The sequence below is a fragment of the Cinclus cinclus genome, chromosome 1, assembly GCF_963662255.1.
Source record: "Cinclus cinclus chromosome 1, bCinCin1.1, whole genome shotgun sequence".
NCBI classification, from domain to species: Eukaryota; Metazoa; Chordata; class Aves; order Passeriformes; family Cinclidae; genus Cinclus; species Cinclus cinclus.
Window position 1 is genome coordinate 96,852,860 of NC_085046.1, and position 72,089 is coordinate 96,924,948.

Consider the following 72,089-nt stretch of genomic DNA (forward strand, 5'->3'; position numbering starts at 1 on the left):
TTTAAATATCTAGACTTCATTGGTATCTATTTCAAAAAGGAAGCTAAAATAATTAGGTGTTTGAATCATCAGATTATAAATAACATCCAAAGAAAGATGTGTTTCTAATTTTTTCCTGTAGTCCAAAAGGAAGATGAACATCAGCAGCATACAGATGCTGAAAATTCATGTCTTAATACTACTTATAGGTCAACAGCAGTTAAAAAGGCCATAAAAAGCAAGAACATATTTAAGATCTTTCTATATATTCCTGAGATTATCTTGATTAGGACAATTGTCCTTACCCAGCATTAAATGGAAATTGGAACCCAGAAAACATTTATATGCAGAAAGTCAAGCATCTGCTTGGTTTTTTTGGTTTTGGATAGGATCGGTGTAATTTTGGATGGTTTGTTTTGCAAGAATCTTCTCGCAAACTTCTACTTCTATTTTTTGTTATCCTACATCTTATTGCTATGCCAGAAAAATTAACCACAGCTTCAAAACAAACACTATTAATTGCCTAGACTATTATATACAACATAGGAGAGTACAAAAAAGAGATACGCATCTACTTCCAACAGTATTACTGAAGAGCACTGGGGAAAAAAAACCAAAAAAAACATCTAGGCAGAGTGTCAGGCAGATGTCTTGAATTAAAGTTGTGGTGCACATCACTTTCAGTTATGACAGCAGGAACCGTACTTGTGGATGTACTTGAATGTTGCAAATAGACTGCATGAACTAGAAGAGGTTGTAAAAGAGAGCTAACATTCAACTAAAGACCCCTTTATATATATATAACTTTATATACCCCCCTCATTAAAAGTACAATGCACTTCTTTTTTCTGGTTCTTTCCATACAGTCTCAAAGCCATACTTAGTAATATTTCAAAGTTTAACTGTCAGCAATGGTCTAAACAGATGAAGGTCCATGAAGATGAAGGACACATCTGAGGGTCAAGATTGTTACAAATGTGCCCCTAAAATAATCTACACATTTGGAGTACATCTAATGTAAAAAACTCTTCTACATAATCCCTCAGTAATGAGGAGATCACTGGTAAATGAATCTATTCTAATTATACCCTAAAGTTAACACATAAGCAAGGGACTGCTCTGGGTTAGCCTAAAAAGTATACCCATTTCAAAGGAAAGATTTCTACTGAATGGACTGAATTTTATTTTGAATGTTTATGTTCAATGGGAACATAACAAGGAGAAACCTGAGTCAGTTTAAACTTTGTTTTTCATATTGTGACTAAAGCTATGGCCATGTTGGTTGTACAACTTTTTTTTTTACAATGGAATAGGGCACTGCTTATTACCTATGCTCTGGTTTTGTCTGGGACCTAAGTATATCCATCATTTCTAAAGAAATACTAAGGTTGATATGTAAACATTAAAGGCTGCTATCTATACATTAAAATATATTTACTCTCTCTCTTAGCACCTTCTTTTAACTTCTTCACAGTTTTCAATTTAGCACGCTGCTCAGAACTTTGTACTGCTTCAGATTATCTTCTCTCTAATGTATTATGTTTAATCTAATTCTCTCTTTCTATTCTTAGTGACTTTCCATCATATTTTAGCACAGGAATGCCCAGCAGAAATGAAAAGATGAACTTTCCCAGTATCCAAGATCCTGTCATACGTAAGCCAAAGAAATACATTCTGTACTGTTTAACTTGACCTAAATTGATGGCTAGCATTTCTTTCAAATTAGAAGAAAAGGGCAGAGCAAAAGAGAGACGGAATAAAAACCATTCTGCAGAAACTTCATTAATTAATGCATTTCAGACAGATAAAGTGAGCAGCTACAAGATTCATTTTAAAAATATAAAATATTAGTAACTTAATCCCTCACTCGAATATCTGTGACAATTAAATGAAGATGGGAATAATATATGGAAATTTTTTGTGCAGGAGGGAAAACTAAAGGAAACCAATCACATTTATGTATGAAAATTACAGCAGCATATTCACATGTAATCTAAGAAATATAGTTTCGTCTTACAGTGCAAGCATCTAGTCAGAAACTGCTCTTTGGTGAGACTTTTCCATTACTTTTTCTGTTAAACCTCCACTCCATCCATTGTCTAGATTTGAGAGACATAACTTCCTAACACAAAAGTTTTGTTCTCCATCGCTCTTAATTTAGCTATGAGGACTCAGCTCTAATAATCACTAAAAAGTGTATTGTTAATCAAAAACATACTTTAACAACATGAATTCACAAGGAGCTGAAATATGCAATTTAGATATCAAATTAGAAAAAGAAACTGTCTGTAAACTAATGTAATATTAATTCAAGTATATTTAGATTATTTATAAATTTAGTTTTATATATGGGTTGTGCCTACCATCAGCCTATCACAGTGATAAGCCTTGAATCTCGTAAGTGTCCTGAGTTTTACTCTTCTACAAACAGGGACTGAAAGCTAAGGCCAACATCATGGGGAGTGATCGTCTTCACCAAGTATCACTTTGTCTTGTGTTAGAAGATTAAGTTATAGGCAAAGTTCTCCAGCTCATATAGTCTTGAAAATTGTTAGTAATTAAAATTAATGACAAAGACTCTTACAGAAATGCTTAAGGAGTTTTTTAATCCTGTCTGCCCATCTAAATATTTTAATCTAGAAAGATCAAAAGATCTGTATAAAATGGTTGCTTGTGATATATCTCTAAAGACTAAGAAATATTCAGTATACAGCTTCTATATTGCACTTTCCTGCTCAGTTTTTTGTTTTTCTTCTCTCTGCTCATCCTCCAAGAGAGCTAACAAACACAGAAAGGTGGTAAGAAAGGGAAACACAAGCAGCTTTTAAACCAAAAAACCCCCAACATGATACTTTTGTGATATTTTGATATATTATTGTATTGTAACAATTTAGTTTACTACAATGAAAAGATTTAGTGACAATTTATCTTTTTTTTTTTTTTTTTTGCTAAAGCAGACAAATTGAAATGTAGGCAGTATTGTGAAGGAATGACAGAACCAAGTGAGATTATCTTTTGACTTTTGAAATAAGCAAAACAAGAAACTTTCCAACTTAGTGATAATTTTGTTTAATGTATACGGTGTTTAGAAAAGCAATTATAATTCTGATTTTAGAACACCATATATAATAACATTTTTCTTAAGAAAAATAAAATGCTGGTTCCTGTTAAATTCGTCCGTATTTGCTTTTATTCCTCCAGCAATAATGAATGGAAGTGATAAAAGTTTGCCTTCAGCTAAGTATATCTGTTGGCAACCCTGAATGCGGGCGATCTAGTTGTCAACAGTCCCATGACTAAAAGAACAGATTTAAGAAATAAAATATTTATTTTTCCTTTTTTTTTAAAATTTTTCCATATGCACATGTTTTCTATATTTTTATTTGTTCGTTTGTTTTAGTTTCTTTTCTTTCAGTCTGTGGCTGTGGCTGATTCAAACCACTGAGGTCAGCCTGAAGAAGTTAAATTTTTTGGTTTAATTAATATGTGGTTTTGACCTGGTCTATATTCACAATTAAATGCAGTGCTCTGCTATGTATTTTGAGGCCAAATTATCTCTCCACTGTAGGAAAAAAAACCCCCACACTCATGTATATTACTGTGGGTGTATTTTTGTTAAAATTAATGTTATAGTTGGGCTACAAAGTATTTTAATTTATATGAAAATATAAATTAGACAGCAAGGTGATATTCACTGAAAAATGAGATGAAACCTACTGCCTGCTGATTACCATTCCTGAAAGTTAAGTGTATAAATAAAAGGAGAATATATAAGATTATAAGGCAGCGATAACAAAAATGAATAAAAAATCCTCATAAACCTGAAACTAATGGGCTTTCATAGTCAAGAAAGCACTTGGGAAATAACGACAAAAACACCTCATCTTTGACATGATTTTTTTTCTTCCTCACTGGCTTTAGCAATTGGCTTTCAATTCCAAGAGGAGACACGTGACCTCCGGATATTTTAAAATCCCCTAAATGCTTTTGGCTTTAAATAGTTCTTTATGTAAACTGAGATGTGGTTAATAAATAATAAATTCTGCTTTATACATCTACATTAAACGGTTATTAATTATTATTGTCTTTATTGATTTTTTTCAAGTTTCAACATCATATGTAATTAGAACAAGGAAAGGCAATGAAGTTTGTGAAAGGGTAAGTCAGTCCTATGAGGTGAGACTGAGGGAGCTGAGGTTGTTGAGAAAAGGAGGCTCAGTCGAGACCTTATCCCTCTCTACCACTGCCTCAAAGGAGGGGGTGGTGGTTGCTCCTCCCAATAAACAAGTGACAGCACCAGAGGAAATGACCTCAAGTTGCACCAGGGAAGGTTTCAATTTGGTATCAAGAAAAAAATTTCTTCACTGAAAGGGTGGTCAGGCATTGGAACAGGCTGCAAAGAAAGTGGTGCAGTCACCACCCCTGGATGTGTTCAAACTGTGTATGGATATGTCAATGTATCAATAATCCTTGTGGGTTCCTTCCAACTCAGGATATTCTGTCATTCCACGTTGCACCTGGAGATATGGTTTAGTGGTGAACAGAGTGGTGTCAGGTTATTGGTTGGATTTGATGATCTTAGAGGTATTTTCCAACTTTAAAAATTCTAATTTTATCTGATCTGAAAGATTGTTACCTTCCACGGCCTGAAATTCAGAGCAGTATGTGAAAATACAGGTTTAATAAGCAAGCAGGATAGAGAAACTGGAAAAAACTGCTTTCAGCAGATTATAACGCTGTGGTGGTCCGATTGTCATGTTGAGTGAGAACACCTGCATTAGTATTAGCTTCTACTGCATTTCCTGCTGCAGGTCTCTCTGGGCAGCTGTGAGGACACAGCCAAATAAAGATCCTTTGTGTCAGGGAAAAAATGCCAGAGGTGCCTGACTCCAGTGCCTTGCAATAGAGCTCTAGATTTCTCCACAAGGATGGAAAATTACTTTATTCCAATCCTCCTCCAGACACTTAATACATCCCTTTTGTTCTCTCTGTCTTGTGCAATGTTTAGATGAAACCAAGGAGATACATAACAAAATTTCCTCTGCTAAAGTCCGCTCCATGTTTTTTTCATAAAGGGCTGAGCACACACTTAATTTGTACTAGTGTAGCATGTAACATTTCATCAGCTATGTCTGACTAAAATAAAATATTTTTCTGTACCAGAGGAAGACTAGATTAAAATGAATCAGAAAAACATAGATAGAAACCTTTTAACTCCTAACTGAGGCTGAAAAGCAGAAAGTATTATGTTCATGCTAATGCTTTATGCTACAAAGGAATTACTGTCAACCAGTGCCAGCAACTGCAACTAGAAAATAAGTGATAATAGCTTGCTCCTACTTTACCTAAGTATAGTTTTTTCAGAGTTTGAAGACACTAAACAATTTTGCGTTTTTAATGCATATTCTGATTAGATGTCCTGTTCAAGTTCTCATCAAAGCCTTATTAAATTTATTATCATTTAAATACATGAAAAAAGATCTTTGGGAGAGGCAACATATCTTCAAAAAGCTTGCCCAAAAACATTACTATTTTTTTCAAACAATATAAAAATGTTAATCACAAAATATTAACTACCCGTGCAAATTGTTTCTCGCTCAACATTTATGCATTTATGGATTCTATCTCTTACCATGTATATGATGTGTCAGTTGCCAAACTAACATAGCAAACAAATTGAGGATATAAAAGTCAACAGAATACCACTAAGAAACAGAGTAGGTTATCTTATTAGCAAGCAGGATAAGATTGCAAGGAGACTTTCTTTATATGTATACTGAAGTGGACTACAACTAAGGTCAAAAGCTCTTCTGGTATTTCTCTTTTTTTCTCCTGTGAGCACATAATCACAGCTCAAATTTGTTTCTGAAAATAATATTATATTCTAAAGGAAGAATTAACGGAGAGTTTTAATAGACATAACTAATAAATCAATTTAACAGGTATTTATGTTATCTAGAAAAAAAATTCCTAAAAACAAGACAATCTTTGCTTCAATAAAATCTTCCATATATTCTATGACACAAATAATTTGCAAGCTTGCAAAACAGAAATGCATTGACTTATGGAAACAACTAGAATTTTTGAGAATAATTTTGTATTTATATTGCTGTTATTGAATTTTCCTATCAATTTATCTTTTTTTTTTTTTTGGTTGTAGTTGTTCTGAAGGGATCAAACGTTAAATACTAAATTATTAAATACTATTAAATACTTGCTTCTGAGACAATGACTGTGCTGCTGAAATATTTTTTTATAAATCCAATAAGGTATGGAACTACAGTTTCAGATTCTGACAAAGAAATCTTGACTATAGTTACACTAAAATGATAGCTTTTGTTGCCATGGCAAAATATAAAGAGAAAATGTTGTAAATGAAAAAGAATTTATTTCTCAATAAAACTGTCTCAGCAGGAAAAAAAAATTCTTGCACAAATCTGGCACAAAACATTTCTAACCATATGAACATCTGTCACCTTTTGAAGATTAGAGTTGGTGTCTTCAGATGTTTGTTGCTCAGTTATATGGCTATATTCTGGGAGAGATGTTCATTAATATTTCCATTTAGTTAGAAAGAAACTGTGTTTCAAATTGACTTTATGTGGCCCCTACATGGGAAAAGATTACATCAGCTCCTATATCAGTTATATCAACAATTTTTATGGTTAAGTTAAAGCTCTGATTGGAGCTGACCAGTGAAGCTGAGACAATGGTACAGGCATTCCGGCTTAAGAATAGCCTGATTTAAATGGAGGATACCAAAGAAATTTTGATAAACAGTTAAGTAACTTGATAAATTATTTATCCATAATTATGTTTACCAGACTTAAAAATAAATAACAAACAATTTTTTTTTATTTTGTGGAAAACACTGTACTTAATACACTGTGAGTCAGACTATGGTCTGACCGTGTGATCAAAACTCACTGCTACTGTATAATCATATAAAACATTTTTGCTGTCAAAATAAGCTTAAAAAAATAATATAATATAATATAATATAATATAATATAATATAATATAATAGCCAGATATGTTGCCTAGTTCATTTCCAGAAACAATGTGAGCAGACATTGAAGTACGAAGATGAACAAGATAGTTCACAGAATTACACCCAGCCTGAACTTGCCATGAGACTGGGACAATATTGTATTTTTTTTATAATTCAGTTAGTATTGGATATTTTAAAACAAATTAATATAAACCAAAACTGTATTACAGAAATCCATTTACTTGCATACAAGAATTTAAAAACATATTCTTAGTCTTTTGTTACTTTTGACAATTACCTTTCATTTACCATACCTTGGTACTTGTCATGACTTCATACCTGCATTCAGGGACATGAAATTCCAAGCTAGACTTTGAATAGGTTATACTCATATGATAAATCCAGTGTCTTAAAAATTTATACTATGTTCTTTTGCCCTTTTTATCCCCCTCTCTGATTTTGATTTTTGGTTTCACTGCCTTCTTGGCTTCTACACCAAGTACTTTTTCAGTACTCTTCTCACAGTAACTTTTCTCATTAGTAGCTCTGCTGCAGGGTTCAGCTGTTCCCTGGTTTGTGCAGCCCCTCTGCCTGACCTTGGCTCTGGTTCACTGAGAAAATTCTTGTTGAGGTGTGAGAAAGCAGGCAAGCTAAAATAAGCAAGATATGGAAAGTAAAAACAGATGGAAGTGCAACTGCTGGAGCAGCGACAGCTAACAGCTCCAGGACTCTAAAGTACTGAGTAAAACTGTAAGACCTTTTCCTCCTGCCAGCTGCAGGGAACTGGAAGATAATAACCCAGCAGCAGCAACAGAAGCAGCAGCAGGGCAGGTCGGCCCATTTGGAGAAACCTGGCCCTTCCCCAAAAAACAACTTATCTGGTCCAAGAGGACTCAGCTGTTTGCAGAAGGGTAACCTAACCTAGGAGTTTACAACTTCTAGCCTCTTGTCACATGTATTCTCCAACAAAAAATCCCTTCATACCCTGAGCTGTATCTTGATGGAGTCTCACAGTGAAAGCTGCCCAACTGAAGTGATCAAAGAGGGTTTCAGGGTACCTAAGAAAGAATGCTGTGTCTATGGCATAGCTTACAAAACTTTTTCCTGTCCTATGAGAAATTAAACTAAAAAATTATTATCTGGAAATTTCTAACAATCAAATGTAAACATATTGAGCAGAAATTTAAAAAGATAAAATGAGAGCACTCAACGTCCTTATGTAGCCATCTCAAAATTCTAAGTTGGTGACTGAAAAAGTAAAGATATTTTATAACTATTCAAGGTAATATGATTTTTAGAATTTAAGGCCCCTTTTCTCTGTACCCATAACATATTAATTGAAGACAAAACTTTTGCATCAACAGTTTTGTTGCTGATATGCATCCTCAGTGACAAAATATTTTGCTGAAACACATTTCTATCTGGATTTGGTGTGGGTGTTCCATTAAAATAGAGACGATTAAGGCATGCTATCCATAGAACACTGAAGTTTTTAAATACCACCTAGCAACACTATGGAAGAATCCAAACAGAAACTAATTTTCAATTACTGGCACCTATGTTCTCAATATAAGCAGCTAATAAAAGTGCATCCAAATCAGCATGAAGTGATTCATACCATTCTGATGAAATTCTGTTAAGAAATTCTAGCAGGTGGGTTCAAAATCTTCAGAATCCTGTTAGAAACAAGATTCTCAGAGCATCTTAATGCTTGCAAATTAATGTCAGCACATTGTTTCCCTATCTTGAAACTAAGACCATAAAACACAGTGACTGTGACTTATTACAAGGAAAGTTTCTGGCATAGAAGGTTATTAAAGTCTGCCCTTTAAATCCTACTCCAGATTTTTCATGAGGCATCCATCTCTCACATTTTCCTTGATTTTCATGAATATTTCAAATTAATCCATATTGCATTATGAAGTTTAATGATAAAACTCTACTTATAAAGACAAATGTTATTACAAATACAAAGAAAAAAATCAAAGTTAAACTGTACTTTATAAACAATGGTATCAGGGAAAATGAAACATCTGGGATAAAAGAATGACAGAAATTACAAAAATCTTTTTTTCACATAACGTGTCAACTTCTTCCACATTCCCCTTTCATTATGTAAATACTTAAACTCCTTAATACCGTTTTTCAGATGGATATTGGTCTAATGCATGGAGTATCTATAGATAATATATAATACCAATTTATTTAATTCAAAGCCAATATAAATCTTCTCATAGTGTGATTTTTAATTAGATGTTCAGATTATATGTTCAATATGCTTCAGAGCTAATGTTCTGAACAGCATAAATTTTCTCCTGTGAGATTTTCGCTGGAAGGGATTAGAGCAGCCTTTAAAATATCAGATACCATAACAACCTTATGATAATAATATTTTCTGTGCCTTTGCAGATGAAGTAAATGAATATAATCTATGTCACACAGGAAGTAAATGACAGATGATATGGAATTCAGACTCCTAGACGCTGTCAGATTAGAATCTTTAAAAAAATGTGCAGAAACCCAAATGTCAGCTATAGGGGAAAAAGAGAGTGCCAAAACAAGCAAATAAAACGGAAAGACTATAACTAAAAATGCTGGGAGGGTCTTTTTATTCTTGAAATTCAATCAAGACTGTATGATTGCCTGCCAGAACATAATATTTTCAGGTCAAATAAAAGAATAATTTTTCACATGAACAGAAGAATCAGAACAGGATAACAGCAACCCTCAAAAATATTTTTAGCAGCTATCTCATTAACTCCCATATTATGTTAGCTCTTCCAGTTTCTGCTGCTGCTAGTAATCACAGGATGCCAACATGTGTACAACTAGTTTCTGCCAGTCCAAGCAAACCATAGAAAGCATGCTGTAATTTACAGTCCCAAGATGTTGACAGACTGGTTCACCAGCCAACAAAACATTACTTTCTTTTGCAGCTTCAAAGCCTGGAAGGAGGACATAGAGTTCTGTGAAAATCAGTGGGACGCTGGAAAGCTAAGGCATAAGCTACACTGTTCATTACAAAGATGCTGGCCTTCATTCCATGCGAGGGGATATCACAGATCTAACCTCAACAAAACATCTGGCAACAGGGTTGTTTTCTACACAGGCTGTAAAAAATAGTCTGAGAAAGATTTTCTTAGGGACCTCAGCCTGGTGTCCAGCTGCATGTCATTTTTGTGCAATACCAGATATGTAAAAGAGTAATATTTTATTCATGCCTACGGTCTATCTAATTCTGTATCTTGTGCAGGTGTTTTTCTGATGAGTACGTTACTTTTGAAATGCTGGTAGTTTGAAAAAGTATTTGGAAAATTCTTCTGTAATTGTTTTTTGTCAACTACATGAGGTTGGAAACCTAAAAATCTCTCTAGATTGCTGTTGAAACTCTTGTCTAGCAAATGCTGAATTTTTGCATGTTTAATTGTGTCTCAAACCCCAAAAGGGAGAGATTGTATTTTAATACCTTCAGTTTACACTGAAGACAAACAAATCTTACTTTTTCAACTATGGGAAAACATAAACCCTAATTCTAAGCCTCCAACCTTAGGACAACAGAAGATGACAAAGCTAGGACAGACCAAAGGTGTTTCACAGTCTCAGAGGCTCGGGCAGTCGCTGGATGCCCTGGCAGCACATTGCTCAGCTCTCCAGCCCATCTGCAATCAGGGAAAGATGTCCTGCAGGTAAGATGGTGAATGGGACATGATTTAAGATCTGCATAACACAATGCAGCGACTCTCTTAAAAGAGGACAACCCTTCTCAAGTGGAAAGTATACACAGAGATATAATACAGAAAATCATAATAGTTACCAGCCCAAGAGGCTGGTTTTCTATAATACAGTGTCTGTTTTTTATCATGGCTATTAAATTAGCACCCCACAATCTACTTGCATCCTGTTGGCTCTACAAATAGAGCTCTGCAGATGTTTGCTATTATCCACAATTTAGAAACTATTTCACCAAAGACAAAAAGAACCCTGGGAATTAATCACCCTCTTTGTCAAAGGGCCCTTGAAGAAGCAAAAATGTCAGAATCATTGCAAAGAAATAAAAATGTGTTTGGATGTCCATCTAAAGCATTACAATATTGTTTTTATTATAACAAAAATGTATTTTTCTTTCCTATTTTTTAACCATGCAAGCATATTACAGCCCATGCTACAGTATGTATATTAACCCCCCTCCATCAGAAGGAGAAAGAAAGCACACAGGTATTAGGCATGGACCTAGAGTAACAAAGTAACCTATTCAATTCAAGAAGGGTGGTAGTCATCATATGCACAGTGACACATAAACCTGTATGAACTAAGTGGGTTTATGCTTGTGCGGTTGATGAGATCTATAGGAAGTAAAATTACAGTGGTCAGTGTTACAAAGCTATTTTTACTAACATTTAATCTGATACGGCACCTTACCCTGAAACTGCAAAATCATTTTCCATTTTAATTGCAGAAAAGTTTAACCATGTAGTTACCAAAAAGGAAGATACTGAACAACTGTGATTACATTTTGTCCCAGGTCTTGCTGGTGGTGCTGCACAGCATCTCATTGACAATATTTTCTGCATATGTGAGGAACAAAATCAGATTTTCCCAGTATCAGGTAACAATAAATAGCAAATTATTTTAAAAAAACCAAAAAAACTTTGACCGTTTTTCCTTTGCTTTTACTTACAGTTTCTCCTTCGGTCCATCTATCCTTTACACAACTGGAAAACTGTATCTATGCACTTTCTACATTCTGAGCATACAGCTAATTGTGAATAATAGCTGACTGCTTTGACTGGTAGGATCAAATAAAATTAAAACCCAGGTTCCAAGACAAGTGCTTTTTTATTACATTTTATGTCAACAGCTCAGACATTTATGTAGATTTGCTTACTGAAGACTAATTATGAAATTAAATTGAGCACATAGAATACTTCAAAATTGTTAAAAGTATATTTTAAGCAAATCGATTAATACTGAAAACTATTAGGATATCTCATTATTCACCCTATATTGAATGCAATATTTAATAAATAAATACCAGAATCTACTAGCTCCATAGATACCAAAGCTCTCTGCTTGATTGAACAGGCATAAGTAATTTTTTTCAAATGAAAATTATATAAAATAGCATTACTATTATAATTAGTAGTAGTAGTAGTAGTAGTAGTAGTAGTAGTAGTAGTAGCATCTGGACTCTGCACAAGCAAAATGTCCATCTCCCAGGTGCAATAATAATGAAGCCATATATAGGAAAATGAAGTATTTCAAACTAGAAAATATAGTTTTCATACTTCAAATGTGTTTGTCACTAATTTTGAGATACAATATAAGTAAGCTCTAAACATTTGCTGTGACTGTTTTCGAGGCAGTGTAGTCATTAGAAAAAAAAGCCTTTGGTATAATTTTTGTACATTTATGTAAGATTTATGTAGATTTTTCCTGTAAGACACCCCGGGCTCCTAGTAGCAATGTAGTGTATTTCCCAAAGATTTAGCCAAATGCCTACTTCCTAAAATTAGTGATTTTGCAGGCCATGTGATACTTCTGGCTTTTGACATGCTGTTGTTACAGGGCTCTGAGTTATTTCTTAAAGCTGTAGTGCACAGATACCTGACTGTGCTTCTTATGTGCCTCAGACTTCCCATCTCCAAATCATGAAAATGTTTTTCAGATTTTCTAAAAATCTTTCTATACAGAATCTACATACTGTTACCTTTCTGGGAACAAGGAAGAAAGCAAGAGACTTGAAAATCTGAAATACTCCCTTGAAATACAGAATCAGGTGAACATGTAAACTTCATAATCAGAGACCAGCTCTGTTTTGATGAATGAAAACGTTATATGGAAGTCCTGAAACAAAGAAATATCGTCTCCAGGTGTGTCCAAACTATGAGTGCAGAGAGGATTTCTCTTCTGTTAAGGCTGTAACTCAGGAGTACCTCCTTCTGACTGCACTACCGTATGTCAGCTGACTATAACATGATTTATCCCAGAAGTCTTTGATGCCCATCTCAATCCCTTTAATGGCACTAGTTCTTTTCCACCAACCTCATTTGTCCCTAGGTGATGACTGGAATTCTTATGCCACCTGCAGTGCACCGTAACAGTGTATTTGCTTCCTGGCCTCATGAGCAGCTGTTACAGATGTGCTCTGGTGTGACTGGTGAGCAGCACCATAAGACACAGGGCACTGCCCAGGGAGGCAACAGCTGGCACAGAAGGGTGCACTGAAAGGAGGAGACAGATGCTCTGTTGAGAAGAGCCTTCCTGCGCTCAGAAGTGGTGGTGACATCCCACAGGGCATAGTTCCCAAACTCCACTGGAGGAACTGATTCTGCACATCAGAGGCTTTCACCCTGAAGGAGCTCCAGCTGTGCAGGGATTTGGCTTTAGGGATGACAGGGCTACTGGCTGAGACTGGGACAAGGTGGGCTCCTTTTCTGCCTGCTCTTGTGACCAAGAAAAGTGTCTGCAGGAGGAGGTCACCACTGTGCAGCATCAGAGATAAAGAGAAATGGTTTGGTGCAAGGTCACATGAAATGGGAGAGTATTCTTCACTAAGATCATTGTCTGATCAAAAAAAAAAAAAAAAAAAGAGCCGACAGAGACACAAACCTGGTCACAGAAAGGATCAATAGCGACAGTGACAAGGACCAGCCTGGGACAGGGAACCTTGTCTGTCTTGGCATAGTGGAATGTTCCTCAGTAGCCAGGCAAGAGGAGCCCCTGTGCCAGGAGCTGATAGACATGATGGTCACTCATCCCATAACAGCTGGATCATCCCCATCTGCAGCTTCAAGAACCTAACAGTAGTGAAGGAGATGTGAAAATGGAGTCTCCCGTGAAGACAGAGGCTGGAAGCTGCTTACTTCTAGCACCTGCTCCACTTTTAGATTTTCAACTTTTTGACATGCAAGCGCCATCACCCAAACAGTCATCAAGATATCATAGAAAAGCTGTGTAACATTGTTATCAGCAGGGAACCTTTGCTCTAGGAACACTTTCATGTCAAATACAGATATATCTGAAAAGTCTGAAAGGGGAACGATAACTCTACTAGTGCTAAGAAAAAATGAAACATTTTTTTAAACTGAAAAAACCTAATGAGAAAGTGTATTCCAATTTAACTTTACATTCAGTGTAGGTTCAGAGTGTATGAGGTATATAAGTCATTAATTTCTTAGCATGGGGAGACATTCCCATAAGTGACAATAATGAAAGCTTGCTCAGGTCTTAGACTCTGCACAATTCCATCAGTTAAGGAAGAACTTGCCAAACAATTTGATGTGAATTCCAAAAGGATTATTTCTTTGTCTGCAATCATCTTTATCTGTCCAAATAAGCAATACTTGCAAATACATGTGTTCAGTTTTCTAGGCCAGGTCTAAAAATCATTAGGATGTACAAGTAACCTTTGTTTACATCACTCTGAATCAGATCCACAGGAATTCACTAATTACTTTGTCCATGTGTAATTTAAAGTTTTTGTCTGTGTACTGACACAAGCTGCAAGGTTTCACTTACCAGGTAACATCTCCTGCACACCAAAAATACTTTGAATTTTATCTGACCATGTAAATACTAATGTGCTTTGACTTAAATTACACCAGCAGCTATGTTAACTAACACCAATTTAAAGCATATTTTCTTTTGTTTTCTTGTTCTTGCCTCCTATGTGATGAATATTTTTGCTATAAAAAGATATGGCCAAGTTTGGAAGAAAATACTGTTGAATAAATCTTTATATTTCCTCTGTATTGCCCAAAAATACATAAATATGTTTTGGTTCTTATAGTGATGGGCAAGAATTCTGGCACCCAGCAGAAGGGTGAAAATTAAAGTATAATAAAGCTAAATACAAATCTTGAGAGGACAGCTCCTGAGAGTTTCACACATTTCTTTTGCAATAATTATTCTCTTGGAGTTTCAAATTGTAACAAAATAATGTGGCAACATACTGAAAATCACTGCACTAAACAAAACAGAAATTCAGGTATGAAAACCACTCCTTAACTGATGCATAAATGTAAGCATTGCAAAAAAAAAAGACTTCAAAGTGTCAGTAAACTTTTTGTGTAAAAAAAAAAAAAAATTAATTAATGAATTAAATTACAAAATGGGTATAGGTCTGATAACTGTAAAATGACAAAAAAAGGAAAAAAAAAAAAAAAAGACCAAAAAGCCGCAAGGATAATTATCAGCAAAAATACAACAGCAATTTTATTTCACTAAGATAAAAGCTGTAAAAACACATTCCACATTTGGGTAAGAATGTTCCTATGTTATTTGTATTTCTTGACATGAATAGTGTTTGTTTTAGCAGCAAAAAATCAGTTTGACTCCCACCAACACCATGATGACTAAAATATAGATAACTAGCCTTTGAAACTTTGCAGAACATGCCTATTTGGAAAGAATGGATGGAAGGTGTTTTTTTTTACCTAAAATCCAACCCTAGCTGCTGGTTACAAAGGCCATGGCTGGACGGCAGCACATTTCCACCGTAGTGCAGCTGCTTTTGGTCGTGCCCAGCTGCATTACAAGGAGGTCATGAATGTGCTGGAGCTGTGCAAGCAGGGCCCTGCTGTGGGTGGCTGTCAGGACTGCTGTGACAGGGCAGTTTCAGTCATGGAAACTGGGAGAAGCTGCTGTAACACCAGAGGCGTTGCTCCAGGACCTGATCGACGCTGTCTGCCTGACAGTCTGGGAGTGGTGTGAGAAGAAATCTTACATCAGCATCCCATGTAATTACCTATTATACTGTGTAATTACCTGTAATTGCCTATCACTCAAAAAATGCTGTATGCAAGAAGCGTTATTAAAACTTTTCTGTAGTAGAATAGTCCTGTCCTTGCCAGTGTTTCTAGTATAGAAAGCTTTTCCTTTATGTACTAACATGCCAATCTGGACATTAAACATTTTCTGGCATACATTTTTGGTCATCACTTCAATCTCTTAGAAGAGACAAATCAGCAACGAAACACAAACTGAATGGTAAAAACAGGCAAACCAAACACCCATTATTCTGAAAATAATTTTCAGAAGAAATATATTTTTACACCTCCTAGCCAACAATATGCTCAAATCTCCTTTATAGCTCTGACAGGAAAGATTCAAGAAAATACCCATGATCAGCCATGAGAATCAATACCTAGTGCATGCTGGACAATATGTAAGTGTTCTCAGTCTGATTTTCAAATAACATAGTACCATAATGTAGGAGATTCTAAATAACTGATATATTACAAATGATAAAGCAAAAAAACCATTCCAGCCAGAAAAAAGGAAAACACTATTTTTGTAATTACAACCAAAGACCACCAGGTGTCTCTGTAATAAAAGGAATGTATATAAAAATAAATGAAAAAAATGTTTAAAAAAAGTTTAAAGAAAAAACAGATCTTCAACATATACCCACAAAACCAAGCAAAAACCCCCCAAACCCAAAAAAACCATAACAACCCCATACAAAAAAAAAAAAAACACTAGTGATCAGCTCAAACTGTTTTAAAACTAGAGTTATATGGAAAGGTTAAGTGTTAATGCAAGACCAGGCAAACCCTACTGCCAGCCAGTGTTACCAGTATTAATGCCCTCAAAATTATGCTTTTAATTCAGATTATACTTTATGATGCACCTTGCAAAATCTGAAAGGACTCTTACGCCAAGCACATAAAAAAATCCCCAAAGTGTACCAGATCACGTATAATTGTCTGTTCTTCCAATTAGACATGAATTTATCTCACTACAAGTTTATCACTAGTTTGAATTTAATTATAATTTACAACAAATGTGTTACCGGTTAGTTCATTTTATGGCACAGATTCAGGTACTGATAAAGTTATAGTGGTACAAACCCATTATCATAGAAAAAGTTGTTATGGGAAGATATCAGTATAGCTTATTTTTGAAATAAAAAAAAAAAACCCTACCGATATAAGTACTTATAGTGTCATAAATTTGCATATTTCTGTCAAAATATTCAATACCGATTGATGCAATTACTGATAACCTTGTTTGTGACAGTACTGGTATTAAACATGAAGACAAACACTTCTGTAGGTGGCATATAGTTTTAAAAGCTCATAAAAATATAACAACAGAAGTATTTGTTCACAAATGCGCACTCACCATTTTCAAATTAAAGTATATGTCCTCCTTTTCCCTTCGTTAATGCAGTCTGATACATGAGAAAGGCTATTTGAGTAATATTTACTTAGATTCTTGTTCTGCTTAACATCTTTCACAGCAGTTCTTAATTGTGAGCATTTTAATCTTCAACATTTGATACCGTGCAAATACAAGGTGAATATTGTCAAAGTACAGAACACCTCTACCTAATTAAAGGGAAAAAACATATTTTTTTTATACTTTCAGAATATCCTTTAATTTAGAAATCAGTAAATTAATTCTTGGATTATTACTAAAATTGAAATATATATTTTTCTATACTTTTCCAGATTTCACGTAACAGCAAAAAACCCATTAATAGGTGGAAAAATTTTTTTATAAAATCTTTGTGCAAATTTTCAGAAGTAGAATTTTGTAAACTTCATTTTGATGTTCACGTGTTTCATATAACAGCTAATATATTTAGTAAATAATAAGCAATGAAATAAAGTTATACAACAAAACATATATAAAACAAATATTTAAATATAACCAAAATACACTAGCATCATTGATATTACTGGAGGTGATACTAGAAGGTGTGTAACTTCCTTGGTTTGCTTTCTTCATTAGCATCTTAGCTTCCTGGCTTTTCATGACTTCTCTTCCTCCCTATCTATCATTAAGTTCTTGATGTGGGCTACGTTACCACTAACCATCAAATGTAGCTCCAAAACTTTGTCCACATCAGAACACTCTTACATCTTCCTCTATGCCTCTTTTTCCTGTTCCAGCTCTCATTTTGCTTTCTTTCCTCCCTTTCTCTTATCTTGGCCACTCTGGGCCTAAATGGGGGCTCCAGAGGCTGGTGTGGAGCATTGCCTCCAGTGTGCCAGGGATTCGTGGACACTGCCAGGCTGGGATAAGGCTCAGGGACATGGGATGTGTGCAGCAGGGCATTGCCTCACCAGAGCAAGGTCCAGCCTGCCCCTTCCCTTCACACACATGCATCCAAAATGTTTCGAGCCAGCAATCTCCTCCATTCTCTCACAGTTGCATGGCCAAACATATCAATGTATTTATGCATTTAGGAGTCCTTATTCAATATATCACCAACTGTTCCTGTTTCATTTGCAGGGAAGCTGCCACTTCTGTGCATGAGATTCTGATTTTTGATAATTACTTTTTTTGACGTGAGCATGAGTTCCTCTATCACTCTGTTGCTTGCAAAAGTGGCATTTCCCTTTCCCTTGTGCCTTCTATTACCCAGACACAGTCTGATCCATATGCAATCATTTCTTGTGTGTGTGTGTGTGTGTTAAGAAACATCACTACTGTGCCATGAGAAATCCGGAGAACCTTCCCTCTTTATGTAATACAACTCTGATGGTGTTGAAGCACCGACTTGACAGCAGCTGTACAGACATTTTAGGAAGGCAGTCAATTTGCTGGCAAGAGCTGCATATTACAAGAACAGGAAGGCTGTCAGCTTGTAGTTGAAATATGGAACTCGGGTTCTCGGGGTGGTGGAAAAATCCTGACAGCAGAGGCACAGGAGGATGTGCTGACACACTGATGAGCAGTGCAGGGCACCTTGCAACCACAGAGCTCACATCTGACACAGCTGATGCATTCCAGTCTCTGTACTGTGCTCTGCAGCACGCTGGCAGGGCCTAGTTGCTCACATCAAAGAGTACAAAAGCATATTTTTCTGAGGCCTGTGCATACTTCAGCTGATCTCTTGCAGGCCCACAATCATGTCTGCATGGTGTTCTTTATTCTGGTGCTGCAAGTGGTCACAGCTTCCTCTCTTGGGCTGTACAGGCTATGGAGGGGGTGCTTGCCTCTTACCCATTCTTTAAGTTTCCCTTTGTGGCTATCTATGCATTGTTTCCAAACAGGATTTATCACAAGCTGAAGGAGGTCCAAAAACTGCATAGTATATTGCATTAAAAAAAAATAAACAGTGTATTATTAGCAAATGCTTGATATGATAGGACTTGGTCCAGAACCTACTGAAATTGGAATTTTTCCCTAGGCATTGAAAGAAAACAGTTGTGCAGGCAAAAAAAAATCAAGATATCTGTGACATGCTGTGCCGCCGAACTATTCCCTAATTGATTAGCAACTTCCCAAATCAATGTCAAAAAGATAATGATTGAAAACTTTGCTCTTCAAGCTGTTAGCAGGTAAGGAACACAAACTTCTACTTTGCAGACTCCTGACCTAGAGGACAAAGTCACAGGAATTCACCAGAGAAAACCCTGACTTTTCTTTCCTCTCCCTTCTTCTTAAAGTAATTTTTTAGCAAAAGCATAGGGTCATGATGGGAAAGGTACAATGGGAAAGGTACCAAGCACTGTGAGCGAGAAGAGAGGGTCGATTGCATCAAGTTTCCCAAGCTTACAGGAAAATTATTTTCAAAAATCCTCATGTAAGTCCCTGACATGTCTCCCTTTCTCATATGTGACAGATTGGACTGAGCTTTGAGTTGCACCAAAAGACAAAATTCAGTGTTTCAGGATGTAAGAAGCAGCAAAGTGAGAAGAAGGGCGTTAGGTTCCTACGTAAATTAAAGGATATGCAGGAGGTGAGAGGTAACAAATTCTGATATCATGGACAAGCTATAGTTTCTTTGAAAATAAATTATGTATGGATAATTTTTTCCCCACATTAAATTTCCCCCTCCCACATACACACAGACTTGTACCTAATCTGAAGACCCACAGCCCTTCTGGTCCTCAGTTGGATGTCACTAGCTGGGGTTAACCTCTGTGCATCCTCCTCTCCTGTACTGGGCTTAAATACAGCTCTCATCCTCCCTAAAATACTTCAGGCTGGGAGACCACAGCCATAGTGTATCATCTCTTTTACTTTCACGATCTCTCAGCTTGCACAAAAAAAATCTGGTGGCAAAGAACGAGAGGAAAATGCAAAATTGTCAGCAATTCACTTTGTTTCACCTTGTCATTCTCCCCACGCCTTCCTTCCCAACTGCTGTTTCTCATCCCATATCTGTTGATAGGCTCTTGAGTAGTTAATGGCGAATGTCCTGTCACACTCAGAGACAGTGCTGAAGGTCAGGGTCACCCCTGGGGTTACCCAAAATAAAGCAGTTATATGTTCTACAGCCCATATGTACCTTATGCTCCTCCCTCCCCTCTGCATGTATCACAACAGGATATCATTTCAGCAAAACTCTGTCAGTCAGCAGGAACAGGGGAAAAAACACCTTGCCTTGCCTTGCCTTGCCTTGCCAGATTGGAGAAGATGAGCTGTTTCTGTTCCTTCCCAGACTCCTGGAGGCCTGAGCTTGGCCAGCCACAGGGGACAATGGGATGGGCACAACCAGCAGGGTATGCCCAGGGTGGAGCATACCTCTGCCACAGGACTTGTTTTTGCCCTCACTCCTGAACACTGTAGAAAATTCCTCAACACTACCTGGCAATGCAAGGGAAACAGCACTGGACCAAGAGGAAGGCTTGGGCCAGCTAGTGCCTTTCCTTCTAGAACCACTGAGGCCTTGGCTAGAGGACAAGGACTTCGGAAGGGGCAGTGAGGTGCCCTGGCCTTGGGGGACCTGTGGCCATGCCGTGCAGCGCGGAGGGCTTGGATACGGCTTCCAGGGCTCCCGCGGGAAAGGCAGGGTGTGAGCCTGGTGAGTCACAGGGAGAGCTGCGATCTCTGACTGCTGGGGTCCATACACCAGAGGATTGATGGGGGGACATGAGGGTTGGTGCTATGGTACAGGTCACAGAATCATCTCAATTGGAAGGGATGCAGAAGGAACACTGAGTCTGACTCTTTCAGTGAACCGATGAAAAAAAGCTAGTTGAGTTACTCAAAGATCAAAAATAAGGAAATCTGAAATGTGAATTTTAGTAATTTTTGTGAGTTCTCTAAATACTCTTCACTGTCTTCATATCTTTATCATCAGGGTGACTTGCTGCTATTTACCATCAAAAAATGCTAGAATTGAGATTCTTTCAGTGCTAGTATCTAAGCTCAGTCTACTGGCTGGCGTGCATGACAGAGTTAGGGCTGAAGACATTATTAACTTATGTAACACACTAAGACAATCTCAGCCATGTGTGGGATTGTTAGAGTTACCTTATTTTAGGTTCTCTACAGTCAAACATCTCAGCTTTTGCTCCTTTAATTCTGAGGGACACCACAGAAAATGGATATACAAATTTTCTCACCAAACAGAAACAGAATGCATTCCCAAGGCAAAGGAGATGAATGTGCCTGAGATGACAAAAAAATGGGTACATGCACACAAGCTTGGATCGGACTCCTAGGACTAACAGGCTTAATTCACTGCAAAAAGTACACACATGGGCTGAAGTGATCCTGACTTGCCCTAGCAAGATGGTGGCTGGGAGCATACTGACGCTAACAAGTAATTTACTATATTTAGCCACTGGCAGCTTTCATGGCTCCCAGGAATGAAGGAAGGCATCAGGAGCAGGTTATAAGCCAAAATAACCTTTGGGCTACAAAGATGGTTAAAGGCCTGGAGCATTTCTCGTGTGGAGACAGGCTGAGAGAGTTGGGGTTGTTCGCCTGGGGAAGGCTCCAGTGGGACCTCAGAGCACCTTTCAGTACCTCCAGTACCAGATTCCTTCAGTATCTTGAAGGTCTGAAGGGGACCTACAAGACAGATGGAGAGAGACTTCTTACAGAGGCATGGAATGACAGGACAAGGTGGGGTGGCTTTAAACTGGAAAAGGGCAGGTTTAGATTAGATATTGGGAAGAAGTTCTTTACTGTGGCAGTGGCGAGACAAGTTGCCCAGAGAAGCTGTGGATGCTCCATCACTGGCACTGTTCAAGGTCAGGTTGGATGGGACTTGTGAGCAACCCAGTCTAATGAAAGCTGTCCCTGACCACAGAAGGGGGGCTAGAATTAGATGATGTTGAAGGCCCCTTCCAACCCAAACCATTCTGTGATTCTGTAACTGTTCTGGTGAGTCATACCAAGCTCACAGGCCACAAGTTTAGCACTGTTAGTACAGGGCCAAAGGTAGTGTCTAGATATGCTTCCCTCATGCCTCATTTTAAGTTACCCTTTTTATTGAATTGCCTTTGGTTTTCCTGGGACCTTCCCCCAGGAAAGTCTCCTTTAATATGGTGTCATGGACGTGTTACCCACTGTGTAACAATAAAAATGTGCACAAAGAATTTTAATTTACTAGGCATTTTATTTATACAAATGTGTATTTAAATCAACCTAGATATTGTTTACAATGTTAATTAAACTTAGACAGGAAATTATTTGAAAGAGATTATTTATCTTAAAGCAGAAGTTCACACATTCCACTAAAACTAAGTCCACATCATATAATTTAGACAGTTACATATAAATCCTTTCCCATGCCCTTCAGAGCAAGAAGAGTGCACAACCTGCACAAACCAACTGAAAAATCCTGCAACAGCAAGAGTCCTCTGCAAATCCCCCTTCAAGGCAAGGCCACAAGGCAAAGCCTGGCTCTTCGTTGAAACTCCCCATCTATCAGGTTTAAAAAAAAATAGGACAGCAGGACCATTACATCATCCTACACAATATAGATTGGAAGGAGTCTTTGGATCCTCGTATGTTCAATTTTCAATGTTTCATTGTTTGCTAATTTCCATATAATTCCCACGTTTTCCTGCAGGATCTCCTAGGATTTCAACAGTATATTCTTTGTATATTTTGCTTCTTACCCTTCACTGTGTTACTTTCTTTTCCTATGTCCTATTCAGTTCATATACCAAATCATCCCTTTTCTACATGAAATTCTCCACTATTAATAAATTTAATAAACTATTTAATAAACTATTAATAGTAGTATTAATAGTAATACATCAACCCTGCATTTTCTTCAAACAAAATGCCCATAGCAGAAATAATAAAAACACAAAAACCCTTTGACATTTCTCTGGATGTCATCTATCATTATCCAGCTTATTTGGTTTGCATGTTACATGCTTTCCCCATTACACTTTTGTTTGGCTGCAGTGCAAGAACTACCTCTTATACAGATTTTACACAGTAAAGCTTCAGCAAAAACTGCAAATATAGCATAGAGCTGTCTATGTGAGTGTAAATTTAGTTACCAAGAAGTAAATATACAGCAACTCCTTCAAATTCAAGATAAAGTAACTCAAGAAGCGTACAGGTTGATGTTTTTTCAGGAGACAAGTTTGGCTCACTAAATGCAAAAGTTAGATCATATTCCATTACCTGCAAAAGGAATAAAACTCAAAGCTGACAAATAGGACCTAGAGGGGGTACAAAGAGCTTCATTCAAATCTCTACAAAGCTATAGAAAATGTTTATTTCCCTTTAAAAGTTATTTAAAGGCAGTCATGAACTGTCTGAGTAAGAGAATAGGATTATAGTAATTTAACAGTTACTTGGCTATGGTCATTTTCTCCCGTATGGATTTTCTACTAACGGATTCATGGAGTAAATTGTTTTCATTGTCTCAGTCTAGACAGCAGTCAGATTAGGATCAAAAAGATGCCATCTCTCATTTGGTCAGGCATACAGACACCACTTAGCTAACTGTGGTGTACAGAAGGTGAAATGCTGTGGAACAGAAATTCTCTGCATTCAGTGAATTGTCACCTTTTATCCAATACAGATGTCAGGAACTTGTTAGTTCTCCCATCATTGGAGGTTGAGGGGAGGGGGAAAAAATAAAAACCAAAACTGAAATAGTCTTAATATTGCATCATCTGTCTGCAAAATGTCAGAAGGGAAAAACATATCTACCATAGGCCAAATATTTCAGAAGTCTAATGTGAGCTATTGCATATACTCTCAGTCCTTGACCTATTTCTCAGCCTATATTATGGAAGTTGGCTTTTGCAAAGGGCTGGACAACTCTGGGGATTATTTGATGAATCCAACAGGCTACATCCACAAAGCATTAAGTGAACAGGATGTCTTCACCAGATCAGCTATGGCCTAGTGTGGAAGGTAATGAGTAGCCAAGAGAACATGTATCTACATCCATGGAAGTACAAGCACATGTGTGCACACACACACAGAGCAGCCCAAAAATGAAGCAACTTCAGGGTCTGCTGTTTGTACACATTTTTCAAAGAGATAACAGACCGTATCATTAGACAAAAAGGCTTAAACACTTAATTCAAAGGAACTGCATGGTCCCTGGAAAGAATCTATTCTTATCCTTTTGCACGTAGAGCTGAAGAACATAATTCTAATATAGAAAGAAAGGTTAAGAGTTTACACTACAGGAATCAAAATTGAAATTGGATAGATCACAGAATCTGAGTGGTTGAGGTTGGGAGGGAGCTCTGGAAATCATTTGGTCCAAACCCTCTGCTCATGCAGGACCATTTAGAGATGGCTGTTCAGGACCATGTCCAGGTGGCTTTTGAGTCTCTCTGAGGTGGGCAGCACTCAAGTCACCCCAGCAGTGAAGAATGGTTTTCTCACATTCTGAGACAATGTCCTGTGTTTCACATTATGGCCAATTCCCTTTGTCCTGTCTCTGGGCACCACCGGTAAAGAGTCCAGCTGTGGTCTATTTGCAACCCCTTTCAGGTATTTACACACATTAATAAGGTTCTCCTGAGCCTTTTCCAGGCTGAACAATCTTTAATTGAAGTTTTTAAACAAGCGGGACTACTTGCCCTACCAGGACCTGCAGATCTGCATTGGCAGCAAAAATCCCGTAGCTGAAGATAGGAAAGACTGTAACAGGTTTGAAAGAACGAGGGAACGACACGGCCATTAAACCGAGCACGTTTAGGCCTGAAGGAAGGCTGCTGACACAGCAGCAAGGCAGGCGGCACGCACGTTCCTCCTGGAGGGAGGAAGAGGCTAATTCTTCCAAAGACCAAGAGCATTGACTCAATTGAACGGGACTCGCCCCGGCTGGGGAGACTGGGGACACGACAGAGTCCGTGTCCCGCGGTGTTCCCCTCGCCTCCCCGCCGCGCCCCCGGGCGCCCCCCGGCCGGGCGAACACCCCGGACCTGCCCAGACCCGCCCGCCCGATCCGCGCCTGCGCCGTGCGGAGAGGTCGGCGCTTCCCCTTCCGGCCGTGCCGCGGCTCTGTCAACATGGCAGCGGCGCCGGGCGGGCGGCAGCGCTGCCTCCTCTGGGCGGCAGGTGACGGGCGGGCGGCGCCGGCTCTGCTGGGCTGGGCTACAGGGCAGAGGAGGGTGAATAGCGGTGGGGTTGGGAGGCGGGAAGCGCTGGGGCAGGCAGGAGTGTGAGGAAGCGCTGGGGACGTGAGGGGCCGGGAGGGAAGGCAGCCTGTCAGCTGGCGTGGGTGAGCATCCCGGGTTGGTTCGGGCATCACTCATGGAACGCTTCTCCTTTGCCTCGCAGTGGTTGCACATGTGGTGGCGTCAGGTGCGGGTTTTGTGGAGGATCTAGATGAGTCGTAAGTATTGGGGAGTCTTGCCTAATTGCCAAGATATCGTTTGTCTTCATGTGGGTAATATGACCCCAAACTTCATGCGTAGTGTGCTTGTCAAGAAAGCTACACTGGAAAAGACTGTGGCTTTTTTATAGCAGGAAGGTCAGAAAGATGGAGGCCTGAAATATCATAGCATATCCTCAGTTGGAAGGGACCCACAAGGATCATTGAAGTACAATTCCTGTCTCTCCATAAGACTCCCAGAAAGTTACACCATTTGCCTGGGAGTGTTGTCCAACATTTCCCGAGCTCTGTCGGGCTTTGTGCTGTGACCGCTTCTCTGCAGAGCCTAACCACCCTCTGGGTGAAAAACATTTTCCTGACATCCAGCCTAAACCTCACCAGCACAGCTTCTTGCTGTTCCCTTGGGTCATGTCACTGGCCACCAGAGAGATCAGTTTCTGAGTCTCTGCTTCCTCTCTTGAGGAGCTTGTAGACTCCCATAAGGTCTCTCCTCAGTCTCTCCTGTTAAGGAGGTTCAGTTAATGAAGGGACAATTTAAGTTTTTTGCTTCTTTAAAGCTGTTACTGTGGTGGTGTTTCTATACATGTTATGTGGCTTCCTTGCTTGTTGTTTCTTTTTTGGTAAGGTAAATACATTGGTGTGTTAGTCCTGCCACAAATAAAAGCTGTTTGCATTTAACCAGGTTCTTCCTTAGAGTTTGTGGCACATTAGAGGCTACCAGAAGGGGTTGGGAGAACGAGTCTAAGTGTGTTCACACGTGGCCAGAAACAAAAGAGAGAAAGAGGCCTGCAGGCCTAGTTAATGGCTGCTTCAAGTGCCAGTAATATTTGTGTAAAAATGTGCCTTAACAACAGAATTAGTCCAGCGACTGTGCTGGGGTTGAAGTGGGTAGTCTTGCCATGAACTTGGTTGTGTAGTGTCACTGTTGGTGTACTGGTTTGCTGTAGCAGTTTGATAGCCACATAGTTGCTGTTTCCCAAGAAAATTACCCAAATGTTCTTTTGGGTTTCTTAGTCAGATTAGCAGTGTGATATCAAGTGCTACAAAGCAGCACAATTATAGGAATTGAAAGAGAAGGTATAGAGAATTATAGTTGTTAGGGGAGAAGTTGGCATTAGATGACTGCTTTGGGATAAATTCAGCCAGTTAAAGGTGATGTTTTCATGAGGGTTCAATCCACTATAAATTGCGTCAAAGAGCTAAACTGTCAGGAAACCACTCACATTTTTACAATATTTATTGTTAATCGAAAGATCAGATGATGCGTAGTGGTTCTATAGGTGAGAGGATGGGAATATGTGAAATGAGCTCTCAGGAGAGACACAGCAGTGTCTTTGGTGCTGTGAAAAAAAAACTGTAGCATGGGAACTGTTTGGACTTGATTTTCAAAGCTTGTTTTTAAAACAGGCTGGTATTTTCAAGAACTGAAGAGGCATTCACTTTGCCTCTCTGTACTCATGTGTCACGTTTCCACATGTGTGTATATAAATGTGCGTGCTGTTTTGGAGCGAAGAATCATGATTCTTTTGTCACATACCTTTTTTAAGTAACTGATAAGAAATCTTATTTTAGAACACTTGAATTTTTCAATTACGAAAACTATACAGATGCATGTATTTGCAATTCAGAGTAAGAACTGATGAATTGTTCGGGGCAGGTTTTGTGAGGAATTTTTTTTGAATTTATTTTTAGCTAATTGGTGAATGGTGAGAGACATCAGAAAACCAATTTAAATTAAAATTTAATTCAAACAAGTTAAATTTTACTTTAAATTTATTCCAAACCAGGGAGCAGTGACTGGTGGAGTTTCAAGTTTTCCATTTTATAGATCCCTAAACGTTTTGGACGTTGTGCTGTTGTAAGCTTTTTCTTCTGTTTGAATTTTAGTAGTTGTAAACAGTGTGGACTAGAAAAGGCACGGGTCCCTTTCCTAAGCGTACAGGATATGGGAAAACAAGTAGACGAGCAGAGCTGTGCCCAGCTAGGCTGCGGGAGGGATGCACAAAATGAGCTCTGGCTCCTCTTGGCTTGGGCTGCTCTGATAGCAGATCTGCTGCCTCAGGTCAGTACTCCTCTTGTGATGGGTGTGGGTTTGTTCTAGTATGATAATGAAGCAGATAAGCAACCTGACTTAAAAGGGAAGTGTTTTTCTTTCTGTGGGGTGGCTTCAAACCAGGATCAGAAGCCTCAGAAACAGTGCAAGGGGGAAGCAAGAAATAGATACAGCAGCTGGGTTGTTTTAAGGCCCTTGGAATTCTGATCTTGATGTTCAGTTTTGCTTCATGCTGGTTTCTTTTTACTGTTGATGACTTAGTGGAGTGCTTGGTTTAATTGGGGGCTGAGAGATATTCCATCATGTTGTTAGGAAGATGTATGGGATTGAGACAAATAATTTTGTTTCAAAGACGTGCAACGCTTAGATCATCTTACCACCAGTGTTTCTGTCAGCTGACAAGAGGATTGCAAAGGACAGTTAGAAAGAGAGAGTGATGTTTTTTGCTGGAAAGGCATAATTATAGAGCACAGAAACAGCATCTTCAGAAAATGCTTGACTGCTCATTTGTAGAGAGATTTCTGGTTTTCTTCAGCGGTGTGTTGTACTTTCTTAATATTGTCTAGTAATTTAATCATTGTCATTAGCAAAACTGGAGTGAGTTTTGATAGTTGGGGTTTTGTTACACTTCAGATTTTAGTTTCTGTGGAATTTGAATAAATAGGTGCTTGTAGATGAGAAGTATGTTGAAATTTATTATAAAAACTACGGTACTTTGTATACAGTCTTAGGTCAAAGTTATTAAACTCTGTTGGAAAGCTCATCCTCCAGATGTTTAATTCTCTCTTTCTGTCTGCTGGCAAGGTTGCAGTCTACCTTTCTCAGTACATTAATGCTCTTTACAGTTTGCTGTGTACAAAGTTAACAGTTGTACTATGCAGAGGAAGGGGAACATTTAATTGTAAATTCTTCTTATACAAAGGAAAAGTGATGTTCTAAATTGAAACACAGCCTCGCATCTGATGATTCAGTAACTGCTTTCTGCCTCTTGCATCATAGCCAATTATTTGGCATTGTAATTGGAAGTTAGCTGTAGCTCTCTTGGAGTTCTCAGGAGATGCTGGGCTCTCACTGGTTCTTTCATTAGCTCTGCAGTGCTTAGGGTGGTGAAGTAGATTTTTAGTGAGGTTGTCAACTAAGCAGTTTTGTTACTTGAAAATGCTGCTTTCTTTTAGCAGTTCCATAGCATAGCCTCTGCTAATACCTTTCCTGCTGCTGTTCAAGCATTGCAGCCTTGGGGTGCCATTAATAAAATAGGCTGAAATTTACCAGTGAAATGCTGCAATTCTAAGTTTCAAACACTCAATGCTGTAATTAGATTGTATTCATGATTTCTGAATTATTTCTGTCAAACAGTAAGCCAATATCAGCATTAGTGTTTCTTCAAGACCATTATGGACTATTACAGATTCAGCTTTAAATGAAATATAATAGATTCTGCCTACTGCTTATGAGCCATTTATAGGCATGCTGCATATTGGGAACTGACAAGCTGGGCTATAACTTATATTAATTGGATCTTAGAGTGTAGATCCACACTTACTGCATAATTGTATGTAAATAGCTCATTTTGCAAGAAGAGTGGTGCAGGAAGAATGTTATAGTGTGTGACTTTAGACCCAGTCCTAGTCACTTTCACAAAGCCTGTCTTTTGCAAAAATAAACTTTAGATTAAAGTTCTAGCTAATTTAATTCTCTATGTAACTCTAGTTAACTAATGTAATAATTCATGGGATCTTGTAGTGACAACCGTGAAATGTGTAAGCAGCATTTTTTGAAGTACCAAAGAACTTTGATATATCAAGCTTAGTTTTGTATTAGAGATTTTAGAATTCAGTGACAGATTTACAGTTAAGAAAACCAGTCAGTTAATTTGAGTGCCATTTATCAATTCAGTAGTGCCTGTCTATCTGGGTTTTATCAATAACTTAATCATTTTTTATTCCATTGAGTTGGTTTATTGGTTGTCTGCAACTTTATTAGAACTGTAAACTGACACGCCTATAGTAGAGTGTTGACGTTAAACTAAAATTGCTTTGCATGTTCATATTAAAGATAATTTACATTTAGTAAAGCTAAGATTAACAGTTTAAACCAATGCTCTGAGTCTGTATTAGTTCGTAAGTAAAAGTACAACAACAAATCTATTTAATATAACTCAGACAACTGCAAAATACTTCTTCCCCCCAGATTCCACAAGCTAGTCAAACATCTGCGTGTTTTGGTGTGTCTTCTTATTTCTTTCTGTTTTTCTGTTTTGTTGGTTTTTTTATCTTAGGAAGTAGAGAAACCTAATTGGCACAGCTGTGTGTGTAGTATCATGTACAGGAGCAATATTATACCAAAAAATAAGTATCTCCTCTGTTTTCCCCCCTCAAAGAAAGAAACAAAGCAGAAGTCTTGTATCTATAGTTTTATACTAACTTACTGTAGACTTTACCTGTTTCACACATGCACTTCACTATTTTATTTTCATGTGCATAATTTATTGGTTGGATTTTTTTCCTCTTTCTAGGTTTAAAGAAAACCGTAAAGATGATATTTGGCTTGTAGATGTGAGTATATAAGAAAAATGGGAAGATCTGCTGGTGGAATCAAAAGACAGAATTCACAGCGCTACACCCTCTAGTCAGGCTGCTTCATCGTTTGGAAAATAGTTTGTACATGATGCAGAAAAACTTCATGGCAGTAATTCTGACAGGATATAGATAAGCAATCTGTCTGCTGTTCAGGGTGAACCAGGAATAGGCTGCAAAAACTGCTGAATAGCCTGCTGAATAGGCTTCAGTCTACATTTTGCAGTCCCTAAAAAAGAAAAGCAGATTACCTAACACACTGAGAGGTGGTAACATCTGTTGAGAATTTTTTTAGTCCTTTCATTAATTATATCAGCTGATTTGTGTTCTAGACTTCTGTTAGCACTGTAAGATCAAAAAGATGACAGCCCTGTTACTTTTCTAAATTATTTGGAAAGATTCAGTGACTCTTATTTCAGGGACAAAGAGTGTTTTTAAAAAAGTTGAGCTTGCTTGTGAACGAGGTAACACAGCCTTTCTCACCCAAATATGTATTGTAATTCTCAAAATTGTATTACCCAGATTAGTGATTTCTGAGTGGGGAAAAGTATATGTGCTAATTTGGAAGTTATCATCAGTGTATAGCAAAACAAAATTCAACTTCTGTTAAATTCTGACCTTTACTGTTATTTTTTGTTACCAAAACATTGTTATCCTGTGCCTGTTGACAAATTCATATTCCTGGATAAATTGTTTACATGATCTTTTAACTTAGAAAAAAAAATACCCTGTCTGTTCCTAAGTAAGAAATAATAGTGCAGGAATTTAATGTATTCTTTTCAAACTTGTGCTTTTGTATTAAAAAAAGGACTAACTCATAAATGCTGCTTGTCATGCTAACCTTCTAAATAACTTGCAATTTTATTGAGGCACAAGGAGTACTGTGACTGGTTTGTACAATCAATTTCTACTAATTTTTTTTTTAATGAAATATATTTGCTTCTCAGTTTTATGCACCTTGGTGTGGCCACTGTAAGAAACTAGAGCCTGTGTGGAATGAAGTGGGCATAGAAATGAGAAACATGGGTTCTCCAGTAAAAGTTGGGAAGATGGATGCAACTTCCTTTTCTAGTAAGTATGGTTTGTTTAGGGGTAATTTCATCACAGCCTGTTTTGAAACTATTCTTTTTTTGTTTCTTGTAGTTGTTCTTCTGTGTCATAGCACAAATATGCGAACAATAATTGTAGAAAAATTTCCTGATGATTTTTCTTTCTAAAAGTGACAACTTTCTGTAGTATGTGCTTTTTATCACATTTGTTTCTGCTTGAGTACGGAATTCTTCCTGACAAATGGAAGGTAAAAGCATTTCAAATATCTGCTTTTAATATGCCTCTTATACTCCTATTATACAAGCATTTTTATGTGGTGTGTCTCTTGAGAGCATCCAGTTTTAGGTTCCTTCTATTACTGCTGGAGGAGTGCATGTGTTCTTGCTCTTACTAATTTCAGGTAATCGGTCCTGAAACTACTACACAAAGCCTGTTGAAATAAATTAATTCATAACATTAGTGGTCACTGCTCAGCCAATTTCTTCCCGTGTTTCTTTGTACATGTTCATTTTGAATTTGGTTTTGTTTTTATTTTTTTTTTCTTTTTTTTTGCTGATGCCTTTCATATGTATCGACCTTTTCAGAGAAAACCCCAAACATTTGGTTCAGAGAAGTGGTTTGGGTAGACGTGAGAGGATTGTTGAATGCTTAACAGTGCTTACTTTGTGTGCTTCTTTATTGTCAATTCACTTCAATCTATGTTGATCCAGGAAGCTATTTAAAAGGGAAGATATAGAGAGGAGTGGGGCCCGAGTGGGATCTATATGTAATAAAATTTTCCAAATACATATAGTGTTTTTAGTTATAGCCATTAAATCTCATTATTCAGGTTTGTTGTATTTGCCTAAAATGTTATGCAGTATACTTTTCTCAGTGGTGTTCCAGTTTTTCCCGAGCTTAGATGTAGGAGAGTTTGGTCATTTGTGATAAAATTATTTTGTCTCAAAGACCAATTTATTGTATATATCTTTTTTTCTATAAAACCAAATAAATATGACTTAATGTTTCATCTTTAAGATAAGGTATTTTCTATAGAAAAATAAGTCTGGAGAATTGGAAGTTTCAAATTCATGCAACGAGGTAACTTCAAAACTGGGACTAGCTTTCATAGTTCTCTAACTTTCCAGTCATGTATATAAAATTCTAAATCATATACATTGTATGAATTCTTACCCTGAAATATTTGTATTTGTCATCCTGGTACTGAAATCTTGTGCCTTATGTCTAGAACAGAACTGGTACTATGTTTTTGTCATAGAATTCATTTTTACTTATATAAGAATTAATGAAAGCTGCAAGGGTTCCTTTGTGCCCTAGTTTTCAGATTAGCTAGTGGTGTCGTAGTGTCTGATAAATCTTCTTTAAATAGTTTTATACTTTCATTTTGGAAGTGGAAATTTTACATCTGGATATGAAAAACTTAACTCTGTTTAATCCTTTGCAATCTAAAGATTCTTTGAAATTGAAGTAGTTCAGTCTTGAAAATATCAGAAGGAAATGCAGCTGTAATGTATACATGTCACTGGGAAGGAACATGAGTGGTTTGCTCCACACAGTTTGTGTTTCTAATAGGAATATGAAGTAGTGTGAAAGAGCTGAACTTTGGGAAGCTTGTTGTCAGAGAGCTGAGATCACAGTGAACATATGAAATCATCCAGTAAATGATGCCTCTGGTAGCTCTGTGGAATGAGGATACAGCTCTTGTATCAGCAGATAAGTCACCTGCTGTGGTATCAGCTGAATTTTTCAGGGCAGATTGGGGAGGGGGGTTAGCCTCAAGAGTCCACTGTGTGTGAGAACAATAGAAATATATTCCATCTGGGGCTGGTACAGTTGCTGCTGTTTGCCTGTATTTTACTGTATTCATATCGAGAAGTGATGATGTAAATAAGTAATTTCCATGAAGTTGAGAGAGTTTTGGTAATTCCCACGGCTGTAATGTTTAAAAACAGTATTAAAAAATGTCTCTGTAGTTCTCCTAAGCACACACAAGAGCTGTACTAGGAGAAATAAACTGTTGCCAGCTCTTGTGATTGAGTATTCTAATACACATTTTAATGCATTGTAGTTCTTTGTAGTAGAGCTGTAAGAGAAAAGGATCAGAATCAAATTGATCCTCATATGCTCATATAATCCTCATTGATCCTTGTATTTCTTAGAACAGTTGTCTGTAATCAGATGCCTGTAGGTGAGCTGCTAATTTTATTTGTTGTGCTGTGCCGTAAGGTACTTGCACCTGATACAGGTGAACAACCTTCGGGTCAATTTCTAAACTCTTACTGAGAACTTTGCCCACAAGACATCCAACATCTGTTTGCTGTGGCATGCCATTAGTAGCTTCTGAATGGTTTTGTAACAAGCATTGACTCTAGGTTCATTTTGAGTGCAGGGATTGTTATTCAACAGGGAATTGCACAAGTATTGTCACAGTTTTAGACTTATTTAATCCTTTTTTTGAGACTGTGTAGTTTCACTTCTGGAAAAAAATGAATTTGCTGGAAGGTGTAGTTTAAGGTGGCAGTTGCTATGTTCAGAAATGGAAGGATGGTTGCAAATTCCTCCAATCAATGGGAGCAAGTTGGAAGGTTTCAAACAAATCTGAGGTTGGGGAGAAAGTTCTGCAGTTGTCTTATGTTTTACCACTTTAGTAAGCAGCAGGTAACTATCTGCTTCTGGTAAGGTTCATGACAGTAGACATTTGCTTGTGTGAAGTATGATTTAAAAACTTTTTTCTAACACCTGCAGTATCCTATTGCACTTCTCATTAGCCATTACTCTAGCACGTGAGTCCTTAATTGTCTTCTATGTTTCTTTCAAGCATTAATATTTACAGCTCTTCATCCTTAATGTTTAATTTTTGCCTCTGATATTTTCTGTCAATTGTATGTGCATACTGAATGCATACTGCTTGTGCTGCAAGCAGACCATGCATGTTTGTCCAGAGGATTCTCATGACATTTGACTTATGGCACATGAATTGGGAGGCTATCCTGGGGCCCTGCAGCACCTCTGAGAGAAGTCCAGACTTTAAAGATGTTGCTTAATAACAGCAAGCTTTTCCTTGAAAGCAAGTAAAGTAATTCATACTGACCTAAGTGGTATTTTTTTCAGTTGTTTATGTGGCTTGAGTAGTAAATCATATGTAAAGATTAAGGTAGGAGAGAAAAAAAGTCTTGATTCACTTTGGCATTAATACATTTCTTTCAGGTATTGCATCTGAATTTGGAGTGCGAGGCTATCCAACAATTAAACTGTAAGTTGAACTTTCCCATTGAATTTCTGTCAGTGATTTAATGACAAATACTTAAAAATAGCCCTGTCCATTTAGAAGTCTCAAACCCAAATATTGTCATATTAAATAATGACTCCATAGTTTTGAGTACTTTTTACTCTGGACACACGGGGGTTTTAGCAGGTTATTGTTTAAGCAAACAGTATTCCTAATGATAATAAATCTTGTCGAGTTAGTTTTCTCAAATAAGGAAGCAGAGGTATTCAGCTTGATAATCTTTAAGGATGAAAAATTTTCATGGTGTATAGAAGCATTGAAAATTCCTCTGAATTTCCTAAACCTATATGGATGCAGAGAAAGTATTAAAATTAGTAAAACATACTTTGCTAATGCAAGCATGCTACATCCCCTCTCAGCAGAGCACCATAATCTGACCAGAACTTAATACATAAATGTGAAAGGTTTTACAGATTACTTGATACATATAAATTATAAAAAAAGTTTTTGAAAGTTTATATTCTTTCATTTTACAAGGACTAATCCTTGAGTAGTATAAGTGTTACGTGGGTTTGGTTTGGTTTGAGTGTGGGGTTTTTCTTTGTTTTGGGGGGCTTTTTAATATGGTCATAAACAAGTGTTCTAAAATGATCTGAGTGCTTACAAAGTAAATGACCGCTGTGCACTAGAAAAAAATAATTGTGAAAGAATGTTGAGAATTTTAACAAGTCAGTAAATCAGATACTGTGTAAATAAGCATTTATTACATAATTCCACTGTATTGCATTATTGTGTTTTATATTTTGCTGACCACTTCTGCTTATCGCTTGCTGAAAGGTGACTGTAGAAAATGTGAAGGTTGAGGAATTTCACGTACGCAAACGTAGTTTAGATGACTAACTTTCTGTTCTTTTTTTGTCTATTTTTCTAGCTTGAAAGGTGACTTGGCATACAACTACAGAGGACCTAGAACCAAAGATGACATAATTGAATTTGCTAATAGAGTGGCAGGGTAAGTATACTCTTCTCAGAGACTGGTTTTGCTGACTTCAAACTTATGTGGGACTTTGAGATGGGCCAAGACTTACTTAAAAAGAACAAGATATTGAAGTTAAACCCATATGTACTATATGTGTGGCTGCATGGGAAACTGGTGCTGGGTTAAGAATATTTATTTCTAAGGCCACATTTTCTGGCTGTTGTACTTACATTCAGAATTTTCTCTCTCAAATGATGGAGACCTTATTGTTGCCTTCCACTATATAAAGACGTCTTCCAAGAAAGACAAGAGTTTTTATCAAGGTCTGTACTGACAGGATAAGGGGCAATAGCTTCAAACAGAAAGAGGATAGGTTTAGAAAAAAATATGAGGAATAAATTCTCTACTGTGGGGGTGGTAAGGCACTGGAACCTGTTGCCCAGAGAAATTGTGAATGCCACATCTCCAAGGCCAGTTGGGGTGGAGCTTTGAGGAACCTGGTCTGGTGAAAGATGTCCCTGCTCATGGTGGTAGGGTTAGACCAGTTGATCTTTAAGGTCCATTCTAGTCTAGCTCAACCTGTGATTTTGTGACCAGTAAAAGGCATGCACTTTTACTTCATAGCAGCATTTTGTAGTAAGATCTGAATTTCGTATTTAAGTATGCTGTTTGAGGATCATAACATGTTATTTGGTGGGGAGGGTGGGAATGTTTTTATTTTCTTTTAGTATGCAATAGAATAAGAACTTGAAAAAGTAAATTAATTAGCATTTTGGAATTTATTTCTTGAAAAACAGCACAAAAACCTGTATGACATTTTCTTGTGAATTTTTGTTTGGGTTTTGCAGATTGCACCAGCTGAGATTTTTTTTTTTTCCCTTTCCAGACCTCTCATTAGGCCTCTTCCTAGCCAGCATATGTTTGAGCATGTGCAAAAGAGACATCGTGTACTTTTTGTGTATGTTGGTGGTGAATCTCCTTTAAAGGTTTGATGCTTGACTAAATAAAGTTACTTCCTTTTGCAATTTAGGGAGTAATTTTTAAAACTTCTCAAAAGAACTGAAGTGCATGCTTGTAATAAATTCTTGGGGTTTTTTACATTTATTATAGAGCTTTTACAATCTTATGCCATAAACATGTTATCTAATTGCTCTTTGAAGATAAGGTGTGTCACAAAGCTTTTGTTTGATACATACTAAAAGTTTAGGAAATAAAAAAATATTGTTTGCATTTTTTCAGGAAAAATACATTGAAGTTGCATCAGAACTAATAGTTTATACATACTTTTTTTCTGCCTCAGAAGATGTGCTACCTGAGGTAAGCTGATTCCATTCCTACTACTTCGCCTGAAATGGCTCTGAATTTTTCTCCTCAGCTATGTAATTTTGCTGCTTTGATGGCACAGAGATGGCTTCTTACAGTATGTTTGGATTTGGTAGATACCCAAGTAATTACATTGAAAAATGTAATGTTTCAGTCTACATGGGGAAAGAATACAACCCAAGTTACAGTCTGTCTTTGCTTTGTTTTGGCCAAATTACTTGTTCAGTTGTATTAATAAAATTAGTCAAAGGATGAGCAGAACTCAGTGTGGGACACACAACTTGCTCAAGAAAATAGATACTTCGATTTTTAGCCAATGGAAAAACAGTCCTTTCACCAAACACTTTTAAAGCTAAATAGGGGTTTGTAGCACGAGTTACTGCTGGTACCCTAGAAATCAGAAGTAAACAAAGAGGTAAGTTATTTACATCTTGTAAAATACAGCTGATCATCCACATTAGCCTGCCCTGGGATCAGCCAGTCCTGTCCACTGGCTGCAGAATTCTCTTGTGGATTTCTTGTGACAAGGAAATTATTTACAGTTCGTCACAAGGGTGGAAAAATTTGATATTACTACAGTGAGTCTAGCCATTGTTGCTTACTTGTAGCAAAATTAGAAGACTTTTTCATTTGTTGTCTCCAAGTGGGACCTAAGTCTGCCCCATGCCTACTAATATGTGACTTTGAAGTTAGTTGATGATTAATGGGGTGAGAACTAGCATAATTTGGTTAGTTGTTTTGGGGTTTTTTTGTTTCTTTTGTGTTTTTTTTTTTTTTTTGAGGCAGCTGCATTTTACAACACCATAAGTAGAACTGGCCTCATTATAAATAGTGAATTGTTAGTTCTCCAAAAGCCTTGTATCAAAAGCTACCTTAATTTAAATATTGCTATTTGCACTTCAGCTCTAGCTCAGCAAGCAAAGTACTGTTCAGTTGTGCAGTAGAAAGAGTAAAAAAAGCTGAAAGTCTTTTGAGGTTGTGTGATCACACTGATGTAAGCAGTGAGCTTTTTTTCCCACAGAAGGTAATTTCCCACCAGTGTCATTTAAGCTGAAGTAGTGATGGTTTTCAGTATTCTATGGAGAGAAGCAAAAATGTTAAAAAATTCTGGTTGAGAGTTGTAGCGAGCCTTTGCATTACAGCGTTTATTGTTAGGCTTTGTTTTGTCACCTTAGGTAATGCTGTTCCAAGCTTTAGGCATCTTCTGCAAGCTTTAAGCTGTTCACAGATTGATTTGTCCTTCAAAGACGTTAAATTATGTTTCCGGCAAGTAAGAGAGCAAAGCATCATCTGGGACTACCTTCTTGCTTATTCATATCAGCTATTACATTACAAATTACTGCTTTTACCAGAAAGTGAATGCAGAATGACAGAAGGCATGTCATTTGGAAATGATGCTGTCCTTACCTTTCCAAAACATATCAGTAAATCAGACAATTCAGATGATGTGATCAAAACTAAGCTAAAGATGCAGCTCTTTCTTAACCACAAATGCTGTTAAAATTTTAGCTTAGAATGCTAGCAAGCAGTAAGAAGTAGATGTAGTATTTTTTCTATGGCTGTTCACTGAAATCATGAGCTGAACAAAATTATTTTGAGTTCCAAGAAGACAGCTTCTACAGCTTGTTTTTTAGTATGTTGCTGACCGTCTTAAATACCATGTTTAGCACGGTAATACAGGCTTTTGTTATTTGTCTAAGTTAGATCTGTTTGCAGCCCTGTGTGCTGAAGCTGTTTCTTTATATTCCCATCAGTCTGAAGCACGGGAAATAGCCCAGATTTAGTGGCACATGTTACTATTTTACTGCACAAAATTGAGTCTCCATTTAGTAGGAGTAGCAGTATGACAGTTACACTGACAACAGCACAAATTCGGATCTGAGACCATGATTAATAAAACCCTCAAGTTACAATTTCCTATCTAAAGTCCATGTCCAATCTGTAAACTGTTCTCATGCTACTGCAGGTACCAGTAAAAATCATGTTTCTTCTATGCTTTGTGAGCTCCACCTCTCAAAAATATATTTATGTTGTGTTACTTTTATTATACAGAAGCTGATAAATTTACCTTAGTACATGTAGACAGAAAATGTTTAGGTGTCCTTAGAGATTTTTCCCATGAGCTACACTGACATATTTTCAGATTTTTTTTATTTACAAATCTTTTAATCTTCCATGGATTAATTGAAACCTGACTCTTTCAGTATGTGACATTGCCTGAATTGCCTGCTGTTATGGTCTTCAAAGATGGAACTTACTTTGTTTATGATGGTAAGTAAACGTGGACATTACCTTAACACAAAATGTTTAAAGCATATATGGAGAAACTGGAAGAGTTGGAATTTTTTGAAAGGTATGTTGAGATGCTGGAAAATTCCCCAGTTTTAGGACAAATAGCAGCTCCTTCATGAAGGAGAAGAGAAAAAAATTACTAGTTCTTCCTCAACAAAATATGAGGAATTTGTTTTAGCAATACTGAAGTAGAAGTGATGATGTTTGCTTTGTGTTTTCAGTAGAATATAGCTTCCAATACTACTGTTTTGCCTGCATTAATTAATGTACTTAGAAAAGTAGCCTCTTCCCTCACTGTACAAATTCATCACATATGTAGACTACTTTACCTTGCTTGTTCAGTGTGTAGGCTGAAGAATGGGCACCTGAAACTAGCAGTGTTTTTTAACACTGCTGTTCCTACAGTGTTTATAAGCAGTACATATATCTGTATGTATGTGTGCATATCCATATAAAAGTATTATATTGTACTCAGACTGTACCATGAGGCCCATGCATATTAGAAGCATGTACACATGCTCATAGTTACATTGCGTAGCCTGGGATTGTAAGCACACCACTTATTTGCAGAAGCATCTACTCTTGATCCAGATTATTGTAAATGCAAGTTTTCACTTTAAGTTTCACTTTTAAGTCTTCACAGAAGATTCTTCTGCAGGTTTAATTTCTCAGGATAAGTAGTACCACAGCAAAATAGTTCAGGTTGGCCACCAAGGGTATTCTTTGTGACCTCATAGAATGGTTGTACTTGTCTTCCTCTTCAGTTTGTTGCCTCCAGATAATAATTCATTTTACAGCCTCCTTGATTTGCATTTAGTCTCTTTTAGTAGTTCTGGAGAAGGAAAAGCTGGTTAGGGAAACAGTTCTTTTGCTGTGTGGCCTGCTTGCTTTTTCCACACCTTCTAAAACAAATGCAAAAGCTTATGCAATATTACACTTATAATTTACTCCATAAAAATTTTACTTTTTTTAGAATGTATCAGGAGCATTATTAGAAGTCAAGACAAATCATGAAGATGCAGTTTAAGAGACTGAATAAGATTTTATGTGTAACTGTTAAGATTGGCAGAAATTTGAAGAGCTCGCTATGAGGAAAAAGTTCTAGCAAAATGCACTTCAGTGCTCTGACCCTGCCTGGTGTTTTGGTTTGGGTTTTTGGGTTTTTGCTTTGCTGTAGTAGAGGAAATGGACACAGATCCATGGGATGAATTATGCTTGGAGTTGCTTGCTGCTACCTTACGGCAGATCATTGTTAACCTGAAGTTATACTTCAGTCTATACAATAAGATTTAAGACAAATTATTTATTGTGCATTTATTCACAGAAAATGCAACATAGGTGTATATATGATTTTCTTTTTTACTTATGATTTAAATCTAATTGATAGTATGTATTAGAATTAAATTCTTAATAAGTTAAAACATCAAGCATCTTAAACTAGCCTTCAGTATAACTGATGGTCAGTCACACATGATTATTTTTTCATTGATATTCAATGCTATTTAATACATCTGCTTTTTCTTCATCTTTTATTTCATTTAAGGACTCTCAGAAATAGGACTTTCACAAATACTGCTTTCTGTATTTTTATATCTCTGCTTTGTTCGAAACTTGACAAATTATGCACACACACCCTTTTCAAAACAGAGTTTAAACCTGTTCCTTTCTGCACTAGGTCACAGCTTCTAATATAGTATCATTCGTCCTTGATGCAGAAAATAAAATCATCAAATCAACTTTTCACACTTTTTTATAATACGCTTTTTCTTCAACAATTGAAAATAGAATTAGAAGTTTTGAAACAATAATAAAAGGAAAAAAGGAGAAAAAGTAATGGTTGCCTCAGTAGTACTGAAATAGTAAGTTTGATGGCCCACCTCTTAAACAAATGTAACCCTTTTTTTTTTTCTAATGTTAGAGTATGAAGATGGTGATTTGTCATCCTGGATAAACAGAGAAAGATTTCAGGGTTACCTTCATGTGGATGGCTTTACACTGTATGAACTTGGAGATACAGGTGAGATGATGCTGCTACTAAACTCTTTTTCATTGTATGCTAAACAGTAAGAAAAATCAAAAGAGTACTAGGAACATGTTTTTAAACTTCGGAAATTAATCAGTATCAGGTTAGAACTGATAGTGGCAGTGTTTTGTTGATTTTGGACTGACCTGTGACTAGTGGTTTCATCCACAGTCTGCACTAGTCCATTCCTCACAGCATAAAAATTAGTGTGTCTAATCCTGTGGTACTCACAAAAATGAGTAGGACTTTTAATTTAAGAGCACCTTACATTTTGCATAAGTTGCATATTACCTCTTGGAATACATGCAGGGGATTTTAAAGCTAGATTTAGAAGTGTCAAATATGGATTGTCCAGATATATTACATCTAGTGGATTTAGATATCTTTGAAATAGATGTGTCAAGAAGGGAGAGGAGCATGTATTGAAATGGACTTGTCCCAGAAAACTTCAGTTTTTATTTAGCAAAAGTTCTGCAGGCCAAATGAAAATTTTGCAGCCAGGTGACCTGTGGAAAAGGCAAATGACTTGTACTGCTCTTAAGGTGTATACACACTCTGAGGTATCAGAAAAAATACTCTTAAGTGTTGATTTTTCCAGGTGATCTTATCATCTGTATTCCATTTCAAAATACTTACATTCAATCAACATTGAGTTCTTTCAGGTTCTAAAGAATATGAAACATCTATGTTCTTACATGTTTAGGAAGTAATATTGTTACACCTATGTTTTAAACAGTTATTTACAGAAATGCTGTTGCAAGTCGTTTAAATGTAGCATGTTTCTTCCTGTTATATTTTTTGACTAACAATTCCTCAAAAAAAAAAAAAAGAAAACAAAAAACTTTATTAATACCCTGGAGAAGCCATAATTTACTTTAAGGAGGTTTATGTATTAATACATAGTACGTGGAATTTATTTATATTATCTTTTGCAGTCTGAAAAGTCATTAGTTGTGTCCTAGTGTATTCATTAGGTAGCATCTTAGGGTGGAAAGAAATGGGGGAAAAGTGAGAATTGATGTATGGAAGAAGTGGGATGGGGAGAAGTGACTGCTCTTTCACAAGGAAGTACGGGAATGAATCATAGATCTTGCCCTTAAAATCCTTCAGTATTACATGAACAAAAGTGACTTTCTGTTTTTGAGGGGAATGCTTCCTGTGGCATGGTGACACGTAGGAACTGAGCAATTGGTTATCTTGGTGGGGAGGGTTTTGAATGAATTGTGGCATCTGGAGAGAACTGAAAAATCAGCCCTGTGGAGCCTTGGTTAATCTGGTTGATGACTGCACTGTTAACAGATCTGCTTTCCTAACTGCACATGCTTGATCTGGAGAAACTTTGGCCAGTTTTTTAAACATACTTCTATCTGATTGACCTCTTTGGTACTCTTTGGGTCTGCAGGTTTTTTCTTTTAATCAGAAAAACTCCACAAAGTAAATCTTGAAAAGATTGGTGTATTCTGGTGTTGACCTTTAAGATCCTCTCGCAGAGGACTGTGAACTAAATTGTGTTTCTGATGTCATGAATTCTGGGCTCTGCTAGTAAATTTTCCTTTTTTTTTTTTTTTTCATAATGCTCACAACAGTGTGAAAAGTAGTTGTCATTAAATCCATACAGTAGTGATTTAATCACTCCAAATCAGTTTGTAATTGCTGCTACATAATACGGGTCTCCATAGCCTCATATTTAGGTATATGCAAATACACAGCTTGAGTAGAAAATTAATTTTTATCTGCGTTTTCTGCCTTCTAACTTCTTTCTATAGATAGGCTTTTCATACACTGCTAGTGGTGTGACATTAAGCCCCATCTTAATTTATTTTCAGTAGCTTGACGACCACAGCTTGGTCAGCTTAAAGAGGCTCTTTGGCTGCAAGGCTTATACTTAAAAATTAATTCCTGTCCCTTGAGGGTACCTGGTCTTCTAAGTTGACATATTTCCCATTGGAGAATGTGTGTTTCTTTTTAAATGGTTTTAAGAATTTTATTTCTTATTTTAGGAAAACTTGTGGCTATTGCAGTCATCGATGATAAAAACTCTTCAGTGGAACATACCAGGTACATAATTGAGTATTGGTGACACTATGGGAGAAATATGCTGGTATGACATAGAGGAGTTTGGAAGTTTCTTAAATATTGAGAAATACAGGTTAAATGAGTGGGTTTAACTTGTAAATGCTCTTTAGTTTCTGACTGAGTGTACTAACGCTACTTAATTTATGGCTTGGTTGAAGCACATGTGAGTTCACTGAGATGGTGGGAGTTCTGTATCACTTGGCTGCCATTCGTTCATGAGATCACACAGGAGCAAATGGTGATCTCATAGCTTTTCAAAGCTATTGTGTCACCGTGTAAACACAGACAAAAGTGCTTGAGTTCGGATGACTTTGTGGTGAACTCAATGACTTTTAAACAAATGACTGTACTTCAGTTTGCTCGCATTGAAAATTGACCTAGCAATGCTTATATATTAGTTGTCTGTGGAACTTTAAAGATGGGATGTTTTTGCTGGGATTGGAGTTTGCTGAGGAGACTGAGAGGAACAAGACCTTCCCACGTCCCTTTCTGGTTGCATATACAGACTAAAATAATGCTGTTCTAGTACTGTGTGTGCTATTTTCCTTTAGGAACTAAGCAAGATGAGCAAGGTGTTTTTTTGTTAGTCCTTGTTGCTGATGAGGTAGGAATTGCTGCTTACTGGGGAAATCTTAATGTTTATGGTTTGTATTTAGAAAGTTTATCCTGGATTATCAATGCCAATTTTTTTTCCTTTAATAGATTAAAGTCTATTATTCAGGAAGTTGCCAGAGATTATCGGGATCACTTTCACAGGTAGGCACACAGGGTACTCTGATGTTTTAATTGGACTTCTGGATTAATCTTTCTAAGACAGCAGTCACTTCTTTTATTTTTCCTAAGTGAAATACATTATAGTGCCTGCTTTTACATTTTTATACTGATATTTAATAGGACCATTTCATTAACCGACTGTGTTCCATAATGCTGTGTTCTAGATCATCACAGTTTTTGAATTACGTTGCTGAGTGTGTGCTCTTATTTTCAGTTATAGGAAAAAGTATTTGTAGAAGAACTTTTGCGGAAACCCACTATTGTGTTTTCTTTTTCATCATTTTATTTTTAACCACTTCCCTTACAGGGATTTCCAGTTTGGCCATATGGATGGAAATGATTACATTAATAGTTTACTGATGGAGTAAGTAAATTCTTTTTTTGAATATTCTTTCTTCTCTTGTGTTTGTTACCAAGTGTATTTACTTGAAAATAATGTTACAGAAGATTCTTGGCTTTCATGACTTAAGAAAAAATCACTGTCATTAGAATTCAGCCTGTACCGTAGTATCAAGTATTTGTTGAAATACACTGCATAAATGTAATGTTAAAAATGTAATGTTAGATGTTTGGCTTGCTGATAATGGTGATTGACAAAGCTTATCTTTTAGGTCGACTTTGTTAAGTTACTGTTTGAATTGTGAGGCTTTCATTCTTGATGTATTTTTAAGACATGCATAGAAATGCACTTCTACAGAGAAGCACAGAATGCATGGAAAAAGCTGTCTGCACTTGATATGTACATGGCATATTTTGAAATATATAAGTGGTTTAACAAGATGCTTGCCAGTTGCCCTTACTATGATCTCTTTCTAAAAAATGCATAATTAGAGAGTTGAGTTGCTAGGCATTTCTCCTCTGGCCTTTGGAGTTCTGAAAGAAAGGAAAATCAGAGTCAGTATTATAGTTCTGTAAGTTTTCCAAATCCATTTCTCATGGATCATAACATTCATTAAGCATGTGTTCACGCCTCTAAAGGTTCTAGGAGCTTCAAGTGGACCCAAAAGCACAAGGTCTGTATTTTTGTAGAATGTCTGTAGATTAACACCTGATTTAAAAACAACTGTCTCTCCAATAAATTACGTGGTTTGATTGAGCTAGTGCTTTATAATTGCCAAAAGTGAGACCTTCCTCACTTGCTTAATTTATTTTCCTGTTCAGGCTCTTATGTCTGTCTGCTGAGCTGTTGCATCCTGTTTATCTGGCAGAAAAGTGTTTGGTTTCTTGTCTGGGCGAATGGGGAAGTTACTTTGCTGATTCTACAGTGTTACTCCCTTCTGCTCTGCTGAGTACCAGCACGGATGTGCAGAGCAGTAGGGGAGGGAGATGAGAAGCCTGGGAGGAAGGAAATGAAGGGAAAGAAGCCAGAACTGCCACTTGAAGTGGTAATGATCTAGTGGCAGGGTCTGTTCAGCTGGGTTGATTAACTGAATCTGCAAAATGCCTGATTTTCTTATTTGTAGTATATGGGAAGTTCTGGTTCAAGTACTTAGCAGCTTTTAATTATTTTTTAAATCCAGTGTATGCCATTCAAGCATAAGTAGGAATTTGCAGAAGAATGCAGCAAATTATGTTCAAAGTAGCAGCTTTTCATGTGGCTACATGAATAATTCGAATTAAAAACAAAATGTTTTGCAACTGTTTGGTTTGTCACCAGATGGCAGCAAGTGGAAATAGAAAAAATATGAATAATGAGAAGTGTATCACAAAGCACTTTTTTACTGTGCTAGATGCACATAAGAGCAAATTCTGTTTTCTTTACAAAGGAAAAAATATTGTATGATTTCTAGGGATAGACCTAGACCTTGACAAAAGTACATTTATGAATTTGGCTGTAATTCCATTAGTAGGTATTATAAATCTTCTGTCTTTTCAGCAGTGTATAATCGTGCTTTTGTTGGATTAGAAATGGTACATTTAAAACCATGCACAAAATAAGAAATCAGAGTATTATGTATTTTAATTAAAATTCATCATTTTGCATAAAATTTTACTTAAAAATACTTTTCAGTATTTCACTGAAAGCAAAAATACAGCTTTTTGTAAGCTAAGGTGTATAATATTACTGTCAGCTATAGGTTCATGTAGAACTCTGCTCTTGAAAGTAACATATTAAATGTACTTTTGTGAACTTTGGTGTAGCATCTGTATGTGGATATTACCTTTCAGCTGCTCTATAACCAAGTCTAAGAACATCAGTTACCAGACTCTGAAATGCAACAGAAACACTGCATCTAATTAATAAATCTTTGTTCTGTTTTGGCTGGAAGGATATATTTTGGGAGAAATTGGTAACTTGTTACCAGATGCTTGCAAAAACACCTGACTTGGTTTGAGTGCCTTCTACTTAGATTGCTACAAAGAAAGTCTTTGTCTGTCCCTAGTAAGAAAAGAATAAAAATCTCAAGGGAAAAGTTATATTTAGTGACTCTTACATTGCAGGTTGCCTCGGTATGCACAGCTGTGTTATTTGGTTGTTTTTTCTAAAGTTTATTTAAAGGATGGCATTATTTTGTTATCCCTGCAATTGCTCTTAGGCTTTTTGAGATGCCAGCATGCTTTCAGCTTCAATACTGGGAACAGAGGTTGTACCTTAAATCTTAAAGCATTCAGCTTTCTAGAAGTTCAGAAAATTACCATATATAAGTATCAAACTTTTTCACTTTTAGGTTTATGTTTTAATTAAAATCAAAACCTCCACCTAAAATGTGCGAGAAAATTTAGAGTAATTTCAGTGAGTCCAAAGAAAAATGGGCATCTTGAGTAAATAACCAGTATTTTCACTAAATAATTTACTATGAACTGATAGCCACAGATAAGATTGAAATCATCAATTTTATATGGATTACAAACATACATGGATGGGACACTATTAGACAGGGATAAAAATATAGAAAAACAAGGTTTGCATTGCTTGTGCTGTGAAGGAAGTACTTGAATTCATTACTGACAGAATTGCAGAAAAATTATAAAGACTACAGGAGATTTTAAACTTGTTTTTAATGTATATAAATCTTTCTTTTTGAACAATGTAGTATTGCAGTATTAAAATTTCTTAAACCTCATCTTACTCTGAATTTAGTACTACAAGGAACAGAAGATTAAACTGGTTTGTGTCCAGAGATAATTCTAACATTTTTTCTTTTTTTCTTTCCAATTATAACATGTTGCACATGCACATAAAGGTTAACTGATGAGTAATAATTCTTTAAAAACTGTGTTCCTCATAAGCCAGATCTAAAAGAGCTGTTAAAAAACTATGTTTGGCATGGTCTATTCTTTTGACTTGATCAGCAGAGGTGGATTGATAAAGGTGATCAGTTCTACAATGGTTTTGTGGGATTAAATTGTTGAGTTATACTTCTGCCATTGTGAATTTAAATACTTCATGCATTTCATATACAAAGCTGCTATTTGTGATCTCTCACTATTTAGAAAGGCATAAGGTATCTGATTTACAGTTGCTCTGGGTATGTAGAATGGTGTAAAAAGCTTCAAAAGTGTGACTAACACAGATGTGAAGGAAAATAATAATAGTGAGAAACATGCCCATACTGTTCATTTCTATACCATGCCCATACCAAGGTATCTCCCCTCTTTTGTTTTACTTTCTTGTTTTTAAAGAATTACTATGAAAAACACACATGCAATGGGGATTAATGGATTCTCTTTCTAATGATGTAGGGATTACTTGAATTAGAATATTTTATATGGTAGTTCTTTAAATATATAAACTGTCTGTTTTATGTTTCCAGTGACTTGACAATCCCTACTATTGTTGTATTGAATACCTCCAATCAGCAGTATTTTCTGCCAGATAGGCACATTGAGAGCACAGAAGACATGGTTCAGTTTATTAACAATATCCTGGATGGTACAGCTGAAGTAAGTCTTCATAGTGGCTTGGAATATATTGGTTAGTGTTTATTTCTTTAGATGCTAAAGTAAGAAAAAAAATTGGTTACTCTGATAGTTATCCATGTGTTTAATATTCCTTTCCTGTCTTACTGTCTTGGGTGCTGTCACTGAATATGTGATTGTAAATTCTGGAGTCATGCTGTTGCATGTTGTACAAAGCAAGCTTTCTTTTGTTCATAGCATAATGTTAGCTGGCTTCTTTTGATACTCCTTTTACTGGTGCAGTTGTAAATGGAGAGATTTTTATTCATCTCCTGGTTTGGATTAAATGCATTTGTTTAAAATTCTGAATTATAATGCATAATTCAACTGCACCCTTTCTTTTGAGAGGAAAATTAATAAATCAAGTAGCTGGAAGAATTACAACTTCAGATTCAAAAAATAGTGTTGTACTTGCTTTGAATGTTAGAAATGGCCACAAGCTTATTCCTCTCTGCTCTAAAATGAAAAAAGAGCTGTCTTTTGTTAAAACAACAAAGTTAATAAACCAACTGGAGTTGATGGCTTGGATAATTTTTAAGTATTTATTCTCTCAGTGTACTTTAAGTTGGACAGAAAGCTGTGTTGTGTGGATGAGGAAAGAGGTCATGGAGCAGAATTTCATTTGTGCTTCTGGGGGAAGAAGGCTTTGCCACGAAGGGGAGCTGATAGCTAATAATTTGGCTGCCTCCTGGGAGAAGCCTGTTTTTGGTTTAAGCCCCAGTTGACTGTGTATTGAGTGCTTCCTGTGTAAGCTGAATCCCACTTTACGTTATGCCAGCAGTTTTAGGTCATTGGCTGGTAATGGCAAGTAAGGCAGAAGGTATTTGTCATATGGTGTACTTTAGTTTGTTTATCTAATTGGTTAACGTAGAACATGATATAGATGGATTTATGTGCTGTTCAGGACTTGACTGGTCATGCTTGCAGTTGCAGTGTGAGGGGCATTGCTGAAATTTAGTGGTTCTCTGTTCCTGACTTCTCGCTTTTTTTAATGGTTTTCAAGTGCATTGAGTTACCAACGTCTATTAGACTCTGCATGTATGTATCTTTCTGGTTGAAACAACAAACGTGATTTGTTTCTGTCTTTTTTTACTGGAGAAAAATCGTTTGTGATGCCTTGTGTTTGTTGCTGTAGTGTCACTTAGGCCTTCCTATCTTTTGTTTGCAGTATCTCAGCTAGAGTGATTACAGGTCAGTCTAAATTCACATCTCTGTACAATATAAAAATACAGGATATGACTTCATTTAAGCTGTCTATATTTAAGGTGTCTGTAGACATAAAATGGCACTACTTTGGCAGCGTTCTCTGCCCAAGAAATTGCAGAAAATGTGCAGCTGTTGAGGAATGAGAATCTTCAAAGTATGCTGGTAAACAACTAATAGGATGCGGACTTTCTGAACCACAGAAATTTCTGAGAAGTCTGGCATTCCCCATTCTCTTCCTTGGGAAGCATTGGATTATTCACGTGGCCTTTGTTGTTTATTCTTTAAGATTCTGTAGGTAACTTTTTGTGAGATGTCTCCTAGTTTTTTGCTATTTGAGGGGTCTTGGTCAGATCATGTGTTGATGAGTTGACTTCCAAATATGAGTTTGTTTCCCTGGCTACTCATGGAAAGTGAAAACTGGTCCTGTTCAGCAGACAGACTACCTTCTGATTCATGTAGTTGTTTTGAACACTGCTCAGGGCGCTGTGTAGGTATAGTCTGTCATTGCTTGACACAGGTTTTATTTATTGCACCTTCATATCTTTCTTTGCTTAGTTCTTAGATTTTTCTAACTGTGCTGTCATAATCTGTAAGTGTATGTTCAACAGCTGCAGGAAAGTTCAGAGGAGCTGTGCAGTTTTACCATTGTTACATCAGGACAGTTGCTAGTTTTTGCCAGTATTTCTTTTATCGTAATACTGAGAGTGTCAGCCCATTGTCCAGGTTGGCACTGATTGTTTAAAACAATCGTGAGAGACTTTCTCATGAGACTACTGAATAATCTTTGTCCAAGCTTGGCAAGTTGGAGTGTCTGGGCATCATGAGATGTAAGAATAATTACTTTTCATTTCCTTCTAAAGGGACTTAAGATTGCAAGGTCTGAAGAATGAACTTTTGGAATCATAGCTGAAAAGTGTCAGCAGTTTTGACATGGTTCCATTTGAAATTTCAGGCACAGGGTGGTGATGGACTTCTGCAACGAATCAAGAGAATAATCTATGATGCCAAGTCTACTATAGTGGTAAGTTTTATTTTTCATTGAATTAGAGGGTGCCCTTGTCAATCACGATAAAATATTTTCAGAGGGATTTAAAAATACTTTCATATGAGTTGTTTTATATTGTATATATTATATGTATAGGTTTAAGTCAAATGAACTTCTTGATTAAAAGTTTTAATAATATGTGTGATAAATATTCAACATATCTTAGTTTCTTCATTTTTGACTGCTCTTCTGTATGCCTGACATGTATTTTAAGGGATAGAAGAGTGAAAATTCAAGATCTTTTACTCGACCGTTTTGACATCCTTTCCTGAAACTGGTACCACTTCACTGTTCTGAGGAATGTTACATTTTTAGTTTAATTACTTAGAGCATGAGGGGTTAAATACTACTCTTTGTGTAGTTTGAAAGCAAACATTTTTATAATCTTTCTCATAAGTTAATTATGTTTAACGGAATTTTGTTGGGAAGATGTAAACTAATCCATTTCTTCACTTATCCTACACACGCAAATAAACCTGTGCTGTGAATTTAAGTTGAAACTCACTTGTTTCTAAATGAGTGTCTTCCAAACTTATGTGAAAGTACAATATTTAGCCACCAGTTTCTCAAATCATAAATCCTTCCTCCTGTGCCATTAACCTACTCCTCAACAGGAAGCTCTCTAGAATTTTCCTGCAGACTAATTTTTGAGAACCAGACACAAGTAAGTGATGAAACTTTTTTCTTCAGTGTGCTTTTTAACACTCAGAACAATTGTTTCTAAAGTCTCAAAGAATGCATAGGATATGCAGTTGTCATGTAACCATTAACTATCCCAATGCAATATTGTAATATTTGAACTTCTGTGTCATTTTTTATGAACTTAAAGTAAAAATTGTTGAAGACTCCTTGCCATTTTTTCAGAAGAAAGCAAACAAATGAACTTTATAAAAAGAAACTGCACAAAGCAACAGCAATAATAAAACTCAAACCAAACAAGCAGAAAGCCAAAATAACACATCCATTTAGGCAGTTTTTAGGCTGTGCCAGGAAAGGTTTAGGTTGGACATCAGGAGAGGTTGTTGACAAAAAGGGTCATTGGGCATTAGAATGGGATGCCCGGGGAGATAATGGGGCTCACCATCAGGTGTTTAATAAAAGGCTGAATGTGGCACTTAGTGCTGTGCTCTTGTTGGTGGTGGAATGTCATAGGTTGGACTTGATCTGAAAGGTCTTTTCCAACCTAGTTGATTCTGTGATCCCACTTAAAAACACTGATTCTCATTTTGGAAGTTTTTTGAATAAATACCGCAGAGTGATAAGAGAAGTAATGCAGTAACTGAAAGTGGTTTTTGCTTTCTGTTTCAACAGTCTGTGTTCAAGAGTTCACCACTGCTGGGATGCTTTCTCTTTGGGTTACCCTTGGGGGTTATCAGCATCATGTGTTACGGAATCTGCACAGCTGATACAGAGGGAGAGGTATTTGAGCATGAGGGAACTAAAACGGAAAGTGGTGATCGGGAGCTCACAGATGAAGGCAGTGAGGAAGAACAAGAGGAGGAAAAGAATGGAAAATACACAGAACTTTCAGATGGAGAGCTTAAACAGAAAGACATTATGGAAAAGAAAAAAGACTAACTTGTTTAGCAAGAGAATTCTCTAGAATTTCCAAATGGACTTATTTATTGGCGGTTGTCATTTATTGATTATCTTCGTGAAAGGGGACCGTTTTATCTGCATAACGGTAGTTTTGACTTGCATGTATTCACATTCTCTCAGAAACTGGCAGAGAAAAAAATGGATGTTCTTTTAGCTGTCCTTAGCAGATTAACGAAGAGCAATTTAAACTGAAAAAAAGAAAAAATCAGGTACAGTTCTACACCATTTTTGTAAGAATTTTGAATTGTTCATTTCCAGGACTGAAATAGTGTTACTCAACCTTACTATATGTGATGAACTGCTACTGATATAGCCCAGCTATGCATTCATTCATATAAAATTAAAGCTGAAAACAAGGAAAAGTTAAGAGAGCTGTAAAGTGTTTTAAAGCCTGATAGCTGAAGCCAACTTAAAAGTTTTTTTAAGAAGTTACATGTTCTATCTGTTGCACATCATTATGGGAAAAGAAAAAGAAAACCAAAACAACAAACTTTTCTATTTCCTCAAATTAAATGTAAAGTTTTGGGAATTGAAGGACTGTTCTACAATGTAATAATATAATTATTGGCAGTCAAGAATGTTTACTAGATACAGGATATGGGAATTATATGCTAAGTGTTTCTTAGTGCTTTAGCAGCTAAAAATATTGCAAAATTATGTTAAAAACCTTTTAGAACATGATTGCCTGTTCATTACTTTCTGTGAGTGCTTGCACACTTAGAGTGCAAAAGATCTGTAAGTTTTCTGAATCCGCAGCACAGCTTGATAAAGGAAGACATGATATGATCCCCTGACTATTTGTATAACTCTCTAATGCCAAGCTTTTTGAATGGTGTATATTTATTTTAGTGTTTACTTGAGATTGTTATACAGTTTTGAGATAGGTAGTTTTGTTTGAGTGTGTTATCTACTCTGAAGGAGAGAGTTAATGGAGCTTAATGTTAACACTGATAGAGATTGATCAATATAAAGCAATTTTGTTACCTATTTCATCATAAAAGCCACTTCTAATACAAACCTGTGACTGTGGAAAGGACTAATTTGTATATAGGGCTAAAACTCTCCAACAATAAGCTATAAAGTAGCCTTTGGCATCAACGTCATGGAAAGTACCACAAAACCAAAACTTTTATTGCTCCTCCTCCAACTATTCATGCAGGGGTTTTTCGTCTTTTTTTTTTTTTTTTAAGGTTATATTACCATATGATACAAAATATTATGTCCTCCTTATAAGGCAGCTTGATCATGTAAGAAATTGCTATGCTATAGCACTGAATTAAGGAATTTTGAATAGTAACCACGAGTAAGCTTAAATAGACGAGTTCTGTGTTTAAGTAAATTTGATGATGCTGTAGAATCATAACCAGGGAAAATGTATTGCATCCTTTTTCTCTGTGGGAAAGAAACTTGTTACTTCTGTTTAAGTAGCTTGATAAACAGCTGGCTTCAGATTGCCATGCAGAGTACCTTAAGTAGATCTCTGACTTGAAAGATTTTGATTATCAAACAGTATAAACAATGTGTAAAGAGATTAGGAATATGTTTTGCAAATCCATGTCTGATTATGAATACTGACCTTTTCCTTTTTGGAGGAGAGATTCTAAATGAGGTCATAGAACACTGAGTAGCAGGTATCTGATACTTCTCCCCCCCTTTTTTGTTTTCTCTGTTTTCTTTCTCTGAATTGCCTTTCTTTTCATTTTTGTCATTATAGGCAGTTGTACATAGTGACTTGAGTTTTCTTGGGTTTTTTTTGGTGTTTTATTATTTTGGTAGAACCTTTGAGAGGTGTTGGTTTAGTATATACTTGAGGAATAGGTGCTTAAAAATGTGTTTAGAAAGGATTTTTTTTTAATGGTATTGAGCTCCTGAGCTGTTTATTAAAAAAAAAAAATTAAAAATCACTTAATGAAGAACCTGTAAATTTCTTTGGACTTCTGCACAACTCAGTGCTGATGTAGGACTATTAAGGCAGTAGTATGTTTTCTTTGTCACTTTTCTTACGATTTCAGTACAGATCAGTTGCATATTTAATGTTGGCTCAGGCTGGAAACCTGCAGCTTTTGACTTAATAAAAAAACCTGAAGTGGTCACTGGAATGGTGCTGTTCCTTCTCTGGAGTGTAATGAAAAGGAAAAAAAAAAATACCTGAGTTCTGCTGCACTGCTAAGAACTGTTTCAGCATGGAGCCTTCTTTTTTTGTGGTTATTTCTATTTGTGTTTATAATCGGTAGTAGCCAGCTGGCTTGCTGGGAAATATTCTGAGATGTGGACCTGAATAATGGTAAATACTGTGGAAGAAATGGATGGCACTGGGATCTGTTCAAACTGTAGCACTTAATAGCTGGAGCTAGGAGGAAAGCCTGTATGTCGGTCACTTCTGAACTCTAATACCCGTCAGATGTGTACTGAACTGTTAAAAATTAAGACTTGAAATGTACTGCTGTTTTCATCAAATTCTTCCCCCAGCTACACTGAACAAGTCATGGGGAGAAGAAGGGGGGCCAAGTCATGTACTTGGTGTCAGAAGTGATGTGAATTTAAGGTGTTTGCTGTGGTCACTCAAGTAATCTAGAATGCTGTCTGAGGAGGGGCATTTTATTTCTTTTATTCAGTCTCTAGAGGTTTCTTAAAGCAACTTCACTGTATAACTTTGGATTCATAAAATAATGCTGCTTTTTTAAAGTCAAGTGTAAGCCTTCTGTTTTTCTGTAATAAAAAGGATTTAAAAGAGCTTGTTTCCTTTGGATTAATTTACAGTGTCAAGCTTAGATGTTACATGTTGTCTAGGAGGCTGTTTCCTGGGATAGGAAGGTGTAAGTATACTTTAGGTCCTCAGTCTTGCAGTGCAGAAATGCAGCTGCTATTCTGCAGGATTAGTCTCTATAGAGACTAATAGTCTCTATATAGTCTCTAAATAGTCTCTAGAGATACAAGTTTATATTTGCTTGTCTGTGATTTAATGAGCATTCTAGCTGTATAACACAAATGAATTTCTGAAAATGAGATTTTAAAATACCAGAACTACAGGAGTTTCTGTAGTAAAGGGACCCTGAGTCATCCTGTCCTAGCTTACATTTCCTTTTGGAAGCACTTGAGTAGTCTTGGCACTTGGACATGCACAATCTCATGCTGCCTCATTGTTTACCTGGGCTGCTTTAACAGCTCTTGTCCACACTGTGGTGCTCACTGCTTAAAGGACAGGAGGATGGCACTCTCAGACATCTGATTTGATGGAGATGACACAGAAGTGCTTAATTCTCATTAAATACTTTAGTAAAAAGTTCAGCTTGCTCTGTTTTGGTCCAGAACTAATTCACCCTGTTCCTCTTTTGTCAGCATGTTTGGAGAAGCAATTGTATTTGGAGGAGTGGGAGGGTGGAGAATTGAGCCAAAAGCTCAAGTCAGTGAAAATGGTGCAAAACCAGAATGTATTTCACTTAAGATGTTGAAATCTGCTGAGACTACAGATGTTTCAGGCTGTATTATGCTGTGATAGACTGGTACTGGCTCTCAAATCTCTGGGAGCACAGCCACTTCCTTGTTCTCATCACTGAGCACATCTCTTAACAGATCGAATCACACGGAGCTGTGGCACCTGACATCGCTGGAACCAGCAAAGACAATTTTGACAGCATTGTGCTGAATGCTTTGTTCGGCTCCTGGGAGGTTTTCCTAAGCTGCCTAGGCAGGGTACATGTTCCTGAGACACTTCTCTGATTTCTGAAATTTTAACCATTTTAAAGGACTACTGTGACTATCCTATATACAGTTTACTGACAAAAAGCAATTTTAGCAATTTAGCAGCTGATGTGAACTCTCCTGTTGCTATCAAACTTGCTTCTGCTTATATACTGAAAAGTACAAAAATGCAAGGATAGCAAGGTTGCATCGACTACAAGTATTTTACATAAAGCATTTTTGAAAGGAGAATTGTGACTTTCAACAATAAAACCTTTAAAGAGAAGCAAGAAAGCCTCTAAGGTGATTACTAGTAAGAGGAATAGAATTGCTTTGTAGCTCATTTGCAAGGTTGGCGTAGTCTTCATCTGGGTTGATGACTGTCCTGACCAAAATGGTGGGTGGTTTTAGGCTCTCTTGAGTTATGAGATGGAAGCTGTGCTAAACTCGACAGCTGACACATGAAGGGGATGAAAATGCAAAGACAGAAGTAATGGGAATGGGAGAAAGGAATGGAGGAGGGCCTGTGTTTTCATACCAGTGTCTTGTGCTATGAGCTATGTTTAACATAAACTCCCACTGGTGTGCAGGTAAGTCCTTCCAAAAGAAATCTTCTACTCTCTACTTACTGTAGAAAGAGCCTTTGGCTGTTAAATTTGCCTGCATACAGCGAGTAGGATTACTAGCAAATAAAGGTTTTTTGTGGAAGTTTTTGCTGTTTCTCTACAGAAATGTACACCCTAAGTTAGTCAAAATAAGATAATGATCATTTTTTCAAAATAAGACCCCAACCCCTACTCACTTTTGTCTTAGGTTGCTACACCTCTACCTTAAAGGATTGATAGCTTGTAGTGTACTTAAATTTGTGCTAAGGTGGCAACTTGTAGTCTTAATGCTTTCAGGAATTAAAGATCTAATCAATAATGTAGGATGTGTATTTTCATTTAAAGGAAGTGCCTTGGGTTTCTCTAAATTTTAAAAAAATATATACATTGCAATAGTGGCTGCAATTTTATTCTTTCCTTGAATAGTAAATATTGACTCTTAAAGTAGACAATATGATGTTAATAGACTGTTAAAACTTCGTCACAACACTAAAAGAAAACAAAAAGACTTTATGACTTCAGTACCTAAGTTTTTATTCTCCTCCCAAAGTAATTATTTTTTTCTTTTGTCATTGAGTCATTTTGACTTGGAATTGACTGTAACTTTTCTGTTAATCTTTTTTTTTTCTTTTTTCCTAGCATGCTTTTATAAAAGCATTTGTTTGAATATTGTGCCAGCATACTGTACTTGAAAAATAGGAATTTTTCAGGAAGACTTTTCATGCAGACTGGTGATTTGGATGGCCACTGGGTAATTTTGTTAATTTCCTCTTTGCTTTTGTAAAATATGTCCTTTTTTTGATCCTAACTTTGCATACTGGGCCATATTGAGCTGCTTCTCCTTAGTGCTTCTTTCAGGATCAGACAATTCACTAAATGTATCCTGCTGTCCTCAGATCTATATTATGATCTACTCGATAACGTTTTCTGAAAGCAGACTAAAGTTGAAATAAAATAAAATCCCCATACAGATACCACTATCAAAATATCAGAGTGTTTTTGTAAGACGTTTTTGGAGATTATTTTGTCAACAAATTGTTACATCTTCAAGCATCAGAATAACTTTCCTGACCTTGAACAGAACATTTGGTAGAACAGCAGACATTTCAGCAAAAGGGTGCTCCTATGGTAGACTGCATCTCAAAGGGTATAGATGGTCTGTATAGAAATATAAATTTCTAGGAATAAAATTCCACTATGAAATAAAAGATCTTTACATAAAGTGGAAGAAAGCTAAGGCTTCCTTCTTCTCAGTCACTATGAAAATTAAATTTAAGGGCATTTCCTGCAGAAGATGGGAGAAATACTCGTTGGCCCAGACAAGCCCTCAACAATGCATTAGCTGCTTCTAAGATGGAGGAAAAGAGAAATTGCCTTCAGCAGATTTAACATGTAAAAGCTGTGTCTGGCTCCCAGTGGACAAAATACTTAAAAATTATGCTGTGCCCTCATGCAAAATTGTGCTTTATGCAAAGAAACACTTGGAAATTGAGCAAAACCTTGAGATGGCATTTGTCGTGGTACTTTGTTTTCCCATCTTTTAAAAGTACCTTTTTAAAAACAAAAGCAGAGGATTATGTATTTTTAGTCTCCATGGCTCATTTATGAAATCCCCAAATGCTTCAATTCCATCCAAAAATGCTGTGGGTTGCAAGAGATGGTTCAATATATTGTGATGTTAACTTCTTAAGATTTATCTGATACTACTGTAAGGTAAGAGGATCTAAAGTGTTTTGGACTGGGTTGAAGGAGAAGAGGTAGTATTTTCTAAAAGGTAAATAGAAGTATTGTTCTCAGTTCCTATGACAGACAGAATTTCCAGAATATGAGAAGTTCTCTTTGGATCTTTGAGGAGCTGAGAGCTTCTTGTATCTCATTGTCATGATTTAAAATAGAAGTATTTCTAGCAGAGGAAGAGTAAGTAATACTTGATTTCTAGAACAGGATTTAAATGCAGATATGAATCTGGAACATAGTGTATTTCTATTTTTGCACATTGCATATGTGTTGTTATAGTTTAAGTGGTCTAAGGAAAGCTGTCAGTGCATTGATGTGAATCTGTATTGGGTTTTAGTTTCCAGAGAGCACCTGGAATTGAAGCATAATTCAGAAGCATGGGGCTCTTTCTGTGGGCTATAGCTGCCTCAGCTTCAGATGTCAGAAATCTAAACGCTAAAGTACACTAAAAATAACACTTTGAGTTGCTCACTTAGCTTTGCAAAGGTTCAGGCCACATATGGAAAATTAATCCAGCTGAGGCATTGTGTGTTAGCTAATGGAGAATGATTACCTGTGACTTAAACAATCTCAAGAAGAGAAGTTGCAAGCCTTCTTTTGGTTTTGCAAATGATGGTTATGAGGTAGGAGGAATTTTTCATACTGACATCCTGAACTAAAAGGTGTGATCTTAGCTAGAAATGTGCAGCAAGGCTTGTAAGGGAATGAAGTTTGCAGTGAGGGCTAAAGGTGTGGTGATCTTGAAGTAAGACTATTCCTCATGCTTGGTCGCAATGGAGGCTAGGAAAGAGTTGTAAAGTAAATGCATAGTAAAATAATGAAGCTTGTAATTTCCACGTTCAAATGATATGCTACTCTACTATGCCAGTCATCTTTAAAGAGTGTTCATAAGCCTGTGGCTCTGTCAGGATATGATGCACCTTGCTGGTAAGAAAAAGGGAAGTTTCCACAGCACTGGCAATTCTTTTCACTTCTTCACTTTGGAAGAAGGAATGCCTCTGTGCTGACCCTTGGTGTGAACTAGCACTGCTGATCTCCAAGCCAGTTGCTTTTCCCATACCATTTTCCAGGAGCAGGAGCCTGACTGCACAAAACAGCATCTCTGGTGAACAGCAGCTTTGGTGGCCTCTGTCTCACACGTGTGGGTCACCCACGTTGGATTTCAGAAAGAATTAGAAGTTGGCCACAGTGAACAGGAGCCAGAAAAGCAGTGGTAGCAGAGACTTCAGGAGCCCCAGCTTTGACACCCAGGATGTGTGCTGCTGTGCACAGTTTTAAGGGCATCTGAGGCACAGGGGAAAGGATGCTCTACACACTTCAGAAAGTCATCATTGCATTGCTCTGATGATATATCATAAGGTGAGGAAGGATACTAGAGGTGCAGAGGTGAGCAGACACAAAAGCCTGTGGGGTATTTCCTCTCCTCAGGCCCATGCATGCTTGTTTGAAGCTGGGACAAGGCCATTCTGTTTTGGGGACAACAAGTTCATGATCATAGACAGAGATTGGTCTGTGCCTGCTGGTCCTTGGGCAGTGAACTTGCCCTGTCATGTTTCAATTAGAGTGTAGACATGCCATGGAGCATTAGGCTCAGTTTCTGGCCATCTTCTTTTGACGTGAAGTGCAGTTTTAAGTGAGTTACTTAGGCTATAGTTTCATTATACTGCAACTTTAATGACAGTGCTGGCTTAAGGAGTTTCTATCCTCATACCTTTGTAGGCTGTCCTTCAAATTATGGCCAGGCAGGATATTGGAAAAGCAGTGCTGTGAGTGGAGCAATGAACTGATCCAAGTGAATACAATTCCTTGGACAGAACATTGTGACAGCATATGAGAGAGCAAGAGTTTGGAGGAAGCAGCAGAGTGGGAAACATTTTAATGGTATTTCATGACAAACTGTGCTGACTTAGGTATTTATTTTGCCCTTTACTTGCTCCTTTCAGAAACCAAAGGTGATTTGTCAGGTTCTTACAATGAAGAAACTATGGATTGCTATCCCAAGATCCCTCTTTCAGTAGTGAAATAATATGGTTTGTAATGTCTCTGAACGCCTCCTTTCTAGGAGAGAGTTAAAATGGAAGAAGAAAAATCTGAAGCCTTGTCATGTTAGATAAAATGCATCTTGCAAGGGATGTAACTGGGTAAGAGTGGAAAGGATGTACAGAGTGTAACTGTGGGGAGTCACTGTCACAGGGATGACTCACTAGGTTATACATTTGTAGACAAATTCTGCTTTACAGCTCTGAATGTGCATTTCAAACCATAAAACGCTTGAAGTCTGAGTTCAGACTCAGCAATCCATTTCATTTGTGCATGACAACTTATGCAAATAACCAGGAGAAACGGGAGCTACATTATAGGAAGAAACAGGATTTTCAGACTTGCATTTCAAAAGAAAAAATTGTTTCATGTATAGAGAAAATAACTAAAGGAATTTTAGACTGATCCATCTAGCACGTAGCAATTGCAAAATTTTTTTATAGTTTGCCATATTAGCATTGAAGAGCTTTATGAACTGGATAGATTTAAGGACTGTTGCAAGAGAACGTCAAATAAAAATCTCAATTGTCTGAAATGTTTCATTTTGGAAACGCTTCCCAAGTTAGATGAGAACAATGTGGTTGTAACCTTAAGGAAGCAGAGGAGACAGTACCAAATGTTATATATTTTATAATCCTAGTAACTTGACAGAAAAGCAGAAGGCACCTTTAACTAGCAGTGGCCAGAGATGTGTGCTGACCACTAGGGACAGCATTGGCCCCTCCTTGTCACTGAAAAGACCACTTTCTTCAACCAGGTGATCACTTGCCTGTTATATCCAGCAATTTATTCTGATTTCTTTCACTTCTTTTTTCTCATTGCTCTAATTTTCATTGTCTCCTTTTGTATTTTGCATTCTTATTCTTTTACCATTTTGTTTCCCCTGCCTTTTCCCAAGCTTTTTTTTTTTTAAATCCCTCATTATTTTCCTCCCTATATAATGGCAGTGATAAATATACATAAAAAACAGATAACACTGTAACAGTAAATAGTTAGAAATCTTAATTCCGGCTACTGTGTGACCTCTCACGTTGTTTCATGAAGATTTTGTTTCCTTAGTGGTCCAACACACTAAATATTCTAGTATTTTACATAGATTTGCTCGTTAATTTTGAGTGGTGGAGTTGAAAATAATAGGCTGTTTTATTATTTAAATAAGATAAAAATTGTTCCAGGTAACTTGCAGATTTGAGATTGAACAGATTTGTATGCAGAACAGAATACATGTTATCTTTGAACTTTTTGCTTAGGAATTACCATATTTCAGTCCTATATTTAGAAAACTGTAGAAGTTTATATTTGCTTCTTTTGAATTTTTGCTGCAGTTAATGTAGGATTTAAGGTTTCCCTTCAGTGATGAACATATACATAAGCATTTACTGATTAGTTTTGTCTTGAACTCAGATGATAAACATGGTCTTGCAAGCTGCTTTCTCCCTAGGAATTTATTAATTTCCATGATTACTGTAGAAACGAAGTTATCTGCTACTCTTTGTGGTTATATAGTTAATCTTAGGATCAGCAACTGATGTTCTGTTAATTAGAATATGTATGCGGAACATATATACTTCAGAATTAAAAAGCAATGTGGGATTTTGTTTTTTTTCTTCAGAGTCCTTTTCTTTCCTCCTTGTCTCCTGTTTTTATTGTTTTGAGTGAAATCTGAAGAGAGAAGATAATGTGATCTAGAAGTGAATAATTTTAATGCACAGTGTCTTTGAAAGACACAGTGGTTACTGTCAAAGGGTTGATGTTCTCTTGGCAGAACAGTTTTAACTGAGTAGAACTGCTGTTCTGTGTTTTTCCAGACTGCTGTCATGGTGCTCTGATTCTCAAATAGCCAAAGTGTATTCATGGAGACCTTTTTCTCCTTCCTCTTCTTTGTTAACATAGATAGAAACAAAACTACCTTAGAAACAAACTACTGTGTCCCATGCAACTGATAAGCCACGAGGGTAGTTCTCAGAATGAAAATATCTCATTTTCCTTGTTTGAGATACGACCAGTGCTTATGCATTCTTATGTAAGAATAATTCCCAATTAGTCCAAATAGTTTATGCTTCAGTAGAACTGTAAGATCTCTGTGGATATTTCAAATGTCTCTACCACTGTAGTTTATTACCTTTTTACAAGGTATTTTGTTTTTGTGAATTGCTTTTTTCACAGTGCTATTGTGTCAGCAAATTTCTAGTTGTGCAAGACCTATATTTCTGTGCAACCTACAGAAATGCAACAGGAAAAATGATGATTCAGCAAACACTGTTGTTTAGAATGCAACCCCCAAACATGACAAAACTTAATTTGCCTGTATTCATTAAATTTTAGGATTAAGACTGCTAGTTAATGTAATTTCTAGTATCCATGTCTGCTGCAATGAGCTGAAATGTTCAAGTTGTTTGTTTGGGTTCTTTTTATGGTGCTGTTTAGGTTATGCTACACCCCAAGTCTCTCAGAAAAAAAATTCATATTAACTTGGTTCTGCAGCGCTGTAGTTGAGATCTGGTAAACTGTGGTTCCTTGAAATATTATAACCATGATCCTGGGAGATAAAAGATTAAGGTAATATGTAATTTCAACAGACATTTATCTACAGATTCTTCAAAGCAAAATAACCTCTCCCTTTCAACTTTCTAAAATGCAACTGGTTGAAACAAAATTCTAAACTAATTTACTTCACTCCCATTGTTTTTGCATTCAATTTAACAATCAGCACCTTGATGCTTTTCTAGCATAATGGCAAGTAATCTAAATTTATAGTTTTACAGACTCTATATGTTATGAAATGTCTTTATATGGGAACAGTGGAAGCATAGAAACAATCAAACTGCCTTTAACACTGAAAATCCCAATGAGACACAAATATAAAATTTCAAAGTAAATTCACCATTAATAAAATAAAATTTTAAACCTAGATCACAGGTGTTACTGTCACACAGGTAACAATGATAATTTGCCTACTTAAATTAATATCTATGTCTTTCCCATTTAATATATTCATATGAGGGCAATATTAAAGGATTGTTTAATTATCCATCATTTAAGTCTTCTAAGATTCAGGGAAAAATCACACTCATGAATAAAAAGAGAAAAAGATTATAACTGTCAGTCATTTGTACAATTCAATTTTTTAACAGCACATGATTCAGTTACTAGGGAGATTAATAGAAAAAATATAGATTTGCTCCCCCTCCCGAAAAATACTTTTAGAATGCCAAGAGAATATCTCTGTAGTTAACACTTTACATTTTTAAACAAAAATTTAGACACTACTGGACAATTGCTTGTGAGAACAGACCATGGAATTTAATTGTGATTTCAAGTCTTAATCTTCCATCCATTTCTTTCTGTTAATGTAGTAACAGTAAATACCAAGTCCCTGAATCTGTGTGTTAATGTGGGATCTTAATAATCAACAGCCTAAACCAGTCCTCCTAGTTCAAGACAACTGAAATAAAATTAAATATTTAGAAGTAATTCAACTGGGGGGGAAAAAGCATAGCTAAGAAAAAAAGAAAGAAAATCCAAATAAAAAATGTTTTAAAGTCTTTTCTTTTAATGTTTTCTCTTTGCAATGTTCTAACATTCATTCATGATCCCCACCACTCATAAGAGTCACTTTCTGACTCATTAGTTAAAGTCAGCCAATAAAACCCTGAAGTAGATGTTAATGCTTTATGTTTGAAAGTAATTGGTCAACAGTTTAAATAATTTATATAATTGGTCAACTGGTCAACTGTTTAAAACTCTAGTGTACATATTTGGGAGAAAGATGATTATCAGTTTAAAAAATCCTACTACTCAACAGAAGGACTACATTGCTACAAGGAATCACAGGTTTTAAGCTCTAAAATAGTTCCATGTGTTTAAGTTAGGATTGAGTCAAAGTTGTAATATTAGTTGTATGGCTAAATTACCTGCTGCAAGCCATTTGCATGATTTTTATAAACAAGTTTTCAGAAATGCTTTGATTACTCACTTCAGCTGTCTTTTGAATAATCCAAAATGATACCTTTCTGTAGAAAGGTTATGCGCCTAAAATGGTACATTTGCTTGAAAATTATTTTGCTGTGCTGTTCCAAGTGGGCTTACAAAATGTCAATGGTGATGCTATTTCCAAACCCAAAGAAAAGAAAAAGACAGAGAATTCAACCCTATTTTTCTTTTTTTTCTGAAGCATGACTACTGTAACTCCATGCATTTGGTTTTACTGTTGTGAGTCATCCATGAATATGCTATTTTTCTGGGATACTCTTCAGTAGTCTGTATCTGGGACAGAAGCAGCAAAATAAAATGGGATATATTTAGATGTGTGTTAATTTTAGTATCTTTCTCCTCATAGAAATTCTACACAACTGTAGTTTGTGAATGTAGGCATTTCTAGTATGAGGATACTCTGTCCTATTCTAGGAACATTTCTTATGTGGTACACTATGGAATTGTGACAAAACTGAATTTCTGGGACTCTTACGCTATATTTTCTTCTAAAATGCAACGTTTAGAGCTGTCTACCAACTTTTTTTTTACAAATATGCTTCAAAACAGTAGAGTGTGAGTTCTTTTTCTGAGTACTCAGTAGCTCAATACGTAAGATATTTAGGCAGTTCTTCACCAAAAGAATGGAATACCAATTTAAAGGAAGCCAACAGCCTCATCCACTTAGGTGCCAGAACGCTCTTTATAAACATCCTATGTCTGCATCAAGCTGATTATACATAAATGTTAGCTCCTTTGGGAATCTGATCATAAACTCTCTATGATTTTTGTGTAGGAACTCCTGGAAAGACAATAAAAACTTCTACTCTGTGTGTGTTTCCCCCAGTTATTTTCTATTTTAATGCCTGTTTTCTGCCCGTTTCACTAATAGGGAAAAAAAAAAAGAAAAAATCCCCAGGGGACTGAGCAGTTCAGTAGATGAGATATGATTACACTTTCCCTATTTCTTTGGAAATTAATAGTTAAGTAACTAATTCATGGTGGACAAATAAGTCATCAAATTATTCAAAAATGTGCCATATATGCCTTACTTTGCTACATATTTGCACTTCTGATACAACAGTTTGTATTTTATCATGACATTTTAAATAAAAAGGCACTTTATACCTTTTAAGCTGTCTTTTATAGTGTTTCCTAATAAAAATTGAGAAGTTATATTCCAACTTAGAGTACAGCAAGTACTCATTTTTTAAAGTAATAATGCATATTTTTTTTGTTTTATGGAAAAACTTTAATTTTTTTAATAAAATTCTTAATCTACTTAAATTTGTCTTAAAGTTCATTAAGGTCAATTATATGTCTACTAAGGAATAATGATATTTTTTATGTCATTTTTGCATATTGTTTTTGCTCCAAAAATTTCTATTTATACTTTCAAATGAACATGAAAGGCTGCAAGCTGAGTATTTCAGAAAGTTAACCTGGCAGATATAGCCAAACTTGTCAGCCAATACTTATGGATTGCCAGAACAGATACTTTTGAAAGGTTAGTACAGTACCAGGATACAGATTTCAATACATATTTTTAATTATATAAATAAGGATATTATATTATATACGGATATTCATTATATAAATAAGGATTGATATATGAACATGAAAAATTTGTATCAATAAACACTGAAGTACAGGAAAGAATTATCTAATTTTCAGCAGATTATAAATTACTTTAAAAATAAAGTATAAATTACTTATAAACAAATGAGTATGGTTCATAACTTTTTCATGATTTCCACCAAATCATAAATAATAATTGAATATGTATGGGAAAAACCATGAGAGGAATATATTTTTGTCAGGGATATAGGCAGACTTTGAAGGATGTGTTGGATTTACTTATTTAAAAGATCTAATAAATCTGTTTCTCAGTGTGGAAAATACACTGGAATTTTAACACAAAAGGGAGAAAACTGGGAAACAGCATGCATTAGAAAAGACTGGTAAAGTGTAGATGTGTCCTAATATAATATGCAATTTATAATACGTATATGTCCATTTTAAAAAATGGCTAAAGAAAAATAATGCCATAGTGGCAAACAAGCACTGAGATCCTGATCACCCCGATGTTTTCCTAGATTGGAAGCTCTTTGATGTCATAATGAAAGCAGTGGAATTTCAGGACAAATGTGTAACCTGTTCTGCAAGAGTGATTTGTTGATGGTGGTAAATGACAAATGTCAGATAGACGTGCTCCAGAGGTGCTGCCAGCCTGTTCCACCTGCGCACGAGGCTTTTATAATGTGTTTGCCATTCCTCATGCACAGCTAAATGGCAATATCCCTATAATTAGTTTTGTGTGTCCATCATCAAACATCTGAAAAAATATATCTCTGGTTATTGTGTTGGGATTAAACCACAGGCTCTGTGTTATTAGCCTGCTCGTAGTGCTTAATGCAGATTGTAACTACATTGTTTGTAAACCTTGCATAATATCCTAAACCATTACTGTTCTTGTCCTGTGTCCTATCTTTTATTATACTTTACTGAGGTTGTGTTTAAATTATATTGTTGTGGACGGTTATCAGTTTTATTTTTTTTTTTTTTTATATCACGAGTATGAATAGCAGCCATCACACTTTGGGAATTTCTTCAATGTGGGCAATAAAATGCTCCAGGAATATGCACAAACTGGCTTCATCACAGTGAGGTGGATGAAATGCAATGTGCTTCTTTGTGTCTTAACATGCCTGTGGTTTGTATGCAATATATTGGCTTAAGAAATGCAAAACCTGAAATGTATTATTGCTTGGCAGAAGAAAAACAAATACTTTTGTTAAGTTTTCTTTTTGTGCTGATGTGTCTTATGTTCAAAAAATTATTTTTCTGAACAAGTTCAAAATTAGCAGTAGATGAAAAAAAATTATTTACACTGGAATGTGTTCACCCATTGAGGAGAAATTCACCTAAGTTTGCCATACTTCAGTCAAGAGAGAGAAAAAAAGTACTTATTTGACTAACAATATGATTTTTCACTGAAACTGTGGAGAGGATAAAACTTTGCTGTAAGGGCTTCAGGATTAGGTCGCACATAATTTGGAAGATAAGAGCCTACACTATTAGGTTCAAAGCAGCATTTCCTGTATTTCTAGAGTCTGGTTCTCCTAAGTCCCAAGAAAATGTTATGGTTACTGGTGCATTGGTCATATAACACACTGGTGTGCATCACTCAAAAAACTGCAAAGAAGGTACCAGTTGCGATTGGTAGTGTTAATTGCAAAATAAAAAAAATAATAATAATTCCAAGAGTTGGTAATAGTTACTTTGACTTTGTTACATATTTATTTGACACCATGACATTAAACCAAAACCAGCTCCAGATTTCATGTCCATTAGGTACTTTGTTACCTGTGCATGTAACAGGAATGATTCTTGTTCTCAGAAAAATGGAGCAGTGAGGCAGGTCTTTTCCATTCCTCCTGGTACGTGTGCAGCAAAAAATTGGAAAGAGGTAGGTGATGGTTATTCCAAGTTAGCTTCAGAGAGGCATATGCTTGAGCTCTTAGGTGTTTTAAATTATTGTAGTAGTAATAAATAACACTGCTATATTTTCTGTGAGATGGTTTTGACTCCTTTCACCCCACATAATAGGGATAATCTGTATAATACAAAGATATTCTCCCAGATCGATGAAGAGATTTGTTACCAATAAAAAATAACAAGATTAATTAGCTATACTTGTTTTCTTCTCCAAAGAAGCACAGAGAATTTGAACTTTGGCATCTGGCTTTCTCTTCCAAAGGAAGATGACAAAGTTTGGGGCTGGTGAACAAGGCTGATGACAGTCACTACCCACACCCTTTGTCATTTTTCTTTTAATGATTTACTATTCGGCTGATCGTTAGCTGGGAAGAAAAAATGTTTCCATAAACATACAAGACATCCAGGCTCATATCCCTAATTAGTATTCTTTGGAAAGATGACAGCACATTTCACTGTAATTACTCCTCAGCTGGATGTGTGCTTATGAAAAAGAACTCATTTCAGATTTTGTATGGGATGTTAGGATGGCACTCTCTAACGTGTGGTGTTTGAAACCAGCAAAAAATAGACTTGATACTCTTATTGATTTCTTAGTGTAGCAGAATTATTTGCCATAGAACTTGTGAGTGTTCAGTTTCTTTGCACAGAAACTGAGAAACTTGATGCTAAAGAAAAGCTTAGAACGTAATTGAGCTCACAATTAGACCAAGACATTACTGAAGGCAGCTGTATTAGTTTGAAATGCAGCAAACCAGTTATGACTACTGTAACTTCAGCAAGCAGAGAATCCATGCTTGTAGGTAGCAAACTTGCCCAAAGCATTTTAGTACGTCCTTAAAGTGCAGACATATTTAAAAGCTGACTAGAAAAACTGGAAGGTGCTGCTTTAAGCATGTGATATCTGGGTGTGTAGGTGTCTTCTTGCTTATTTTTATGATGCAATTAAGTTGTCATTCCACTACTTTCATCATCATGAAATTTTGCCCAGATGCATTAGGAGAAGTTGCCTGTCTACAGAGGGGAACAGTACATAGACAATAATTTCTGAATTACTGGTCATCTTGGTATAAAAGAATGCATATTCAGTCCTATGCTATGCTTTCCTTTAAATGTGTGAAGGAATTTCATTAAAAGGTGAAAAAACAAACTGTCTATGCCAATTTTCGGTACACAACAAAGCATGGCAAGATGTAACTAACACCTTACACTTGTCTAAATCCAGTTTATTAACTTACTTAAAATTCAGTCCAGTGAGCATAATAACATTATATACTATATCTTGCTAAAAATCTCTAACCAAACAACCAAAACAGCTGTCTTCCTGTGAATTCTGTAATGTCTTTTGATGGTGTAAATTAACGTTGAATCGAGAATAACTATAGAAAGTTTTGCCAAAACACTTGCACTATGATTACAGCAACTTAGTGATTAACAGCTGTATATTGATTCCAAATTAAGATAAGGTAGTTTCTTAATCTTAAACCTTCCTTAAAATAATCTTGTAAAACTGCTTGCATCTTTCCATTTTAAAGATGGTAGAACCTATATAATCTAATAGAACATATTAATGGGTATTTTGCTTAGTAAAACTTATTTAAAATTAGGTGTGTATCAGAAACTATTGTAGAAAAAATAAAATACTATGAAATGGTTGGGTAAAAAATCTGATTGTAGCCACTCTATGTTAAGGTGTTTTATGACACCTCATGTGTCACCACATATGACATCAAGGATCTTCTTGCCAAAAGGCAGACACCTCAAAGCAGGGCAAGAATGTTTACTGCAGTGTAAGAAAGCCTACTGACTCAGGAACTTCTAGTAAAGGGAGAAAACGGCCTTCAAAGAAAGGTGTTTGTGTCTGTGTCTGTAGAGCTGGATTTGTAAAGAGTTGGTAGCATTTGCTGCACCATTCTAAGATTATGTTTGTATGTCATGCTTGTACAGAAGCTGGAAGTATTTGCTGAGAGACATCAGCTGTGTCCATGCCAGTCCTGACTTATGTCTTGACCTCCTTTCATAAATTGCCATTAGTGGTTGAGGTGACCTATCTCTCCCTTATGACAAAGTAATAAACTAGAAATAAAAATCTGTTGCAGGAGCAGAGTTTGAGTTGGATGACCAATCAGAAGTAGAGTGGAACCTATTACACAACTTAAAAAAATACATTAAAATTCTTCAATTAAGGTGGAACAATAGCTATTGTTTTGGTTTGTGCTACTGCCCATCTCCAGCTAAACCAGCACTTCCAGCTCCTTACCCCTCTGACCCTTTTTATTCTGTGTCTTGTGCTGTATTTATACTGCTGAAAACAGAGCTCTGTTTTTCACTAAAGTCAATTGCTAATCCCCTTCTATTGGGAAGACTCTGAAAGCTGAGGCAAATACCATTAGAGCAATGCCATTGATTGGTATTCCAGCAAATGTGTTAGTTTGTCTGCCCAAACCTGCTGTCTAATTATTCCTGAACAAGCAGAGAAAACCCTGAAGTGACACCAGAGCCTATAAGTGAGTTAATATGCTATTTCTCTTTGTAGAAGGTGTGCCTGTATATGTTAAAAAAAAAACAATAAAAATTGGGGTTTTCTGATACAAGGCGTCTTCCTTACTCTTCATATGCATTACTGTCTTCTTTATAAACCATATTGTGTATATGTGGAAGACATCTACTGTAGAGATCTGAAAGGGGCAAGAATTTTAAGAGTCTCCCTTTTAATTTTAACTTATGTATCTTCTACTCCCAACTGCTTAAAAAAAACCAAAAAAACAAAAAAAAACCCCACGACAGATTATAACTGCATATTTTTAAGTTCAAAATAAGCAATGCATGGAAAATTTCAGAAATCTTGAGAAAGCTACATCAGTCAGGTGTTGAACTCAGTTTGTTAGAATAAAATCCATCTTTAACATTAAATAGTTCCCAGCTGAAATCAAGAGCTCTTTATATTGCAAATAACAATATTTGAGACTCATTTTTTTGCTGGGATGGAGATCTGTACTGTGGACCTGTGCTACAAGATGTTGAACTCTACTCCAATATAACAAAATTTTAAACAAACATCTACTAAAAAAAACATTAGAGGAGAAAATGGATATTTTTGAACAACAAACAAGCTTCATTAAAAATTAAAGCTTTAAATTAAATAACAGAATAGGAGCCAATTTCCATTCTTCCAGAGAGCCTCAAACCTTCTATCTTTTATTCTTTCAACTCCCACTTCTCAGACTGAGTCTCATCCAATTAGCATTGCCTGTACAGGTAACAGATCCATGGTATCTACTGAATTGTTGGGGCAGTTAGACTGGTGGGTTATAATCACAGGCTGGGTGATTTATAGGTTTCCCTGTGTGGGAAAGTTACTGCTCAGTAAGCTGAGGTTTGAATTTACAGTAGTGCTAGCTTATTCCAATTCAATTTTTAAATGTAGTTGAGAACAAGCTCATTTGAAAGTGAATTTACAGTACTTAGAGTAGGTTACCTGGCAAATTACTCAGCTGTAAATTCTGGCTTCAGTTTGTGAAAAGAGGTTGGGGCCTTTGTTTAGTTGGGTTTTTGTTTTTTTCTTATTTTGGTTTGTTGGGTTGTTTGGTTTGTTTGTGGGTTTTTTGGTTGTTTTGTTTTGTTTCTTTGTTTTGGTAAACAAATCAAATTTTTCTTTTTATTATAACCTACTAATTGGAATTTATGTAATGTTTATGGTTATATTTTATTCAGTTAACCCGGTCACTGCTGTTACTGTTATTAAGGTACATGTTGTTTAGCATTTTACCTAGGTTCTATTCTAAATATGTTGACAATATGCCTTAAGCACAAATGATGTTGCCTGCTGTCATGAGGTACATGTCCTGTAATTGACCTTTCTGAATTCTGCATATACTGCAACATTGTAAGGGTGTGTGTTCCTCATCTGCACCAGAGATATTGAAAAAACATCCTACTGCATGGAGGGAAATAGTGGCTTACACAGTTAATGGAAATCCAGTAAAAAGGCTGAGACAAGAGAGCAAGTAGCTCCATCAGAACTCCAAGTGAGGGTCCATTTTGGATGGAATGGGAGCTTCCTTGAAGGAATTTTTGGTTTCTTTGTATGAAGACTGGTGGTTTCATTGTGTCAGAAACCACCTATAATTATTTAATGCTACTAATTTCCTCCAGCTTCTAGAAAGACAAAGCTGTCATGTACTTCTTAAAACACATAGACTTCTTGTTTAAGATTTCATTTGAAGCGTTTCTTTGTCCTAATTCACCTTTAAATATGATGTTGTAATGCTTGCCTACACTTAACAGAGTACCTGCTAGTGCTCTCAGACTCTTTAATGAAAGGCAACTTTCAAATTAATTTATGAATTATAAGAAACTCTGGGTGTGTTCTGTGACAGAGTTCATGTTAGTTTGCCAGTCTGTAGCCCTTGTAATATGAAGCTTCTGAATGCCAGATGTGGATTCCTAACTAGTGTGCTTATTTTAGAATTAACCTGTGGCATCTGATGTTTTCTTATCCCCTTCCCTTGTTAGACACGAATATTCTTGAACTCAGGAGCAGAGGGTGATGCCACTTAATGACTTCAAATATACTCTCTTGGCAGGTATCTTTTTTATGCTGTCAGTCATTGCTGTAAGATCATCTCCAGGTCCATTGATCGAAGGAATACAATTATATGACCAAGTACAAAAAATGAACTTTAGGGCTGCTTGTTGAAACATGCGTAAGTCAAAAAGTGTTTTTTAGCAAATGCAGTCGCCCCAGCTTTCCAGTAGACAACACTTTCACCAAAACACTTTAATTTCAGTTCTCGTAATTTCTGATTCCTTCTTTTTCCCGTTGAGCTGTCATTTTGCGTACCTTTTTCTTGAAAGGATTCCTTGCTTGGAGACTTGATTACGGTGACCTCCCTATTGTTCTCAAATATATTAGTGATGCTGCATTAGTGGAACTGCATCAGTGCCATT

The 72,089-nt window shown here is 36.5% G+C and overlaps 1 protein-coding gene across 3 annotated transcripts; it reads left to right on the forward strand.

Annotated features, from left to right (window-relative positions):
* Positions 1-25,155: 25,155 nt before the first annotated feature.
* On the forward strand, positions 25,156-54,331 carry TMX3 (thioredoxin related transmembrane protein 3). 3 transcript variants are annotated; one of them, XR_009932961.1, is made up of 16 exons: positions 25,156-25,204; positions 25,427-25,481; positions 30,050-30,089; positions 31,058-31,181; positions 34,368-34,413; positions 35,321-35,401; positions 36,255-36,354; positions 36,608-36,685; positions 38,896-38,962; positions 40,902-41,000; positions 43,007-43,064; positions 43,785-43,838; positions 44,164-44,220; positions 47,612-47,741; positions 49,823-50,671; positions 51,319-51,330. XR_009932961.1 is itself a non-coding variant. In XM_062487602.1 (15 exons), the coding sequence occupies exons 1-15, from the start codon at positions 25,156-25,158 to the stop codon at positions 51,583-51,585; spliced, it is 1,317 nt and encodes a 438-aa protein (XP_062343586.1). In that variant the 3' UTR covers positions 51,586-54,331. The 3 variants fall into 3 exon arrangements, 2 of the variants coding, with proteins under 2 accessions (XP_062343586.1, XP_062343600.1); XM_062487602.1 differs by lacking the exon at positions 44,164-44,220 and having other exon boundaries at positions 49,915-49,983; positions 51,319-54,331; XM_062487616.1 differs by lacking the exons at positions 25,156-25,204; positions 25,427-25,481; positions 30,050-30,089; ... (1 more) ...; positions 34,368-34,413; positions 35,321-35,401 and having other exon boundaries at positions 35,885-36,354; positions 49,915-49,983; positions 51,319-54,331.
* Positions 54,332-72,089: the final 17,758 nt, after the last annotated feature.

Bases quoted from the DNA above. Each gene is read 5' to 3' on its own strand.
- TMX3 (XM_062487602.1), top strand. From the start codon at position 25,156: ATGGCAGCGGCGCCGGGCGGGCGGCAGCGCTGCCTCCTCTGGGCGGCA. The intron at 25,205-25,426 runs GTGACGGGCGGG...TTTGCCTCGCAG, and splicing joins CTGCCTCCTCTGGGCGGCAG to TGGTTGCACATGTGGTGGCG. The intron at 36,355-36,607 runs GTTTGATGCTTG...GCATTTTTTCAG, and splicing joins GTGGTGAATCTCCTTTAAAG to GAAAAATACATTGAAGTTGC.